The sequence below is a fragment of the Xiphophorus maculatus genome, chromosome 8 (genome assembly GCF_002775205.1).
Source record: "Xiphophorus maculatus strain JP 163 A chromosome 8, X_maculatus-5.0-male, whole genome shotgun sequence".
NCBI lineage: Eukaryota > Metazoa > Chordata > Actinopteri > Cyprinodontiformes > Poeciliidae > Xiphophorus > Xiphophorus maculatus.
This window is the reverse complement of record NC_036450.1, coordinates 21,175,602-21,244,607: the sequence shown is the minus strand read 5'-3', so window position 1 is coordinate 21,244,607 and position 69,006 is coordinate 21,175,602. Positions and strand designations below refer to the sequence as shown.

General features: G+C 41.2%; 6 protein-coding genes across 8 annotated transcripts; 2 read left to right on the top strand and 4 right to left on the bottom strand.

The window, feature by feature from the left end:
• Positions 1-13,518: 13,518 nt before the first annotated feature.
• On the bottom strand, positions 13,519-28,328 carry enc1 (ectodermal-neural cortex 1). The gene is made up of 3 exons (XM_005797923.2): positions 28,037-28,328; positions 20,583-22,398; positions 13,519-16,357 (listed from the first exon to the last, which is right to left on the bottom strand). The coding sequence occupies exon 2, from the start codon at positions 22,390-22,392 to the stop codon at positions 20,617-20,619; it is 1,776 nt and encodes a 591-aa protein (XP_005797980.1). The 5' UTR covers positions 22,393-22,398; positions 28,037-28,328; the 3' UTR covers positions 13,519-16,357; positions 20,583-20,616.
• A 7,366-nt stretch (positions 28,329-35,694) lies between these two features.
• On the top strand, positions 35,695-44,721 carry hexb (hexosaminidase subunit beta). 2 transcript variants are annotated; one of them, XM_023338322.1, is made up of 14 exons: positions 35,695-36,011; positions 36,142-36,293; positions 39,080-39,145; positions 39,459-39,505; positions 39,610-39,720; positions 39,805-39,906; positions 39,994-40,126; positions 40,204-40,384; positions 40,460-40,546; positions 40,634-40,706; positions 42,502-42,682; positions 43,668-43,758; positions 44,199-44,303; positions 44,414-44,721. In XM_023338322.1, exons 1-14 carry the CDS (start codon positions 35,755-35,757, stop codon positions 44,475-44,477), a joined length of 1,650 nt encoding a protein of 549 aa, XP_023194090.1. In that variant the 5' UTR covers positions 35,695-35,754; the 3' UTR covers positions 44,478-44,721. The 2 variants fall into 2 exon arrangements, with proteins under 2 accessions (XP_023194090.1, XP_023194091.1); XM_023338323.1 differs by lacking the exon at positions 42,502-42,682 and adding an exon at positions 41,467-41,641 and having other exon boundaries at positions 35,696-36,011.
• Positions 44,722-44,817: 96 nt separating this feature from the next.
• gfm2 (G elongation factor mitochondrial 2) lies at positions 44,818-51,689 on the bottom strand. Of its 2 annotated transcripts, none has more exons than XM_023338320.1 (20): positions 51,455-51,689; positions 51,297-51,381; positions 50,472-50,517; positions 50,281-50,378; positions 50,076-50,201; positions 49,902-49,990; positions 49,722-49,810; positions 49,567-49,627; positions 49,225-49,410; positions 49,057-49,137; positions 48,815-48,963; positions 47,479-47,622; positions 47,302-47,401; positions 47,035-47,227; positions 46,384-46,460; positions 46,160-46,298; positions 45,923-46,096; positions 45,388-45,503; positions 45,123-45,305; positions 44,818-45,038 (listed from the first exon to the last, which is right to left on the bottom strand). In XM_023338320.1, the coding sequence occupies exons 1-20, from the start codon at positions 51,488-51,490 to the stop codon at positions 44,910-44,912; spliced, it is 2,301 nt and encodes a 766-aa protein (XP_023194088.1). In that variant the 5' UTR covers positions 51,491-51,689; the 3' UTR covers positions 44,818-44,909. The 2 variants fall into 2 exon arrangements, with proteins under 2 accessions (XP_023194088.1, XP_023194089.1); XM_023338321.1 differs by having other exon boundaries at positions 47,479-47,619.
• Positions 51,690-51,937: 248 nt separating this feature from the next.
• Positions 51,938-54,649, top strand: nsa2 (NSA2, ribosome biogenesis homolog). Its single transcript, XM_005816450.3, has 6 exons — positions 51,938-52,085; positions 52,765-52,952; positions 53,024-53,174; positions 53,271-53,450; positions 54,030-54,222; positions 54,403-54,649. The coding sequence occupies exons 1-6, from the start codon at positions 52,083-52,085 to the stop codon at positions 54,468-54,470; spliced, it is 783 nt and encodes a 260-aa protein (XP_005816507.1). The 5' UTR covers positions 51,938-52,082; the 3' UTR covers positions 54,471-54,649.
• LOC106700436 (torsin-1A-like) lies at positions 54,570-58,503 on the bottom strand. The gene is made up of 5 exons (XM_023338873.1): positions 58,237-58,503; positions 57,443-57,708; positions 56,830-57,005; positions 56,034-56,161; positions 54,570-55,958 (listed from the first exon to the last, which is right to left on the bottom strand). Exons 1-5 carry the CDS (start codon positions 58,436-58,438, stop codon positions 55,714-55,716), a joined length of 1,017 nt encoding a protein of 338 aa, XP_023194641.1. The 5' UTR covers positions 58,439-58,503; the 3' UTR covers positions 54,570-55,713.
• Positions 58,504-63,622: 5,119 nt separating this feature from the next.
• On the bottom strand, positions 63,623-68,212 carry LOC111609527 (torsin-1A-like). Its single transcript, XM_023338539.1, has 6 exons — positions 67,311-68,212; positions 66,987-67,194; positions 66,171-66,436; positions 65,558-65,733; positions 64,762-64,889; positions 63,623-64,683 (listed from the first exon to the last, which is right to left on the bottom strand). The coding sequence occupies exons 2-6, from the start codon at positions 67,174-67,176 to the stop codon at positions 64,439-64,441; spliced, it is 1,005 nt and encodes a 334-aa protein (XP_023194307.1). The 5' UTR covers positions 67,177-67,194; positions 67,311-68,212; the 3' UTR covers positions 63,623-64,438.
• Positions 68,213-69,006: the final 794 nt, after the last annotated feature.

Sequence of the window (69,006 nt, the reverse complement as noted above, 5' to 3'; positions counted from 1 at the left end):
TTGGGAGATGAAGGGAGTTTGGGAATGTCAGGGTTGGAAGGAAATTAGGCATTTTTGCCTTTTCCTACCTGAAAAGAAATATTTAAGTGCTATTATATACAATTGTAACTAGTATGCCAGCAAGGTAAAAACCATCCCCTCATTTCAGATCAAGTTTATTGTCATATACTCAGAATGGTTAAAAACCAACCCCTTGTTCTAGGCTTTGTTTTGTACAGAGGGTCTGAAACCCTTTGGCTATTGAGAAACTATTGCTTTCTGAAGGCATGGACTCTGTTGAAATTTTGCCCAATTGCCAACATTTGCTCATGACATTTATAATGCACCAGTTTGAGGCTATGAAGCTTACCGGAAATTGGGTTTGGTGTAAACTACCATCCTCCACTGAGAAGAGGGAAGTGCAGAGCCGAACGAGGCGGCTGTTGACGTTAATTCAGTATTTGGAAGCATGGCCCAAACGGACCGAATGGCTTCGTTCACTTCCTCCACTGCCATTGGTAAAACTACAGCCAGACTACAATTTGACGTCATCGTTCACAGCTTCTCCTTCTGTTTGCTGATTGGTCTGGTTGGGACTCTTTCAAAGAAATCCTGCTCAATGGGAGAAATCCCAGACGGTGCAGTGAAGAGAATTTAAAATCGAGTGGCATTGCCTGGGAAGGTGATGGCCCAGTACTGGTAGGGCAAAATGGGGCTGTTATCAGGATCAGGTTATTCCAAGGCTTAATGATTTGCAGACCTCTAAAGTTGATCCCAGAGAGACCAACAGGGTGAGTAGAGAACCTTTAGGAAGTATAAAGTCCTGCCCATCCTCTGCCTGTTTCTGTCAGTCACTAGCCATTTGACTGAAAGAAGGCTACGGATGGTGTTGATGTAGAAACTAAAGGAGTTCCCCCGATCACTAAGGTAAAGGGCTTGACATAACATTAAGTGTCCATCTAAATGACCTTGTATAAAAGCACGCTTCACTCGGGGGCATGACATTTTCACTCTAACCCCTTCTCAGATGAAGAAAGGAAGAAAATGAACAAAAAGAAAGAATAAAGAGCCATCCTTTAACTGAGGTCGTCACAAACCTGGGCTGAGTGACTGCAGCAACTCCGAGGGCAGTCTAGTGGACGGATGCAGACGTTAAAGGTTTGTGGTTTTCTGTCAGTATGCTCTAAGCATTAGAAGCCCAAAAACTGTAAACTGCTCCCTATGTCTCACATAAAGTCACATGGTAGGATTGTTTTCATTTTTAAACTTTTTAGATGGGTAGTTTATTTACAACAACATTTTTAGTGTACAGTGGGGTTTGGTGGACTAAAACTCCATGCAGAGTTGATACATATTGAGTAGAATAATGGTTATTTTTAAAAAGTGGAAAGCTAGAGTACAATGTGCTGATAACACCATCGGTTTGGATAGTAAAACAGAGGTCAAAGACATGATTTAGACCGAACCCTGTTATCCAGAGAGGCGATGCATAAAAAGTGTGAATCAGCTTTAATTATGCAATAACCAACTCTGTTTGGCTTAAGGTTGCAGTTTCTTCTTATTTTTTCTATTATTATTATTTGTTTTTTTTATTACTTTGGGTTTATTGGCAGCACAATTACACATCAAAGCTCAGCACAAGCCCTATCAAGCAAAGTGCAAGTCTGACATCATTTATTGAAAATGAATGAATGGGTTGCAGAGCTGTTTTCACTCTGAAAGCATCTTTTGTGTGTGTTGACTTTGATAGATTTCATTACTAGTCCAAATATGGAAATAGTCCTGCTGTTGCTTATTAACCCTTAGTTGCACAGGTGACTAAACCCTTCAACATTTTTTTTTAAAGTTGAAACTAATTCATCTTGAGGCCACTTTGGTGGAAAAAGTTATTTAATGTAGGAAATGTATATATTTTTTCACTTAAACAAAAGAACGATGCTAAATATTGTGAATGTAATATTCACAGGTTCGCCCCGGATAGGTCAGCGGTCCATCACAGGGCAACACAAGGACATACAACGAGCAAACATTGTGAGCAAACAGCAGGTAAACATTTCACTTCCATCTGGATTCAGGAACAAACTGAGACGATGGGGACTTCCTGTGGGAAACAGCAAGGCAGCATGAACGGAGGAGTCAAAGAGAGCTTCCTAAACCAGAGCTTACTTTCACATGAAAGAGTGGGATGATTTCTTATTTGCTCTCGTCTGTGACGGAGCTAAAAACGAGAAGCTTTCAAAGATTTCCTTTGGGCTGCCGGGGACATTAAGCTGCAGGTAGTTGTCTTTCAGGAAGATTTTTTAAAAAATAAAAAGACTCCTGTCCCTGCTCTGCAGTTTGTAGCCTGATGTTTGCTTTCAGTCAGAAACAGAAACAGAAGAAGAAACCAGGCAGCAGAGCGCCATTTTTAGTAAGTTGCGTCCTGTTCCAAAGACCAGCTTCAGGTGTCACAAACTGATTTAGGTTTATTTAGTTTTACAAAGAGCGCAGGGCACGCACATAAAAAACCTAAACGATAATGAAAACCTGGACGACGTTGCAAGCCTTCCAAGCTAGCAGTGTCGAATCACCTTTTGCTACCATTGAAGCTTCAGGGGAGAAACTATTTCACTCTGCTTGCTGAACAGCTCTAATTCACTCAGGTTGGATAGAAAATATCTGCAAACTGCAGTGCTAGTTTTCTTCAACACATTGCACTTTATATGCAGGTCAAAAACTGATCAATTTGAATCTTTATAGTTTTCTTTGAACAGCGTATTTTTGCTCTCGTTAGTCGGTTTTGCGGAGTGCTCCACTAATAGTTGTCTTATCCACAGATTTTCTCAGGAGCTGGGGATCTTTGCAAGTCTTTCGGAGTTCCCTCTTCTGTTTTCTCTCTTTGAAACCTGTCAGTTTAGACGGACTGCTTTGTCCTGGTAGGTTTGCAGCTGTGCCATTGTGTTTCTATTTCTGGAAGATGGCTTGAACAGTTCATCATGACCTAACCTAACGCTACTTCTAGCTTCTCCTCAACCCTCTCCCTGACCCGTCTGCTGTGTTTCTGAGTGTTAGAACAATATTACTCTCTAGCAAACAACTTTCAGATTTTTATTTTAAGTGTAATGTCATTCAGACTAATGGTGTTTAAGGTGTGGCTCAGGGGCCATTTGTGGTTCTTGGAATGATTTTGTTCGGCCTCCCGACCACAACACAAAAGTGCTAAAGATTTTGGCCGACAAAGCAGAAAACAACAAGTCACCCCAAAAATTGTGGAAATATTTTTTCTTTTAATAAGGCAACAGTCTGAAGCCCTTTTCATGTTTTGAATCTTTAACGATAAACATATTTTGTAAAAATAAAATGTCACAAACAAATTTTGTGTTTTTATTAAATGAATCTTGTTGCGTGCCAGCAGCTTCAATTTGCCACTTTTGCGCAAAAAAGTTTGGTTGCCACCGATTCAAACTTTGACATTAATGTATTAAATTAATACATTCTGAAGACTCTGGTTGCAATTTGAAAGAGTAGAGGAGTAGAGGAATTTGTATTTGCTTGGTAGTTTTATTCTCGATGGCATGTGGAACAATAACATACTAGAGGTCGCCGCTGTGAGCAAGTTTCTCATGATGTCAAGCTGACAGGTTACGGTAGAGGGTACCACTTAAACCCGCCACCTGTGAATTCCTCTCCTTAATTAGAAGGCAGAAGTTAACCTGATTGTTTTGGCTTCCCGTTCGCGTCTGAATGATGTTTATTGTGTCCAGACTCCATCTAAGCCAGCGCCGCATTAAAGCAAAGCGAGTTTACCCCGTCCGCCCACCTGAAAACCACGGAGCCCCTCCTCCGACTGCCCCGCCGCTCACCCACACCTCAAACCGCACCCCGCCGAAAATCCGTACGACGACAGAAATTGCAGGGCAAATGCCTTTGAGCCACGCTGATTAAAAGACCCCGCCAACTGCATTTCAAAGAGAGCCTAAACAATATCACGAGCACGCTCGCCTGCCGTGACTCACCCGAAAACTGTTATTACAGCTTATGAAGCGGTGCATTCCATCTCTCTGTGGTTTTCCAGCCCGTAAGATAAGCCTTAGATAGCTGAGGTAGGCTAAGTGGCCTTAAAAGCATCCCTGAGTGGTTAATAAGTATGTACTAATGACTCCCAAACATGTCTTATCAACATGGAAGTCCTTGATGGAGCTCCAGCACATCCAAAGGCTGAAGTGCTGTTTGACGTCGCTGGCTCGTAAATCTAGAGGCAGAAGAATGAGAGCGAGAGAGAGAGAAAGAGAAAGAGAGACGGGGCTTGCAGGACAGTTGCAACATGCAGGCCACTGAGACAGCTGTTCAGTGAGCTGTATCTTAGGTTTTACTGCAGCCCAACTTTATCTTTCAAACCCACCCTCACTACTTAAATCTACTTGAAAAGCCTTTTGTTTTCTGCCTAACAAATTGGGTTTGTCCCACGCTCAGCGCGAGGCTTTGAAGTGGCGTAACGTGAGTAGGATCGTACAGAGGAGGGTCAGGAGGGAGTCCCTGTCAGGAGATGAGGTGTTTTACCTTCCGCTCGGCGAAGACTCAAATTATTTAGGGACATTGATTATGTGTCCCCGGTTTCATCCTTTGTCTTGAACTTAAACTGCAAGTGTCAAACTCAGTGGCCATCTATACCCTCAAGACACATAGACATTTTGAGATGATAGTTGTGGATTTACACATCGTTTTATTGTTCAAATCAAAGCAGCTTTTATCTGTATACTGTCAAATTCCAATCAAGGTGTAATGATGTTCAACATTATTTAATTTCAAACGCAGAGGGAGATATTTATTGATATTTTAACACTTTGTTGATGGGTATAGTTTGGGGCCGTGGTGCCCAAACTCGGTCTTCGAGGGCCGGCATCCCGCATGTTTTAGTTCCCTGGTTTAACACACCTTCATCAAATGATGGCTCTTTAGAAGGCCTAAGAAGAACATTGACATGCTGAGGAGGTTGTTACTACCACCAGGGGAGAACTAAAACATGCAGGATGGTCGGCCCTCGAGGAGCGACTTTGGGCACCCCTGGTTTATGGTAATCAGTACATTCTGCCACAACCGGCCCTTTGACGACATTCGTGACACCCCTGATACAGAACATGATACAATTCATCCTCTTGCAACCTGGATATGTCATTACTACTTTAGCCGTCTTTCATTACAGCATTGGCTTTAAAATCACAATGTAATCTGATTATAGGTTTTATTGCAGATCCACTGCTTTAGTCATCTGGACGATGGCGTGTGAGATGTCAGGCTGCTGTAGTACGTCCAGGTTGACTCAGAGAGGTTGCCACAGAAACGGTCGAAAACAAAACAACACGTATGCTAAATATTGATGCTTACTGTAGACTGGCAACTGTAAATCGCCCATCCTGTTATCCAGGGAACGGGTGCAAGGCAGGAATGAAGTTGTTTCCAGCAGGTCAACCGTACCCGGCTTCCAGTAACGTCTTCTGTGCATTCTTACTGGGTTAGCTCAATCAGTTGGCGACCTTCCTCCTGGCTATGCAGCTCTTTCTCGTTCTAACAGCAACAAGCTGTTATCTTCCATACATCAAAAGGTTATGCTTATCTCCATGGAACCACAAACAAACACACAACACACTCTTCGCCTGATGTGCACAAAGGCGTCCGGACAACGTGGGAAAAAGCAATAAATGTAACATAAGACTTATTCGTTTTTAAATGTATTTGAACTAGAAATCAAGTTGCTTCAACTGGGATTTTGAAGTAACAAAAGAATTTTAAAACAATATCTGGTCTATTGTCTGACCCAATGAAGTCTATCGGAGCCTTACTTGTAAAATATCCTGAAAACTGTCTTTTATTTCCCTACCACTTCAACAGTTTACTACTTTTGTGTTGATTTATCACATAAAACCGAACGCGCCGAAGTCTGTGCTTTTGACGAGAAAAAAAAAACACACACACCAAAAGGTTCAAAAGATACGGATATTTTTCAAAAGCAGAGACAGGAGTGGGCAAACAAAACTCAGGAGGGCCTTTCATGTTTCTTTGCTTCAAATTGGAGGGTGAGCTCAGTATATCCAACTGGATGCCTTTTACATTCCATTGCTGCTTTGTGCAAATTTTGTTTAGTCTGTGTTGAGGTTGTACCGATTTTTAAAAAAAAAAGAAAAGAAAGAAAGAAGAGGTAAATATGTGAATACAGTTGCATGGTAACAGATTTCTCATTATGCTTATCTCCTGTTTTGAAGACTTGTGTTTTTTTTGTTAAAGCCAAGGTTACAAATTATAAAAAAAGAAGAAAAAAGTAAACATAATAATTAGTTTGCTTTTGTAATTCGAGGATCATCAGTTTTTCATAATTAAATGTCGTCAGCAAAAGAAAATGTTTTTTTTAATAACTCAAACTTTTTCCTTTGAATGTTTACCGCTTAGTTTTGGCAGAAGCCGAGAAGAAGTCGGCGGCGTCAAGGTCAGTCACGTATTTGTTGCTCCCTTGTGTTCCATTAATTACGGCTCTTTTCAAAATGTCCTCACCTGATTAGAAATCACTTAGGCTGATGTTAAAGCTGTAAATTAGCTTTTGCAAGTAGAGCACCTCAATCAGCGGGGTCTCTCTCCATAAATCCCAAGGTGGGCGGTTGAGGGGACGAGGGAGGGGGAGGAGGTCAGTGGACTTTCCAGGGAGAAAGCTACAGTAATGACTCAAGTGGGAGACAAAAGGCGCAGGCAGGGAAGGGGGGGGGAGATTGGAAAGGAGAAAAAAGTGCAGAACCATTGTGCATGTGAGCAGACCTCCTCTGAGTTAATTACCTCCCCTCCATTTTCTTTCAGCCGTCTCACGATAACGTGGGGCAAAAGGGGGCATCCCGCGGAGGGTAAACAGAGGACTAACAAAGATGTGCTAGTCATGGACCAAATGAGCTGAAAGAAACATATTTGAAAAACATTAGGAGATAACAACGGAAATGCGAGCTGCTGGAGACAAAACTGAAGAAAATCCACATTGAAAAATCCAGGAAGCCTTTCCGCAGGCATCTCTTTCTGTGTGTGTGTGTGTGTGTGTGTGTGTGTGTGTGTGTGTGTGTGTGTGTGTGTGTGTGTGTGTGTGTGTTGTCCTGCGAGATAGAGGGGAGCAGAGATAAGGGACGCTTTTGAAAACCTCATGTCCTTTTCTTTAGCGGCCCAGCGGTGGCTGTTTATCCCCCGGTATGTTATCTCCAAAGTCTGCCTTTTTGGTGCCGATAAGCGGAGAAATCTTTACCCAACAACAACGTGAAAGTCACATCAGATTCCCGACGGAAACGCAAATATAGAGTTGCTTTAAATAAATGAGGAAAATATGGGGCTGCTCAAAGGTGTGGCCTGTATAAAACGCAATCGCGAAGGTAAGTTTATGTGTTTTTAAATGGAATATCTTTGGTTCTGCTATCTTTAGAGGAAAAGAACTTTACAATAAAGAAGTGGTGCAAAACAGTCCGTCTCGGGGCTTGAGATTGGAAACGTTCTGGCCCCTGACACACTGCCTTGCCTGAGGCGGGCTGGTCTTCGGCTGCCTGCCCGACTGCTGATGTAACCCGAGGTCAGGAGTGAGCACAACCCAGTGGACAGAACTCTCATTCTGAAAGCGTCCCTGACGCTATCGTATTGCCTCCGTGTGTCTGGAAGCGTTACAAACCCAACTCCACTCCGGACGGCATGGAAACCTTCTGTCAGTGCCTCAAAGTACGAGAGCTCACCACGGCTTTGTGTCCGGCTAACTCACACTTTCACTTAGCTGATGAAATTCCAACGGCATGGTCAGGTCGGGATTTTGAGCGAAGGTGTCGCTTGGAAGGACTTTAGATCGGCTGCACTCGACCTGTAGCGTTCCCTCCATCACAATCCGAATCAGTTTTGTTGGCAAAGCATGTTCGAACAAAATGAGTTTGATTTCAGTTTCACCACGTCATACAGTACCAACTTTGAAACATCGGAAACAAAGTTCAGCTCACAGCAGCATGCCAAAAACGTACAGTTAAAGAAAAACAAAGTAGAAATATGTCATATGAGTAAGTAAAATTCAAGTGAAACATGTGGTGTTTTCACATTTGATAGACTGGTAGACTCGGTTTGATTAGGGACCAAAGTGAGCCGATCCGAACTAATTAAAAAGCCTGTTCTCCTTTTCGCCTCTGATGTCGCTGCACCAAGAACTCCTGAAGGAAATGACACGAAAACTTCTGAAAATGACGTGAGTTCAACTTCCTTCTTCACAAAATGTAAACAAAAATGGAGTGGTGTCAGATTTTATCAATTGTAGGATTTCTCTTTTGCCTTTGGTAAAAGACCAGGAGCCATTTCTTCCTATTTTGCGCGAGTTGGAGTTCCATTCGCCCAAAAAGCCCTGCTACAGTATAGTCCAGTTCCTGCTTTCAAGCGGCCTCCAGTCTGCTTGCATTCACATACGCATTCAAACCGTGCCGGAGTTCACTTTAATCGAACCGAAACAGGTTTGTAGGCAGACAATAGTTTGCTCTTTGGTCAACATCAGAGTTCGATTGCAAATCCATGCTTTACCAAAGCAAAACAGAGTTTGTAGACAAATTAACTATAGTTTTATTAAAGCGGACCAAGTGGGGCTGGTGTGAATCCAAACCTGAGTCTGGGTATTGTTTGGCAGGACTTTAGATCGCTTGTATTTGACTTGAAGTGTTGCCTCCATCACGATCAAAATCCACTTTATTGGCCAAAATCGACTTTACTAACTTTATTAGTAAAGTGAAACGGCTGAAACAAAATGCACCTCATAACGGCATACTGAAAGCATATGCTAAAAGAAAACAATGTAAAAGTACGGCACAAGATCAATTAAAAATCAAATGAAGCTAAGACTCATGAAGTCAAAAGCAAAAGGTTAAAAACAAGCTTAAATACAGGCAGTGAAGAAGCCTCTCAAATATGCAAGGGTAGGTTATTCTACAATGAGGGAGAAGCTTCCTGAGCTTCCTCCTAGACCCAGCTAGCAGTAGCTGCTGTTCGGCCAACCAGAGGGGCCGAGAACCCAAGTAGGAGTGAAAAACACAGGCAGCAGTGTTTCGAAACAGGACTGACTCACCCCAACGTAAAGTGTCCATTACAGTAATCCGAGTGGTGTGAAATAAAAGCTTGGATTACAGTTTAAAGAGCTGACTGCATGGGGGTTGGGGGGTCGGCTTAAATGATAGAAGCAGGACTTTACAACACCTCTAATTTAGTAAGAAACTGATGTAAAATATGCTGGCAGTGGCCCCAAATCAACAGCGATGTCCTTGCAAGGGCCACTTGTTGCAAAAAACATGCAAACTATGTTTTCTTTTCACTAAAATGTAATACGTTTAGGGCCAACCAAGCAAAAATGAAGTATATATATATATATACTTTATTTATATCTGTATATTTATATAACATAAAATAAAAATGACAACATTTACAAATGTGTTCCCTATTTTTTTATGTAAACATTATATGGTCTTTAGACCCTGGCTGACATACAAAAATGTTTTTAATGACACTTTCAGTGCCTTGCAAAAGTATTCATACCCTCCTTTTTAATACTTTCTCACATTACGACCACTTACCTCATTAAATTTTATTTCAACTTCCTTCCCCACGAGAACCTCCAAGGTCCTTGACGGGCTTTTTAAATTATGTTAGCCGGTCCTCCAGAGCCGATGTCTGCATACTTTAGGTGTTTCCCTGCTCCGACACACCTGAATCAAATAAATGGCTCATTAGCGAGCCACTTCAGAACCTGGTGACATGCTGAGAAAGTAATTAGGGTTTTTTTGTGTTTTTTTTTTTTCTTTTTGAATCACCCGTCTTGAAGCCAGGGACACGTCCAAAACATGCGGGGCGGGGGCTCTTGAGGACCTGGAGCTGGGAGCCCATAATATTACCCATAAAACCTCTCATCCTGCACAGATGGCGCTCTTTAATCTTCAAACTGCATGGATGCTATTATGATCCTGAAGTGTTGTCTGAATATCTTAGTGTGTAAAATATCTCCTTTGTGACTCCTTTGCAAATGTAATCACTCATAAAGCTTTTCTTTTTTTTTTACTAAATGATTGCATGTTTGGAGTAGGAAATAAGCATGAATAGAGTAAGCCCATTTGTGGATCCCCTTGACATTTTCATTGGCAGCGGTGAGATGTGACGGCAAAAAAAACTACAAAATAATAATAAACTAAAGGAGAACACACACCCAGAGAGCCTGCGGTGCATGTTGGCTATTGCAGCGTGCCAACTGGCACTCCGGATGTGAACTTAAAACAATAGGGTTATATTTTGTGTCGGGCGTCTTACACGGCCGTTGTGGGTTAGTCTTCAATCTTTTTTGTTATTTTCGTTCCACAGCTTGTCTAATCTGAAATAAAATTGTCTTAATTAGAAAGTTTGACACGCATCTTTGTTCTCTAAGCAGTGACTAAGTAGTTACTTTTTTTAAATCCAAGCACAGATTAGCTACATTTTCACAGCTAGATTATTTATTGCCATTGCTTACACATTCAGACAGTTTCCTTCACCAACTGTATGAATTGCTTCAGGATCTGGACGAAGGGAAGCTGCCGTCCAGGTGACTACTCTTCCCCCTCGGTCATGGCTGTTTGTTTACTGCCACATCTGGAAGTGCAATGTGAGGCTGTAGGAACTAAAAACCTGTAAATGGTCAAGAAATAACGACAAACTCTCTCAATTCCTGTTAAGGTGAGGGAAAAATTGGAATATCGCAATATCGGGAAAAACACATTCTACTCGGATTTCAAGAGAAGAATGCACTGTAACCAATCAGGGTCATAATAGTTTTTTTGTTGTTGTTGTCATAGTTAAGTTTTATTTCATTGTGACTTTTTGTTTGTCTAATTCAGTTAGTTCGTAGAATGTGTTTGCTAGTTTTTATTAGTTGTTCTTAGTTAAATGGTTTTTAGTCTTAGTTTAGTTTTTATAACTTATAGTAGTAGTTTTCATATTTTTCCTGCTTTGGTTGAATTTTAGTTGTAGAATTCAGAAAGGTCAAAGTATTGTATTGTAATTGTGTGTACGACTAGGTAATGAATACTCAACAGAAGATGCTATTTTCAAAAAAATGTTTTCAATAATTGTTGAATAACAGCTGACAGGCGTTTTCTTTCAACTTTTGCTCTCGCCATTTTGCAGACTAGCATAATTTGCCAACAGTTGACGGAAATTATTTTTGCGGTAGGACAAAAAACAATTCAATTTTACAACAGTTCGAACGGCTGGTAGATAGATTCATAAACACAAAAACAAAGGATATTATGTCTGTAATTTCAGTATGTCTTAGTTTTATAAAGGCACACTATAGTTCCAGTTAGAGTTTGTTTCCATTAGTTACCATTTTTATTTACTTCAGTTAGGAAAATTGATTTCAGTTTCGGTTATTTTCTTAGTTTTTGTTTACTATAATAACCTTGTTACCAATATGTAGTGGACTCTTACATCTGTATGTTCACCTGGATACCAATCCTGAATAGCTTCTTTGACTCTCTGGCTGTAAGTTTTCCGGTGAAGCAGCAGTTTGTCGACAGCTCAGAGGAAGCGGTTAGACGAGCTCATGAGGAAAACCAGCTCTGTCCCACCGCAGTTGTTGGGGGACAGAAGAACCCAGGCAGAAAACAACATGACGGTGGTTATTTATCAGTCTGTCACTGAGCTCCTTCAGTGACAGACCGCTGCATCCTAGCTGCACAAAGTAGCGTTACTGCGGATCCTTAATCTCAGCAGCTTTTAGATTATTTGCAGTTTTTTCTCATTTGTGTATTTTTTAATGCTCAAATACATCATATTTTGTTTTCTTTTCTGTTTAGAAAACTATTAAACTCTGTTTCACTTTTTTTTTTAATCTGAATGTTTAATAATTAAACAGTATTCTTAACGCTTTACATTTCATTACTGTATTTTTTTTTTCTTAGATTTTTACTTTTATGTGAATCTGCATGCTTCCATTTTGCCTGCTGGTGCGCCCACATTTCACAGACAATATAGGATATTTCTATTCTACTCTTTTCTGTTCTGTACTATGACATTACCTTCCTTTTTCTTTTTTCTTTTGCCTTTGCCATTACAAAAAAACAAACATTTTTCACACAGAACACGATGAACAAGTCAGAGTGAATTGCGTCTGCTGCATCTGTTAGCAAACTGCTTTGCCACAAAGAAATACAATTTCCACCAAAACAGTGATGCTGGATGGTTGTCCTTCTGAGCACTTTGGTGAAAATTAAAATACATCTACGTCCATTTGCGAGAAATTAGAGCATCCGGGTTTAAATGTTCGTCAAAGGTGGGTTTTAAGCTGCCAATGTTTTCATGTGTGACTGAGTCAGGGCCACTTCTTGTGTTGCCTAGCAACATTGACATTATAAGGTACTTTGTTTTCATCACTCCGGGCCACACATGCATGCTGCCCACACAAAACACTGAGAGTTTAGTCTGTGCGGCCAAACTCCGCATAAGCTAAGAGCGCCCGGAGGATCCACAGTGCTGAAGGGTCAGTGTGTTCTGAATGTTGGGGGTGGAAAGGGGTTGTCGGGGTTTTAAGACCTACTTCCTGGCTGACAGGAAGTCCAACTTCCTGTCTTGATTAATGGTGGGGGACTGTGGGATCAGACAGAGTTACAGAGAGAGGGGCCTCCCACACACAGAGCCTTCCACATTTCACCTTGAGTGTCAACCCCCTCTTTCTTTGTTTTTTTTTTATTCTCTCCGGCTCTCACGGTGGTTGAGAAAAGCAGGACTAAAATAGCCCAAGCTTGGATTTCAGCAGCTTATTGCGCCATCTCGAAAGGCACTGTGATTGTCAGAAACGAAAACAGATTTCCCAAACCGCCGACACTCCTGACGGCAAAAAAAAAAAAAAAAAAAGAAGTGGATCTTGTTTTCTAGGGGGTCAGGAACGAGTAAAACTGGTGCTTCTCGAACACGTCTCGCCGGTCAGGAGTCCGAGTCCTGGCGAGGAATGTCAACAGGCGAACTGGCTCCTCTACATGTGGCAAGTGGCGCTGTGCTCTGAAGTCGCTCACTAACTAGCAGGATGATGGTGGACCTGCTAGAGACGCAGACTCCATGCCTTAAAATGCGTTACACTGATAGGGAAGGCTTTCCATTGGAGGGGGTGAGGGAGCGGAAGGAGAGGTGCTTTTTAAGATTTCATGTCGTCCTCAACCCCCCCACCTCCTTGCAGATAAAGGTTGCCGTTGCCAAGGTGACTTGACAGAGAAAGGGAAAGTATCTGGCTGTTTTTCACCCGTCCTTGTGCAGGGGAAGCAAGCCAGAGGCATAGATAAGACTATTTCCATCCCTCCCTTTTTGGTGGAACAGAACCTGTACGCATGATATAGTGCCCTAAATACCTCAAGACACTTCGGCTCATTTGAAAGCTGCCTAAATATGCGAGACATGCGGCAATGAGCGAGTTGGAAGCTGCTTTCGCCCGCTAAATCGGCGCGGTGACATTAACACGCGCAGACAGACAAATCGCCTCCGTAATGAAGAAACCCAGGCGGAATGTTACAGTCAAGAGGAAAAAACTCTTTATGTTTATTAGCCATGAATTTCACATTGTGAAAAAAAAAAAAAGAATCAAATATAACAAAAATAACACCGTAAAAAAAAGAAATGAAGCTTTTACTTGATCAAATAAGAGAAATCCGATGCACGCCGACAGAATCGTCCCGTCTCGTTTGCGTCTTTTTGTGAAAGTTCAAGAAGATGAGAGGAAAAATAAATAAATACATCGATGGAAATGCCGCTCAGCAATTAGGTGCAAATTGAATTCATTGCTCGCTGTTGCCAGGGAGAATTGTGTGTGGTGGGGGGGAAAGAAATGTCTATCTGATTGGTTGGGTCGGAGTCTCTTAATTCAGCAGTTGGATGTGGTCGACGTTGCAGAGCCACAAAGGCCCCCATCCAAGTCTTCAAATTCACAATAGGAGGATTTTTCTGAATGGCCGAAGGAGGGCTGAGCGGCACTTTACAGGGGGCTGATTTCCACAAGATGTGAATGGACAGTGGGATGTGTGGGGGTCTTAAAGGAAGAAGATCTGAAACAAAATATACCAATTCCACCAAGACAGAACCTTTTACAATGTGAATGAATTTGACAATGCAAGTGCAACATGTTTAGGTCACCTAGACAGACAAAAACATTGAGAAGGTGTTAGCGGATATGTTAAGACTTTTGTTGCTGCTGTTTATTTTTATTTTTTTGGTTTGCAGAAACTTGCTTCACTGAATGTTTGTTGTTGTTTTTTAATAGTGAAAAGCACTGTGGTGTCCGCCCTTAACGTTACACAGCATTCAGAGGCAAACTCAAACAGCCAACGGGACCGCGGGTTCACGCTCAGGGAGCCAAGTTGGCACGTGTCACACAGCCTCTGCTGTCCTCGGGACAGCTGCAAACACTGCCAAATTCTTAACCATGTCGAGGTCAATCTGTCATCGTGCCATCCCATCTTTTCTTCTGGGCTTTTATTATTAGCAAGAATATGAAGGTTGGGTTTTTGTTTTGTTTTTTTCAACTTCGCCTTGTATTGGTCTAGATTTGTGCTGGTACGAGCTTCTACCCACAATTTCCAAAAAAAAGGTGTCAGATTATCTAGTTGCTTTGATATATAAAGGAATAGCAACGTTAGCAAGTGCTGCTAAACAACCTGATTAAAGAATAAGAATGTTGTCTATAATCTTAATTTACTGATATGCAGATTCTCGTGGACTCGTTGAAAAGTGTACGTTAAATACATAAAAATCACTGTTTTCCCTGCAACTGAAGGGCAGGAGGCTAGCCTGCAGACCGCTGCTTAGCAGAGACGCCAATTGCGTCTTTCAAGTGATAATTTTAACATTTCGACAGACGAGGGAAAAAAATTCAAAACTGCCAAATTTGTCTTTGTTTTAGCAGGTATAGGTGGAGGTGGGTATTAGCCTTTTCGAGCCAAGCTGACCTTCACCGTGCTCTGCAGGTGGTGCGTATGATACGCTGGCATTTTATTAAAGGGCCTTTAAAACAAAGACAGGGGAAAAAAAATTGATTCTATTTTTTTGTTTTTGCGGTTTTCTGAGCAAAACCTTCTCATGTTGGAAGTTGATCCCAGTTTCCAGCATATTCCCTAGTGAATGCCCCATATTACAGTAAGAAACTCTTTCTATGATTTAAGTCTCTTTCTTTTTAAGCCACTTGAAAAGAAGTGAACAGCGAAGTTACGTCTTGAAAAAAGCAAGTTTCTCCTGGCAAAGACTGAAGTGTGCAAAAGGCAGCTCACTGAGACCAAATCAAACACAACACTTGGCCATGCACGACATAACCCAAACGTACATTCACATCTGAATGCAGGCAGAACAGAAATAAGCAGGATTAAACATATTAACATGACACAGTTACCAGTACCATATAAATTAAGACTACACTGCAGCAAGTTCAAGAAGAAACTGATTTTTTTTTTCGAAAAAGGATAATAAATTCAGCTTTTTGTGTTAAGGTGACAAGACTTTGTGAAGAGTACATGCCAGTTTTCACTGAACCACTGTGAGAGAACATGCTCGAAAAAGGGCTTCGGCGGTGAATCAGCAAGCAAAGCGAACGATGTTTTACGGCGTCGCCGCTGAGCTGCAGAATCCAAACACGGGCGACCTCCAGGCACACGCAAATCCCATCGATCTGCCTCATGAGTGGCAGCGACAGGAAAGTTTTTGTAAGAGAAATGTTGAAATGTTCTTTTTTATTCTGGGTCTGAAGCATAAATTAGAAGCTGTTAACAGTTCGAAAACAACAACAAAAAAAAAATCAAAAACGGGGAAGATTTGCTCCTTCATTTTTCCTTGTATGAAACAGATATTCAGTCAAAATCTATTAATTTTGTTCTTTTTCAGTCAGACCGAAGCATTTATCATGCTATGTATATATATATATATATATATGTGTGTGTATATCTATAATTTTTTTGTCACAGAGAAAACTTCACAGATCGTCACAAGCCTGTTATGACTACATATGAAGAATGCAGCTTTTCATGATATGTTTGCAGCACTCATATGGCAGCATGAAAGCACAATGTGCACACAGGGTCAGAGTCTGTGCCTCGCAGAGCAAGCGTCGGTCAGTTCGGTGTCTCGGAGCAAGATGTCCGCCTTCCTCGACAACGGCCCACCTTTGGGTTCTCTGCGCCTGCGTGTTTGTCTTTTTTGTTTATCTTCTTCTCTCTCTTTTTTCCCCTTCTTTTTTACATTTTTTGCAACACCAAGATGAATGCGGGGCATCTGTACATCGCTGCTTGGCGTCTCCTTTTGGAGAAAGAGAATGTGTGCTTCTTCGTGGTCAGGAGACCGGCGGATGACGCGAAACCGGGGAGATCTGAGGAGAGAGAAGAAAGACTCGTTAAACAGGCCAACAAAACGAATGAGGTGGAGGGAAAGTATAATAAAAGCCACAAAAAGTAAAAGGATCAGATTCACAGATGACCTGAAAAATATGTCTTTTCAAAGAATTGCAGTGGAGGAACAGGGGCTGTAACAGGGGGCAAAGAGTATCTTAATTTACGCTGCGAGACACAGAAAGTGTCTTTTATTCGCATCCTGTGATCTACAACAGTTGAGAGAAACAGCAGCCTTGATGTTCACTATGGTTTTACAGGAGATAAAACCCAAGGGAAGTGATTAATTTCAGTGCATGTTGCATTACAATTCATTGTGGTGTGTCTAGCATTATTTTCTGCCAAACTTCCACCAACTCTGTTTCCTGTGAATAGTCTGGCTGGCATCCAGCTCCTCATCTCCTCCCAAGCCAACATCACTTCACACTAACTGTGTTTTACCGTTAGTTTCATTTTGCTCTTTTCATTTTTAATGAATTTATTAATTATGTGCCTTATCTTGACAGCTCATATGGCTAAAATCTTGATGGCTAACGTGGCTAAAATGTATTTGTATAAATCTCTCTAATACTGGTGCTTAAAAAATATAAATTAACATTGACTGAGTATGTTATATGTAACATTTCCTTAGCTTAAAACGTGACTAAACAATAGCTATGGAAGGACGTAAAGAACTAATTTCACCTGCACGTCTTGGATAAACGGAAAGAAAAAGTTGGGATGCCACATAGTCAAAAAACAAGGCCATGAGCAAAATGGATTTCTAACATTTTAAAACAACTTAAGTCTTGGCAAAGAAGGTGTGATGTTTATCTGAACACTGTTTTCTTAACCTTTAAACCACCAAACTTTTCCATCATTTCAAATTGTGGTACAACTCTTACTGGTGGTACTTAGGTTTTGTTTAATGGTCTTCAAACCATTTTCTGATGTCACTCATCTATAAGATAAGTAAAATACTAATTAACAGCCAAAAAGTTGTTCAAGCAAATTGATTTTTATTTCCAAGAGGAATTACTAAGAAGTGCAGTTAATAACTATAAACTCAAGCTGACAACAGTGAACCAAGAACAAGTGCTGGTGGCTATTTCCAATTCTTCTGTAGTCAAATGTCCGGTACTATGTGTGTGAAAGATGCAAACTGAGCTAAAAACAATTTATAACAGCAGCTATTACTACATGCAGTAGCCATGTTGGATTTATAGGCTGGGGTTGGAGAGAAACTTCTGACTTTTTCAGCTTCAGAGTACTTTCTGTAGAAATCGTAACCACAGATTGATATTGGCAGCCAGTTTATACCCTACCTTCACCTAACAACATGTGTCATAGTTTGTTTTTTTATAATGAGCATTCATTTTATTTATTTGCCCTGTCCCCAGTTATATAAGGTAGTAGAACATTATTATTTTCCTGGATTTCATGATGCCATCTGTCCCCACTACACGATTTCTAAGAGACAAATCTAGAAAGGAGAAACTCTCACACAGTTCGTTATTGTTCTCCTGGGAAAAATCTATCTCCTACAATCTCCTTCTGTGAGGTCCAAACATACTTCCTTTTTCCTTTCATTCCTAAGCACACGGCCTTCTTTTCCATTCCTCCTCATTTCTTCTATTCACCATGTTCAGTGAGCGGACTTTGTCAGTTGCCATGACAGGCAAGCGCACTGAGAAACTAGTTCTCAATGAAATTAGCAGCAGGATCTTTCACTTCGCTGGATGCTGTGTTGCTCTGGCGTGCAGTTAGCTTAAACCTCCCGTCTCATCTGTCCCTTTTCGAGACGAATCGCTCAAAATAAGGGGGGATAATGAGTTCTAGAAAATGTTTCATCTCAAGAAGGGAGGGAACATTACAACGCAGGAGCGGCAGAGCTGTTCTGAGCTGTCTCCTAACATTATCAGAGGGAAGACGCGCAGAGCTACAAGAATGAGGAGTCTCTCCACTTTCTTCTTGTTTAACTCTCAGGGGCCGAGGCCTGTCAGGACATTAGAAAAAATTAAGAAAATATGAAGAAGAATTGCTTGCACAGCTTCTTACTGTGTGGGGGCATTGGTCTGGGAATTGTGCAAACATAAAGAGGAGGAATCTGAGCTCACTACCCATGCTCCACATATGTCTGGCCTGCTTATCGTCAGAGCAGGAGTGTTGGGTTAGAATGAGGTCATCAAAAGAGCAGACAAAATGGTAAATCTTCAGAGTAAAATGACTACTATCAAAGATGATGTGCGTGTGATTGAGTTGTGAAGGATGGGGTTTACGCCTGCAAGCTTCCCAGCTCCCCTTCCTCACTTCCCCTGCTGTCGCTTCTTCCTTGTCACCTTGTAGCTGATGATAAACGGCTTCCGACGCGAGTTGCAAGCTTCCTCCCTTTTTTGCAATGTAAAGACCACAGCCCTGCCGCCCACATCAAAGGTGCGGGGCCTGGAGTGGTGTGAGGGAACTGAGATTGGATTAGTGACAGCAGGGTTTTGAAGCTCGGTGATGTGTGGTACAGCTAATTTGCGAATCCTTTTTTCTTCTGAGAGTTTCCCCCCCACGGGAGCTATAAAGGTTTCCAATTCTCTTTCAGTTACCCTTTCTGTCCTTCGGCCTTTCCAAACAGTCACATACCTCACTTAACTGAAGCACCGAAGCACTTAACAGGTCTACCAACTTTACTCTTGATCTTGTTTTACTAACACAACCCCAGCCTCCTGCACATTCTGAAACAGGCACAAGAAAAAAGATCCAACCTAAAGCATTGGCATCAACTCAACATTTTGGAACATGACAATTGAAAGGCCCTTTCTTATTGTAACTCTTGTTAGTATTAATTAAACTTACTGGTTGTCTAGGGCAGTGGTCCCCAAGCCCCGGGCCGAGGACTGGTACCAGTCCGTGGACCAATTGGTACCGGGCCGCACAAGAAATAATTAAATATTTCCGTTTTATGTATTATGTGAGTCTGGAGGAGCTTTTATTTTGAAAATTCTTTAACTGGATTCTCTCGGTTAGGTCTTGCGCGCCAACATTGAGTCAACAAGTAGCAAAATCAGCAATGAGTAAACAAATGTCTTTGGAAAGTTTCTTTATGAAGGGAAAAAGGCCCAGAGAAGAGACAGGATAATGGATTTATCCCGGTAGGTGATTCCCACATTCCAAGCTCTGCATGATATGGTGACCGGATGTTAATGAGGGAATGAAGCTTCAAACTGCTTTGCTACTTAGAGACCATGAATCATCATGAATCTGTGCATCACTTCAGGAGTTATTGTTTCCCTTCACTCCCAGATGGGATCGTCTTGTTGCAGAGAAACAAGCTCTAGGCTCCCATTAATTTGTCGTTATCATGAGTTAAAATTTTCACGAAAGTAAAATGTTCGTTTTTGTGGGGCATCTGTATCTTATTTTGAAGGGATATGTAAACGTTACCATAGCGACCAGAGTCAGAGCGTTAGGGCGGTGGTCGAGACGAGAGGAGAGGAGTGGAGCTTGTGAGTTTCAGGTCTGGTTTTCCAAACCTCAGTGACCACAGAGCCGATAAAAGTCCAACAGGTTCGATCGGTTCGTGAGTCCAGCCACACGGCAGGAGCAACACACCACACACGAACCAATTCCAGAGGAAAATCCAGAAAAACCCCCAACATACCATACGTGAATTTAGAGTAACAAACATGTCCGACGATGTAGAAGCAGTAGTGATAGTTTGTGGACTCATTTTAAATGATAAGAGACGTAACAAAAAGAAAAAACTTTGGATAAAAGACTGCGGGAGCAGCCGCTCTATTTGCTGCAATATGCACTAAACCAACGCACTAGACTCTCAGTTTCGCCATGTCAGCAGTGCGAGATTCCCTCCGTTCTTATGTCACTGCCCTTTCTGATGCCAAGACAATCAAACATGTTGAATATGCCCAATTTTAGATGGGAGCGGACCGACGTTCCAAGTAACACACCACACAGACAGGATAATTGTACGATTATCACAAGCGACAATCTTAGAACTCGGAACGTTCGAAGATTGTCATTAGGGGAAAATCGGGGCAAAAAATTTTAAATTATGTTATGTGACCTCCTCCTCACCCGTCCCACCCGGGCCACATTAAAATTCCCAAGCTTTGACCAGTCCGCGATGATAAAAAGGTTGGGGACCACTGGTCTAGGGATCCTAAATTAGATCTCAGTGGGTTAAAATACTTAGTAGAGAGTTTAAGACACTGCTCTTACCTAATGGAGAAGGTACAGGTCAACGGTTCAGGATTCACGCTGGTAGATGTTTCCAGGTGCTGACAAAGGCAGTAGGAATGAGCGAGTACGGAACAGTTGTGATGCTGTTCCATGCATCGAGTGTGGGGTCGTAGCAGTCCAGAGTTTTACACCGCTGTGTACCAAAGTACCCGCCCACCACGTACAGTTTGTTTCCCGAAGCCACAGCCTGGCAGCTCATTCGCTTGGCCGTTACGTCCCCCACTTTAGTCCACTGGTAGTTCTCGCTGCTGAACTTGTAAGCCGAGCAGGCTGAGAATTCGGTATCCCCGCCCATGACAAATATTTGGTTCCCCAGCACGGCAGCGGCAGTGTATCGCCACGGCTGCGGGCAGGATGCTGGCACAGTCCATCGGTTTTCCTGCGGATCGTAGCACTGCACCTTGGGCAGTTTGTCGTGGGTGACGCTGGTTCCGCCGAAGGCAAACAACTTGAGTTTCACACTGACCACTGCCGCATTGCTCACACCCTCTCTGAGAGGTGCCACCATGGTCCACTTGTTTGCCACTGGGTCAAACTGTTCCACTTGTTTGAGGGACACGGACGGAGAGGCCGGGAGACAGCCCGTTGCCGCGGTGTGTCCTCCAACAACATATAGGCAGTGTTTCAGCTCCGCGGAGCCATGGCCAAACCTGGCGATGAGCATAGGTGCTGCTTTGGACCATTCCTCATGCACAGTGTCGTAGACCCATACGTCTTTGGAAACGCCGTTCTCTGATCCTCTCCCGCCTGTGATGTAAACCTTACAGCCAATGGCACAGGCACTGAACTCCTTCCTGGGACTGGGGATGTCAGCCTTCGGGATTATCTCTTTGGCTTTCTGGTCTACCAGGTACAATTTGTCACACATGAATGTCTGTCCGCCAAGCAGGAAAAGGGCATGGCTGGTTTTTCTAGGTCGAGCACACGGGCTGTTGACCACGCCATCATTCTGGAGGATCTTAAGCTTGCAGCGAATAGCTTCATCAACCAGTTCTTTGCTTTTGGCCTGATCATTAATCAGCTCTTCTGTTGAAACATTTTCCATTAGAAAGATGGCAGGCAGTAAGGCGAGACGAACCGTTCTCAGAAGCTCTGGGAGGAAGCAGTGCCTCTTTTCTAGGTCATAGTTAATCCAATTAAGGGCAGCTTCATAAACCAGTCTCTCATCTTCTGTCTCCAGCTCCTCGTGTGACAAAAGCTGCACTACCATATCTTTGGGCAATTGGAGAAAGTCCTCTGTCTTGCAAATGGCAGGGAAGTTGCTTAAACACATGCCCCAGGAGAGCTCTGACAGCTTCGTACACTGGTGGGCGTCAGACAGCAACAGCATGCCAAGACAGTTGGACGGATGAAGGTTTCTCTCCAGGAATTCGGCGCAGGCATCACGGATGTCCTGAAACTCCAACATGTCCCCAGCCTCCAGCAGCGACTCTGCATTCTCCTCGTTGATCACCACCCGTGATGAGTATGCGTAGTCAAGCAGCAGCTCTAAAACCTCCGGGTGGATCGAGTCTCGGAAGTCGACCTCGCTGGCCTGACTCTCCCTCAGACCGCCACTGAACATGGCCTCGAAGTAGCGGCTGCAGGCGGCCAGCACGGCGCGGTGGCAGGGGAAGGAACGGCTGCCCGCGTGGAGGAGGACGTCTGTAAAGAGCCTCTGCTGCCGTAGAGAGTTGAGGTGCATAAGGACACTGTCAGCATAGGAGGATTTGTGGAAAAGGTAGATGTTCATGGAGCCGGTGCTGGCTCGGGATTTCCGGTTCTCATGGACGCACACTGACATTTTCATTGAATCCTGAAAAAAAAAAGAAACAAATGAATGCAACATATTTAAAATCTATACAAACAGATATAAAACACATTCTCTTTTACTGTAATACATTTTAGGCAAGTCTTAATCTTTTAAATAATGTATTTATATTTCTCGTAGCTATAAACGTAGGAAAAATGTTACTAGATCTTCATATGTAGTCATAAAAACAGATTAATCAGCTAGTAAAATAGGCCCAATTTGCCTCAAGAATTTAATTCTCAGCAACGAATGCTGCACATGCAAACACTGGGAGATTGATGTGGCAATATTGAATCGTTCAGTGCTAGTGTCCACAAAAGGATGAGAAAACATGCACTTTGTGGAAAAGGGAAAACAAAGCTCTATCAGGAAAACAGTAGTGATAGAGACTGCACCATGTACACAGTGTGTCCTTGGCCAAGGACATAGCAACTGTATCCTTTAGAAAATATTAGACCTTTATCTCTGAACATTTCTTAAGAGAAAACTTTAAAACATGCAACAGTTTGTTTTTCAAAGAAACATGCGAGTTTGCATCTTCATTGTGATCACCTTCACTCACAGCACGCTTTCATTCCCTCCAATTATTTAGCAATGGCAACTGCCTCCTGCCTTGTGGTCTCTCTGTATTGCAACCAAGTCCCCGTGTGAGCTTGTAAATCCACATTTTAAAAAAAACATCCACATTCTGTGTCTGCCCTAAAATCCACACTCCTCAATAAATTCCACACAATCTCGCACTATTACATGTAATACATAAGCTCTAAAATCGCCCTTTCCAAGCTTCAAGTAGATCCAGCTTGCTTGTTGTTTCCTTATTGGCAGCAAGCGGCTGCAGTGCGCGGTCGGCTCCCAACCTTCCAGTCACCGGGAATTCCAAGGATTCCAAACATTGAAGGCAAAAGGCCCTAACAAACATCCATGAAAACCTTTTCTAAACACCTGTGAGGCATGATGCATTTCTCCCTCTGCGCTCCAGTTTGCTGTTTACTTGGCTGAAAATGGGAATGTCCTCTGAACCCTTTTTGAAAAATTCTATTTTACTGAGCCAAATATTGGTTGTTATTTTTTAACGTATTAAGATGACATAAGAATTCTTCACTTTGCATCAGTCATACGCTAACAATAAGGATGTTTTCTATTTAAACATAGAGCCTTTTTTTTAATATGACAGTATTTACATGTTAACCAGCGGTATGACTATTTTGATATGTTTCCTTGTTCAGTTACAGGTGTAGTCCATCACATGTAAATAAAGAGTTAAAGGAATGATTCGGGATTTTTGAAATGAGGTTCTGTTGAAGGTTTATAAGCAGTTACTATCTCTCCTGGCATAGATATGGAATAAATCCATATTTGTTGGTCCTGCAAGCTACAAAGCTAATGGCTAGTATGTGAAAGCCCTTCTACCATCTCAAAACATGCCAATTATTGATAAGGTTATGGAAGGTGATACATTTCTATGAGCCTTTAAACCATAGTGCTACTTGCAATGACAGTTGTTTACACCAAAGTAAATTATTATTTACACAAGAAATGGATGTCGGAGGTAGTGTGCCACCAAAAATCTTCCTAAGTGAAACGTTTACTGAGAATGAAACATCAAAGTAATGACACGGATGTTCGACTGAAGTTCTCCAGGTTCAACCCTGTGCCAACATGTTCCCCCATTTTATACCTACAAGTTTTTTTCCCCCCTTTCGTGTTAATTAAGAATTTTAATGAATTATTGAGATAAAAAGGTGATAAAATATTAAAAACTAACAAAAAATCTTTAATTAGAGGGGCATAGAATGTAATGCTGGTGGGTATGAATGGACATATGTGCAACAGTTGGCTTTACTCCGACCAAAATACTTGCACGTTTCATGCCGGAAGACTATTGGTGGTGAACCAAAACCTACAGTACCTTCATTTGTCTTGAAAACAATCATTCTATTTTGTGAAAGACAGTGCAATCATGAAGATAAAACTGTGTTTGTATAGTTTACTATGGCTTTTTGAGATTGGAGCTTAATAAATGTGGCAAATATCTGCTTTAATTTTGGCTCCTTTCCACCTTGCAGCTAGCTTTAGCCTCCAGGACCAGCTAAACTGGATTTACACTAAATGAAGATGCTAACAGGCAAACCTTTGTAATGTCTAATATTTTACTGTTTATAGCATTTTCTAACAGATTCTGGATAGGAAAAATCCTGAACTATCCCTTTAAGTTCTGTCAGAGGGCAGATGTTTTACAAACCTGTAGGTGGTGAGGGATTTTACATTCACATTAAATTTGAGTTCAAAAGACCTCGTTTGTCAAAAGAGATTCCTCCTGAACTGAAGTACAGAGAGGCGAGGGGACAGTTTCCAATTTCCATAAGTTTCATCATGCGCTTAAGAATCCTCAGAAAGCAGTCTTGTGAGGAGGGAAATCAAGTGTGAAGCCTGTAGGTGCAAATGCAAGAGCGGAGAGGATTTGTGAAGAGCACTGTCACTTCTACCTTTGGCTTTTAGGTCTCTGAATTCTGAAGGAATCGCTTTGAACTCCAGCTTTGATGTTCATGACGCACAAAGAAGTAATTCTTAGCGTTTGGCTGCAAGCGTTCTTCCTTGGCCGCAGTTCGTCAGTTTCTTTATATTCCCCCTGTCGCTCTTTTCATTAATGCGTGAAGCACTTTCTGAACCTTTCAGATCACGGTCGTGTGCTGGCCTCACACGCTTGCGTCGTGATTTTCATCGGGTCGATTTACCTAACAAACCTTTGGTTTCATGCTGAACTCAAACGACTTGCGAAACCAAATTAGGGTAGCCTTCCCAACGGCGTGGTAAACCGACTCGCTTTGGTGTGTGTTTGTGTGTGTGTGCACAGGGAGCACCAGCATTATTTGTCAGCAGTTTATAATACATAAAACCAACTGCTAACTTCGCTCAACAGGCTTTATTGCATTCCAGCAGAGACATGACCGGGGCACACGTCATCTCCTGGAATCAGCGATGATTGGAATATCCTCGCCTGATCTCTCAACTGCAGGTGCCACCTCCTACATACAGACTCACGTACACACACACACACGCCTGCACGCCTACATGTACACACTCTGCCTCTGCTTCTCTAATTGGAAGTTGTAAGTAGCTTGATTTGAGTAAGTGAACCTAATAAGTCCGGGACTTAATTAGAGAGGTTCTGCTTATGCTGTTAATTAGCATTTTAATAAATACGGCCATCCGTAGTTCATGTCAGAAGCATAGAAGCAGACAGGCAGAGAAACGACTTCAGTAGGAACACAGCTGCAGCTCATATGATTAACTGAACAATGATGATCATGCGCAATGACGATAAAGGTAAAATATTCCAGTATGAACATCTTAAACTATACCAGTCATTCTGCGGTAGATTATATATTTTTCTCCTATCTAGTCATAGAAGCTGTCACTTTGGTCAGCTTCTATTTTTCTTATTTTCTTATTATTTTGTTCATCTTTTCAGTCCCAGTGCAAGCATTAATTTGTGTTTGTGTTTTTATGTTTTTCTGTCCTATTACGATCACTCTTCATGCAACTGTGATCGTGTTTTCATGATTTTTTTTAATCTGCTTTAAATTGGTGCCTTTGTTATGAAAAATAGGTTTGTTTCCTTGTCATTTTTAATCTCTTCGATACACTTTATGCATCTTTTTATGGCTACGTTTTCCATTTCTGAGCATGTTCTGCTATATTTTATAATTTTCCTTATTTATACCACAAAGGGCTTCTTTGGGATGATCAGGGGTAATTTATTGTGATATGTTTTTATCATCTAAAGCACTCTGAATTGCCTTGCGGCTGAAATGTACTATGCAAATAAAAATGACTTGACATAAACTTTAATATACTTAATTTTACATATATGTATGTCTCATCTGAGCATATTTAAATTTTCTTTAACGTTATCCTTGATGTGTCTTTTTTCTAGTATAGCAGAGATATTTAGCTTTATATGCCCCCAATATAGCACATGTGAAATGAAAGTAGAGCTAGTGATCACACTGAAAGTGGGGGGAAAAAAACAAAGCCAACTGAGAATCTGCATCACTAATAAACCCAAACAGACGCAGTGATAAAATCTAAATGTCAGCATCATGGCATTTTGACTATATAACCTTTAGAATCAGTATCTCGCTTTTAATTTCCACTGCGCAGTAAATTTCTCTAGGAGCTGACCTTGTCGCGGCTTAAAACTTTATAACATCTTCACGACAAAATGCGACATGGCCTTTTTCCTCAGAAATGCTAGCAATCTAATCTGCTGTCCAAATGTTTGCTTGTTTGAGTTTAAGAATTTCAAAATGTTCTTGTTTTAACATTCCTACTGTAATCTCTATACATGACATCCACTGCTGTGTGATATCCGGAGGACGTGTTTTAGATCAAACGATCTGCGGACCATGAAAAGTGATTCGTAGGCGCAACACTGCTGACCGTAGAAATTTAGCCCCACGCAAACTGTCCGCACCGTGAACCATAGCAGTGGTGGCAGTATCATGCTGTGGGGATGCTTTTCTTCAGTAGATACAGGGAAAACTGTGAATGTTGACAGTATTTTCATTTTTCAAAGGGGGTGCGTACAAATAAAAGGCAAACTTTATGGATAATTGGAAAAAAATATTGTAAAAACCACGTGCTACACTGTCCTGATGCATCACCATAATATCTTGCTGAAATACATAAAAGTTTGAGGTCATTACCAGATGAAGATTTATGTCGACCTTTACAGGATTTGCTCTGCTTACATGTATTTGCTGTGGCACGTTATTATTGTTCACGCTTTAAAATGTGAGATTCCGCATCCAGAATGCATTCTTTTCAATACCCAGGAGTTTTGATGAGCTTTTTTTTTTACCCTGTTTTCTATTGTTTTTTTCCCCCCTTTTAAATTGAACATAACACACATTTCCAGGATTCGTAGCTCGCTGGGCTATGAGAGGGATGGGAGGCAAAATGCCATCCTCATCCTTTTCAAAAGAAACCAGATCCAACAGACGCACAGCCAGACTATGTGCCACATGCAGAAAGAAATACAAGAATGGGAAATAGGAAGAGAGAGAGAGAGAGAGAAAAAGGTCTGGCTGCAGTCTGGTGGAAATCATTGCCAGGTGCTCACAGTCAACCATGGACACGGGAAGAGAGAGGGATGGGGAGGGAGACAACTTCAAAAGTAAACACCAGGCTTATGTGGACTTAGCTCCGAGCATCTGCCGAGACGCACAACAAAGACCGCAGACGTGCAGTGGCAGCAGGGAACAATCTAAAGACCCTCAAACAGACTCAGAGTCATTGGCTGCATATATATATATATATATATATATATATATATATATATATATATATATATATATATATATATATATATATAAAGAAAAATGACAAGGGAGCGTAAAACACCTTACGCCGCCAGCAAAGAGGAAGAAATCCAGAGTGGGGAAAAAGGGAAACGCAAAATGCAAACAATAAAAGCAATATTGACATAATGACAATGTCCACAATTCGCTTCCACTAACCCTGATGCGCTCGACCCGGACCGCTCCCCTTTCACTGTGCAACTTTAAATTCGTAAGTCAGTGGGAGGGGGGGGGGGGGGATAAAGCGCGTATGTGGAGAAATTGTTCGTTGTTTTTACCTCTTTGGGTGAAAGAAGGACTTCAGTCGCGCCCGACGGGTCGCTCGAGCATGCCGCTCGTGAGAGAGCCACGATGCAAAGTCTTGTGCGCTCGCGCGGAGTGCAGCTCCTTTGGTTATCTCCGAGCAAATAGGTCGCGAGAAGAGCCGCGCTCTCGCTAAATACGCGGACTGCTCGTTGGGTCTGGTTGTGTGCGGCGGAGAAGAGGTGAATAATAAGAGGAGACGCTGTTTGGAGGCGTTCCTCCAGCTCCAGCTCTGCTCCGCTGCTCGTCGTCGCCCCTCCGCCTGCTCTTCCACTGAAATCAGTGGGTGTGTTTTACTGCGAGGGGACCAGGGTGTGTGTGGCAGGTCGCCTTCGTATTTAATCGAAGAACCGCGTCTGTTTCTTGCCAGGTTATAGAGAGCGATAACACAGTTACCATTTTTCAAAAAATAACACTCTTACTAAAGATAACCCCTTGTTACGTTACAGCGTTACGTTACTACAAATAAAAAAAATAAAAGAAAGAAGTTTGAACGTATCTACAACTCCAGTCCTATTAGTGTGTTGGGCTGCAACATATCAAATATGACCTTTGACCTACAAGAACTGCTTTCAATTGATCCTCGCTGGGCCTTTTAAATCGAATCGCAATATGTTGTTATCCTAGATGATGTTCACGAATCTCCAAAAATGTATATGCTGTATAATGTTAAAACAGGAATGTATTTCAAGTTGTTTCTTGTATAAGTTATCTCATATTACTAATTTATAAATTCAGAAAGCTTTTAATGTCGTCCTTGATAAATTAACTTAAACCTCGAACGAGATCTTGTTTGGGATCGTTATGTGTTTGTAACTGTGTGTGAGAAAACAACCCGTTACATAATCATTAATATGATTTTTTTTTTTTACTCACTTTGTTGTCTGTTTGTCTAAAGAATGGAGTTTGGTAGTTAAAAAGCACTTTTAGAAATCAATAATTAGAATAGTGGTTGCATTTATGGATATTAACAAAGAAATTAGTTGACATCTTATTTAATACTTTTCTAATTTCAAGTAATTTCAACTTATTATACATCTTCATATTTGAGAGATCAATAAAAAAAATGTTCACCTACTCAAAATTATAACCAGAATGGATCAAAGTAATCCACGACGACAATGTTGTTATCAAAAAGGTTAGTTGTGAATACGAAGAGTGCTATGAATACCCGAAACATTTACTTTTACCGAAATAATTGGTTTGTTGACGCCTGCTCCATTGCCAGCGCCAACTGGTAAATCTAAAACTGGCTTGCCATACACGAGTGGCGGGGAGGATCAGCTCTTCCGTCTCAGCGCACGAAACGGAGAGAAGAGAGAGACAAAGAGGGAAAGAGGGGCTCGCATGCACAGAGATGGGACGGGGAGGTTGTCTCACAAGGTGACAGCAACAAGAAACAGAAAGTAATTAAATTAAATATCTCACTTTTTTTAGATCCAATTCATCCCATTTTAGTGGAGAAAATGGTTAGAGTTTGAAACTAAAAGCAGCTCACCATGGTAACCTAATCTCGAGTAAAGAAAATACCAGTTTCAAACGGTGTTTGCTCCAGAACACATATGAAAAATGCGTAACATCATCTAATTGCTTTCATTTAAAGAAGAAAGACAATAAATATACTCAATTCTTCGAAGATAATTCAATGATTATTACTACCTGATTAATGCTACTTATGACTGTTATTTCAATAATAATGCATAGACTTAATCATAAGTTAGGAAAAAATAGAAATTCAGTTCAATAAACGTGCAATAGCCTTCCTTCAGCCCACTGACTGGTGGTGTGCAGCAACAGGTGGAGGAGGGGCCTTGATTCTCTACCATCTCACATTAGAAGGGAAAATGCTTTAGCAGTTCTCAAACCATAACCTCTGGAAAACTCTGAATATCTTGCTTACCTGCATCTCAGCCCTGTCTAGTTAAAACATTTGCATGCCACCTTTAAATCTCCGTCCCGAATGTTGCTTGTAAACATTAGAATAATATTGGGATCTTTAATATTTTTTCTCCCCTTTTTTTTTTCTTTTTTCTTTTAATTAGACCCAAATTTCTAATGTCCCACTTTACGTAACTAATTCCTGACATTCTGTGATGGCTTTTAAATTTGGAGCAACACCCCAAAATTATTCACGGCCCCCTTCTGAGCAGACCTTTCAAGGCTCGCTGGTGGCACCCCTGGGCTTTTGGGGGTGGAGTGACCCCCTGCCAGCGGGTCAACAGATTAACCCCCTTTTTTGTCCGCTTTACCTCTTTAGGGCCTTTTCTTTTCAATTTATAAGCACAGAGGAACTCTTGGGAAACAATCATTCATCGGTGACGTTAGGCCTCGGGGAAAATAAAAAAAATTTAAAAATTCTTGTCGAAGTTGTTACAGGTGTTTTATTTTTTTAAACTACTTTGCGATTTAGGCACCCATCCGTAATAGCGCAATAGTTCCCCGCACGGTCCGGCGCTTAGAATAGATCCCAGACATGAGAATCCAGTGTTGACGTTAACTACGGGGACATATTTCCAGAACTTGTAATCTATAGGCGACTCCGAGTGCAAAGTTCAATCCCATAGGATTATAAAAGCATTATGGTTTCTTCGCCGGGGCTCCCGGAAACACCAGGTCCAATTTTATCCCTTGCGTCGTCTTAACGTGCGTCATGTCTGTGGCCTTCGCTGGCTGTGACCGAACTGTTCGTTGGACCCTTAAGGCAGTGATGTCACTATTTTGTTTGCTTGCTGTGAGCTTGTGGTGTTGGTGACCGCAGGGCCTTCCCTTCCCGTCAGCTGTGTGTGACGTCACCAGTACGCCATTACTGCAAAAGCAACACATTAAATGACGACCCAAGCTTCATTAGGCGCACCGTGGAAAGTGCTGTAAACAGGGGCCATAATATCCCATTGAACCCTAAGCATTTACATGTAGCAAGAGGGACACCTAGTGGACGAAATATATATTAAAAAATGAAGCAGGTAAATGAAAAACATTTGGTTTTCCTCCCAAATTCTCCTCTTTTACTTTGTCCAACCCGCTCACAATGTTTTAGAAAACAGCCACTGGTGTTTTATTTGTTTGTCATCTTTAAATGTGGTTTGTCAAAAAATAATAATAATAAAAGAGTCAATGATAAAGTGTAAATGTTACAGAATAAATGTGTAAAATTCAGCGGGCTATTATTGGTGATCCTAAAAGGGGCCTAATCACAGAAAATGCCCAAGTAGGGAGGGTCTATATGTTGGTCAAATTAACATATTAAATAAAGAAGTTTTTAAAAATGTTTGCCAAGCAGAGGGGAAAGAGATCACCCTGAATGTTCCAGCCCTAAAATGATGCATTATGCTGCAGAGAGACTTTTCTTCAAAATAGCCGGTGGGAAGCAGGGCAGCGTTGTTGATAGAAGGATGAATTAGAAGCTGTGTATTCATGCTTTAGAACGGCCTATTCAAAGTCCAGACTCAAATGTCAAAAGGGTATTTTGTGCCAAAGTCTGAATTACTTGCCATGGAATCAGAATGGAGGCACCTTGCAGTCTTGTGCCCTTAAAAGTCGTGAAGTGGTGACAGTAAAAGATAGAACATAGAACAACATGCAGAACAATCCATATTACAACACATATGAAGAGATGCTTAGTGCTGCGTAGTGGATGCAAAAAAAAAGCAGCTAAAATGGAACAGAAAATTGTAAAAAATAAAAATAAAGTAACCACAACAGAAAAAAAATATATTATGATGATACAAAATGACGTTTTCAGAGTTTTTGCGGCGGAAAATGACAACAGCTACACAATAAACACAGCCACCTTATCAGGGATTTATACGCTTTACGTTGCTGGATGTCAAACTGCAGCTTGTATCTGGATGGACTAATAAAAAAAATTAAATGGCAAACATCAATGCCCTCGTGATTTGACTAAGCCCTTTTGTGTGACCATGACAAACAAACACATTGTTACCTGTCTTATGAGAGATGCCATTGTTGAATAATGAGTGAAGAATGGGTAAGTAATCATGGCCGAGGTGCTTGACTCAAAAGAGAGAGAGCTGGTGTTGCCTCACCTTGCAGTTACTCCTAGATGCTGAAAGATAAAAATGTAAAAACCAGTTGGACGTGTTGAAAGCGTTTTACAGTAAAGCGAGACTGGCTTCTTTCCTGGTACAGAGGTGTGGGAACGCCACGGTTCTTTAGTTAGCATCTTTCTTTCTTAGAATAGCCTTTATTTCTGCTGGTATAGACCGTGCACCACATCAGATCCGCTGGAGGGGGCAGTCGGTCTGAGCCCACCCGACAGCTGGTACAACTTATGCTGTCAGCATTGTTTCCACAAGTCACTCAGGAGTAAGAGATTATTCCTCATCTGGCGTAGTCAGAGGTCGGTGTTCCTTTGCCATGTCTGGAGGAAAGATCTGCCTGAAGGGCATGCTGGCCTCCAGAACTTACATCTGACCTGCGGGAAAGGATTTCCGGCAGCTTTTTCACACACTGAGTTGAAGTGCATTAAAGCAGTATAAACTCATCGCGATATCCAGATGTATGCTTCAGCTGTTGCTTTTATTTCATTTCGTTCTTTTTCAAAGATAAAATGCGGGAGAATCAATGTGGCAACTGCTTTTTATAGATACAACCATTGAAGACTTTGATGTAAACAGAAGCACTGAGGAGGAGTACACTGCCTGGACTTTGTTCTAAGACAGGGGTCTCAAACTCCAGTCCTCGAGGGCCGCAGTCCTGCAGTTTTTAGATGTGCCACAGGTACAAAACACTGGAATGAAATGACTTAATGGCCTCCTCCTTGTGTAGATCAGTTTTCCAGAGTCTTAATGACCTAATTATTCTGTTCAGGTGTGGTGCAGCAGAGGCACATCTAAAAGTTGCAGGACTGCAGCCCTGGAGGACTGGAGTTTGAGACCCCTGTTCTAAGAGGAAGTCAGGCGCCCTGGGTGTTATTTTACAGAAAGCCGTATGAGTCCTGTTTTGAACTTTAGCTGAAAACCACACAGTGTTTTATTCTCGGAAAGACTGAACCAAAATGTTCTCAGTCAGAGCTGCATGTTTTAAGCTGCTGGTTTACAACATGCGGATTATTCTCAGCTGTGATGTTACGATCAGCCACCTAGTGGCCATTGGTTGACTTACAGCCATCACTTCTCTTAGCTCCGTGTGCCAAATAAGTAAACAGCATTGGATTTGTACACATCTGAAGTCCACTATACTTTATTAACATATACAGTATATGATTAAAAACCTATTATAACTATAATAATAATACTAATAAATAAAGTCATAAAGAATTAAGAAATTGCTTAAAACACAAAGGTAATAAATAAATACTAGCCTCAGCAGTTTTTTTAATCTAGCATAGCAGTTTTACAAATGTTTTTTGTGAAGTCATTGCTTTTCCTTTGATTGCAAACTACGAGTTTAATTTCCTTTTAAGGACAACTGGTTATTTTCCACAAAAAAAAAACAAAAAAAAAAAACAATTATTAGAAATGTAAAAAAAATACAATCTTATAATAGATATTATTAAAAATGTCATGTTTCTTTTCGAAGAGTCATACAGGGTTTGTGGCTCCAAACGACTTTGCCAAGCTAGAGCGAAGGCAAAAATGACTCTTTGGGTTGTAAAAGTTGCTGACTTCTGGTCCATCCCATAAAATTAAACCTTAAAATTTCAAGGGTTTGGAATCTTTTGCAACAGCACTATAAAAACAGTCAAATAGTTGTTGTTTTTTCTTCCTCATGCTGTTCTCAGGAAAAGTAGTGTAATGACTGTGGATATTATTAAAGATTTTTTAAAGTGAACTGTACTGTGACAACAAAGCAAACAGACCTGCGCTGACGGCCTCATTGCAGTCCAGTCTGCTCTACAGGAAACTGGTGCTGCAGCAGATTCTGTAAACCTGCATACAGGCTCTGTACCTGCATGGAGCCTAAATGCATCCATGTCTGCATTAGAGACGCGCGATAACAAAAGTTAATGTGTCATTTTTAATCTACACCTACATCTGCGCTGACCTACTTACTCATTCGCGTGTCAAAGTTTACAGAAGAAAAACATCTGATCATCGCCAGAGTGACAACCAGATGGTTGTGTTTAAGAAATACGTCATCACACTTTACTTCTCAGTTCTGACTTTCTTTTAATACTCTATAAGCACCGTGTTGAATAAATAAACACCGGATTAAAAAAAGAAGAAGAAAAAAAACTATACACAAAAAAGTTTACATTTTAAACAAGGTCAAAAACGAAAAAACTGTTTTGCTATTTTAGAGAAATTCAGCTACAAATTGCTGTTTGAATCATCAATTTCTTATGACTGACTGTGTCAATTCTGGGTGCTGCCTTGAAAACCACTAAGCGTTTAATTCTTTTGTTTAAAACTCTTCAGGTTTCGCAGGCTCAGCATTTTAAAAGCGAGAATAATTTTGTCCTTGAGCTGTTGTTCGGACCCCATAGTGATGAGATCACATGACATCCGGACAATAGACTGAGGGGAGCTTTGAACCCTGAACAAGTCACCAGCAGTGATGCATAGAGACAGAGAACCATGCATGCTCACACTCACACCTGGTCATTTTACAATCACTAATGAATTCAGCATGCGTATTTTCACATTGTCGGAGGAAACTAAAGCAGAAATTGTGCTAATCTTTTATAGTGTAACAAACATTAAGTTCCTTGTACAAGTGGAGGAGTTAAATACATCTCCATAGGAACCACTGAACATGTGACGTTTCCCGACTCAGGCACAAACAGAAGGAATTATTTAATCTGTTTTCTGTAACATTGGAAATATACCTTTGTAAAACTACACGGATCTTTACTTAGCATTTGCACAACTGGTCTGTAAGAACTCACATTGTTTGTTAATACCTTAAGGACAGTTCATGCTTCAGAATCAGATATCAGGAACTGGAGCAAAGAGTGACATCTTAGGGGTCACCGTAGAAAATTTAAATACTCTCTCGTTAATTGTGTGGGAGTGATTCCAGAAAGAAGCTTTTTTTTTTTTTTGGTCTGTTGTCATGAAAATATGGATAGCTTGCTTAACTAGAATTGTGGGTTTTAGTCAGACGATACTAAAAGGGTGTGAAATAAAGAACGCGTTTATGGAAAAGCACCTTATATTCACTGTTAAGCATGGTGGAGTACCTGTGATGCTTTGGGCCTGCTTCTCTTCCAAATTGTCTGGGAACTTGAGTTCTGGGTTTAAATTTCGTCACCCTAATACTGTGCAAGTACAGTAAAATATTATTTTAGGTGGCACTGTATTTTACGACGGAATACAAGAATAAAGTCATAATTTCCAGACTAAAGTCGTTATGGGAACTCCAACGAGAAAAAGCACCCTTGAAACTCCGATAAAATGAAGAATGTTGTTGAGCATCTTATTCGGTTACACTGTGTTGATAAAGAAATAACTTTAACTAGGACAAAGTACTGGTGCGACGGAGTATTAGGGCAAGACTATTTGTAATTAAATTACGAGAATAAAGGAGAAGCATTTAAGTTTTAAATAATTTTTTATTAGAGAAGCCAAATTTAAAAAAGAAAAAAAAAGTGAGGGGCGCTGTATCTACACACGGTCCCTTTAAATTGTTACTTCCGTGTGGGAAATCCCGCCCTCCCGCTTCCCATACAAATCTCTTGTCATTCTCGTCGTTGTCCAGGTCTTGTGACTTTACAGCGCCGCAGACAAACATGTTCAGCCTGCTGGGGTTTGCGTTCGTCTTGCTGGCTCTCGGTTCCTGCCGGGGGCTTCAGGACAACGACGTCGACCAGGAGGAGCCCGAGCTCGTCTTCCAGTCCTCCAAATACGGCTCTCTGTGGCCTCTGCCGCAGAAGGTGCAAATTTCGGATGTTTCCTTGAAGCTGAGCTCCTCCAGCTTCAGTATCACTGATGCCAAAGAGTCTGGAGCCGGTCCGAGCTGCGGCCTCCTTCAGCTGGCCTACAGGAGGTCTGGAGAGGTTTTCTTTTTGGGGGGGGGAGAACAGGGGACTTCTTTCTCTTTCAGTTTCCCGAGTTGTGTTCGTGATGCATTCACGGACCTGCTTTGACTTCTATCTTCTGTATCTCTCTCTCTACAGGTATTATGAATACATATTTGGGGGCGCTAAAAAGCAGAAGGTGAATAGAAGCGCGAGAGCAGGTCCCACGGACCTGTTGGAGCTGCAGGTGTGGATCACATCACCTGACTCGGAGTGTGACGGCTACCCCAGTGTGTCTTCTGATGAGTCATGTGAGTCTCTTCCTCATTGATAACATTTTTTTTTTGGTCAGCAGCACTTCATGTAAAAATGCCGTTATATAGATGTTATATACTTTGCATATCTATTTTGGAGAACTTAAGTTTTTATGAGCGGAAGAAAAGCCCAATATTGCCTCTCTACAATAAATCCATGTGTGCAATTAAGGTTTGAACATGTATTTTATTAATGACTTATTTTCTGCAGGGTACAGCTGATAAAGCAAAGCGTTCCGCCTTTTACTGTTTCATTTATCATTGGTTTTGTTTACATATTTTCTATATAATGTGTGAATAGCAAAAGCTCACTTGGTTGAATTAATCAAAATAACATTCATATTTTTGCATGTCAACAACATAATGGCATTATTGTTATTACAATTTTAAAAGGGTTACAGAAGATTTAAAACTTACTGATACTGGTGTTGAAGATCATTTTTATCGTTTTCTTTTTTTTTTAAAATAACTACATGAATTAAAAAAAAAAAACCTTTGGAAGACAAATTTCACTTTTGTGATCATATTGTAATTTCAGACAAAAAATTTACATTTTGTACCTGTATTCAGTGGGAGGGGGAATATGCCATGAATAGTAATAATAATTTACAAAATGACCTGTCATTGATAAACTGTCAACATAGAGTACAGACCAAAAGTTTGGACACACCTTCTAATTCAATGGGTTTTCTTTATTTTCATGACTATTTATAAGGCAAGAAATCCCACTTATTAACCTGACAGGGCAGGTTGACCTATGAAGTGAAAACCATTTCAGGTGACGACCTCTTGAAGCTCATCAAGAAAATGCAGAGTGTGTGCAAAGCAGTAATCACAGCAAAAGGTTGCTACTTTGAAGAAACTAGAATATAAGGGCTATTTTCAGTTGTTTTATACTTTTTTGTTTAGTGCATATTTCCTCATGTGTTATTCATAGTTTTGATGCCTTCAGTGTGAATCTACAATGTCAATAGTCATGAAAATAAAGGAAACTCATTGAATTAAAAGGTGTGTCCAAACCTTTGGTCTGTACTGTATCTTCAGCTCACATTGCAGCTTTTCTAAAAGATTTAGCTCCTGTAGGACCGAAACGACTTTGGACAAAGGTGAAATATCTCCTGGCGTTGGTTTGGCTGCATGTGATGGATCATTATCCTGCTGAAAGCCCCATTTTCAGGAATATTACTGAGTTTTGGTTTTTACCCCCAGCCGTCCTGGTGCGTTGTACATTCAAAATCAACAAAAAAAAGTGTCTTATCGTTTTAGCTAATTAAAGCTTAAGGTTCCAGGGAAAGTCCTGTTTGCCTTTTCTTTTTTTTTTTTTTTTTTTTTTGTAACCCCTCCAGGGGGTCTTTTTGTGGGCTCTAGTGTCCCTTTTTCATGAAGTAGGCTGACAGGAAAGGGGGAAGAAGAGGGGGGAAGACATGCGGTAAATGTCGCCGGGTCCGGGAGTCGAACCCGCGACAGCCGCGTCGAGGACTTGAGGCCTCCAAATGTGGGTCGCGCTAACCCCTACGCCACCACGGCACGCCCCTGTTTGCCTTTTCACAACATGAAAAGTTCAGAATAAAAATTACTGGCATGCCTCCCAAGCTGGATGGCAATCATCATTGGAGACTAACCAGAAGTAACCCCAAGATGCCATTCTCTGCTGCAGACTTCAAACAGCAATCGTTGTAGATTTTTGTTTTGTTTTTATCTCCCTAAATTTATGTTGTTTTTTTTAAAGACGGATCATTCTAGTCTTGTGTGACACAAATCAAATTGTGTTTAAGCTGTGGAAAAATGGGTTATATCAAGGCGTGGTAGTTCTGAAAACGTTCAGAGCTGGACCTTGAAATTGGCCTCTGTCTTTAACAAGCTCACCGTTACCAGAATGACATGTTCTCTCTTCTTTCCCATTTTGAAGAGTGGCTAAATGGAGTTTGCACATTGTATCTACACACTGGAAATGGGAAGTATGGGATTGCTAAATGGGGGGAAAAAAAAACTTCCTAAAAACTCATCAGCTTAAAAAATCTTTTAAGCTGATGAGTCCTTTTGACTCTGGACTGTACTGCTGAGCTTTTGTTCTGTGTTCTTCTGTGTTGTTGTTGTTATTAAACAAAAAATTAATAAACATATCTACAAAAAAAAATAAAAAATCTTTCAGTTGCATTTATCGGATTAGAAAAAAGTTATTAGGAAAGGACACATAAAACATCGCATTGAATACGTTAATTAAATGGTTTCTTGAAATTTTTGTTTTTCGCCCTGATATTGTGCTTCTGCAATAAAAAGTAAAAAATGTTAAAAAATCATTATTATTGACTTGATCTCTTCTGCTTTCTAGTAATGTGGGATCATGAAAATATTTTCGTGGAGCTGACCCCATTGTAGCGACAAAAGTTGACTAATGAAGCGTGGGGAAGACTACCATCAGGGAAACGGGTCACATGTTAATAGTCAGCATGACACACTTGGATAATCTTATCTGAAGAAACGTTAAACAGTCGCCATGGTGACATTTTTCAGTGAGCGATTTGGCTCCATTTGATCTAATATTTGATTAAAGATGAATTTGTAAAGAGCTGGACAAAAAAGATGTGCTTTACTTGGTGAATAGGTTGCTTGAATCCTTTTCCAAGAACAGCAATCCTACTCATGATGGGAAGGAGGAAGTAAAGATTACCTGGAAAGCAAATTAAAGAATTAACCCAGACCAAACGCTTCATGGCTTACAGTCCTGATTTAACCTCCTGGAAAGCTTTGTCAGGTCATACTACGACTGTTTGTTTCTGCAGATGAGCTGACCGTGGATCAGCCGTTCGCTGTCCTGAAAGCACCAAAGGTCTGGGGAGCCCTGCATGGTAGGAGTTTATTTACCCATGTGCCTGGTTTTAAATCATCATCAAATGACAAGTACATTACTTTTTTTCTCTCTCTCTATTGTGAGGTCGCAGGACATAACAAAATTAAAATTAGATCTTATCTCTCGTGACATAAGATGTACGTGACATTTTTAAATGAACTTTGACCGGACTCTGATTCTTTTCTCTCTGTTTCGTTTAAAGCAATTCTCAGTGCTTTGCAAAAGTATTCACAGCCAAACAGAAGGGGTTTTCCAGATGGGGTTGAACTTGCTTGGAAATATGTATTTTATGTCTTCTTCTCCTTTTTGAGGTCTGGAGACTTTCAGCCAGTTGATCGTGGAGGACGAGTATGGAACTGTAAGTGAGACGGATGAATTGTGTCTCGCTCCTTGTTAGTGAATCGTTTCCCAACACAAGTGTTTAAGCTGCGGTTCATGTTTGTTTCTGCAACTTTTTTCCAGAAAACCATCAATTCGACGGTCATCAGTGACTTCCCAAGATTTGCTCACCGCGGCGTCTTGCTGGACACGTCGCGGCATTTCCTTCCAATTAAAGTCATCCTGACAAATCTGGTACATAAACCACCTGCTTATGTACCAAGTAGTTAATTTATCTTAACTTTTTAAAGATATATTCCGCTTTACTTCACCCTGCAGGAAATCATGGCGATGAATAAATTCAACGTCTTCCACTGGCACATCGTCGATGATCCGTCCTTTCCCTACTTGAGCCGGACGTTCCCAAACTTGAGCCAAAAGGTTCTAGAACAAACTTATTATCTGCGCTGACCCAAATGTTTCATGTCCCTGTGTTGACATAAATGTATCCCATCACAATGTTGACAGGGCGCTTACCACCCGTACACCCACGTGTACACGCCCGCAGATGTGAAAATGGTGATTGAGTTCGCCCGCCTCAGAGGCATAAGGGTCGTCTCCGAGTTCGACACCCCAGGACACACGCAGTCTTGGGGTAAAGGTGAGTTCTCTAGTTGTTGCCGTCCACATTTAGTTTCAGCTTCCGCATTCTCCTGATGTCCGCCTTCATATTCTCAGGTCAAACTGACCTGCTCACGCCTTGCTACTCCGGCTCGAAGCCCTCTGGCACCTTCGGACCGGTGAACCCCATCCTCAACTCCACCTACGACTTCATGACGCAGTTCTTCAAAGAGATCAGTGAAGTTTTCCCCGATGCTTACGTTCACCTGGGAGGTGATGAGGTGTCCTTCGCGTGCTGGTGAGGAGCCCTGATCTGTCTAATAGACCAGAGAGATGTTAGCGGCTGTTATTTACTTATTTATTATCTTTACAGGCAGTCCAATCCAGACATTCAGAAGTTCATGGAGCAGCAAGGCTTTGGGCAGGACTACAGGAAACTGGAGTCCTTCTACATCCAAAAGTGTGCATCTTATTTTAGTTTCTTTTTAAAAAAATATTCATTTATTTCTTGTTATTGATTGATTGACTCTTTTTTTTCATGTAATAGACTTCTGGACATTGTCGCTGCTACCAATAAAGGCTACATCATCTGGCAGGAGGTCTTTGACAATGGAGTTAAGGTATCCTCTATTTTCCTTATTTTTGTAAAGTGAATGCAAAATGTGCTACTTAAAATAGTGTAAAATGATTGTTAAACCGCAATCTGTTGTTTTTAACTCTGGTTTTATTGACTAATTTAGAAAAAGTTTATTGATATGGACTCTGCAGATGCTTCTAAGTTGTTGCCGTTTAATGTTGTCCCACCCAATCCCAGGTGTTGGTTTGGTCCGCCAATGGCAACATTCTTACAATCACCTGGAGCCGTGTCGAAATTTTGTGCTGCAGTATCAACAAGTCCTATCAAAACAGAGTGCTAGTACTAGCATTTTTCTGCTGCAGATGTAAATGGGAGCATTTTTATAATTTCTTTTTTACAGCCTAAGCAGTTTGTGTCAATTTAAGACAGATTTGATGATTTGGTATCTTGTACAAAAAACAAAACAAAAAATAACTTATTGCTGTTTTTCTGTCATTTTGGGAAGCTGGACAAAACGTGGCTTCTTAGTAACTTCTGTACTAAGCTCAGCTACAGTTCATTCTGGAAATATTTGGGTATTGATTCAAATTTCTATGTAGCTGCTCAAAAGCAGTTGGACTCGGATAAAACAAGAGTCTCTACTGGCAATATTTTTTTTTACAGTAAGTAGAAAAAAACAACAATCACCTGGAAATCTTCAATTTCTTTATTTTTTTCCCCTCCAACTGGTTACCTTCTTTCTTTTTAAGCTATGTTTTCTGTATGCGAGTTAAAGACACGAGTTTGACTTGTAACCATTGCAGCTGAAGCCCAACACGGTAGTGCACGTGTGGATCGGCAGTGGGACTAACTCAGAGATGAGCAAAGTGACAGCAGCGGGATACACCACCATCCTCTCTGCCCCATGGTACTTAGATTATATTAGCGTGGGACAGGACTGGCTGAAGTACTACAATGTTGAGCCGCTCAATTTCAACGGTCAGTTTCAGTAGTTAATAAAAATAATGATGATGAAGATAAAGATTGTGATTATTTCTTTTCTCTTTTTTTCCCCAATCATCTCATGATTGAGGGTGGGGGATCACTTTTCAGCTCGTTTTTGTTCAACAGGCTTAAATTTAAAGAAACTGCACAGTTGTGACAACAAAAGTCAGTGTGTCAACACAGGGCAGTGTGGTTGGTGGGTTTGCTTCTTTATTTGCGCATTTCACCCGACTGGTCGACTTCAATCTGTGGTTTCACAATGATCAGATCAAACCAGATAACATCTGTCATCTGACAAAAGGTGCTCAGAACCTTTCTAGATTCTGGGATGTTTCGGAGGGACCACTATGAGGAGATGTAAAAACTTATTGTGTCTGTTATTAGTGTGAATGCTGTAGGCAGGAGTTCCTGTTTCCCTTTATTATTATTTTTAATATTCTGGTTGCTCTTTTTTTTTTGCCGTGCTTCTTCGCCTGCATACTTTGTGCTATTTTCACCATTCAACTTTTATACTATTCAGCTTGCTCTCCTAATGCCGGCTGTATCTCTTGGTATTCATAACCTTCATACTTTTTATAATATTCAGCCTTTTATGAATTTTTCACCCCATAGAAATGGGGGAAACGGCTACGACTTGTGGCAGAATTGAGAACTACAATATAAAATGTGGTTGTGTTTCACAGTTCATGTCTCAGGTCGACTTCAAACGCTTTTGCCATTTTCACCAAAAGCATTGAGCATTCACACTTGCATTTAGGAAATGCACACTTTCTACTTGTGGTTTATTATTTCAATCTGTCTCCCTCTCTGTGTGTGTGTCTGTGTGGGGGTGTGGGTGTGTGTGTGCTCTGTAGCTGAAACCAGACACACTAATCCACATTTGGAAAGGAACCCAGGAGGCATACCAGTCTGAGATGGCAAGAATTACGTTGGCAGGGTACAAGACCCTGCTGTCCGCTCCCTGGTACCTGAACCGTATCGCCTACGGCCAGGACTGGCCGGGCTTTTACAAAGCCGACCCGCAAGATTTTCAGGGTTGGTGTCCACATGATATAAATATATATATATTTTTATTTATCTACTTGTTGCTTGAAAACCTTCCCGTTTTGTCTAGTTACGCCTCACCTGGTTGCAACTGTCTTGTTCCTGCACTTAGAAGCTAGCTCTAGCATTGCCACACAGCTAGCATCTGCAGGAAGTTAGAAAAGCAGCGATTGGCTAACGCCCCAGGGACTTTATTTACTAAACACCACAGGCTAGTCTGTAACCAAGTCATGTACTTCAACAGTCCCGTAACATAAGAAGTTTTATTGCTGCAAACGTCTAAAAGTCAAAAGGTTTTTCCAGTTTCGAGACTCTTCGCTGACTTGAACGTGACTCAGCATGCAAAGGTTAATGGATCAGGCTTGTTTACAGAAAAAATTTATGAATCAACCGCTCCTAAGATAGAGCTGGGCAAAGGTAAATGGAGCACAGCTCATTGCTTAACAAACTGTCAGTTTGATAAGTAAAAATGAAAATTCCTCGGCGAGAGAAATGTTTTCTCGCACTGAGATGTTACCTTTTCAAGTGTTAAAATCATTTTAAAAAAATCAAAGTGTTAACAATTTAAACAGTGTCATGTACAAACGTTTTGAGAAAAACTAGATTGAAGACTTTGAGTTTCAACAGTTGGCGAGAAAATTCTGGCTCAGATTTCTTTCAATAGGAGCCAAAACACAAGAACCAGGAATGTTTGACAATATTTAGATAGAATACATTTGCATGGATTTGTGTCACTAGACTGTATGAAACACGGGGAATGCGTTGATTATGATCAGCACTACTACACTTGCCCTGCTTTACTATTAAGCTGGCGTTTGGCTAAAATGAAGCAAAATCCTTAAACTAAAACTGACATGTCCCAGTGTTGTCACTCCTGTGCAAACTTTTGTAAGCCTGTTGAATAGAGAGCAGGAAATTGTGCTTTATGAAAAGGAAGCTGAATTTACTGAAAATATGCTTTTAAAAAAAAAAACAGGAACTGAAGAACAAAAGAAGCTTGTGATTGGTGGAGAGGCCTGTCTGTGGGGAGAGTACGTGGACGCTACGAATCTGACGCCGAGACTCTGGTAAAATACGTCTGTCTTGGCTTATTTTAAAGATGTTTTTTTGTTTTTTTCACTTTTTGTCATGTTTATAGGCACAAACTTCTTTAGTGTATTTTTGTTGTGTTAAGGGATCAACACAAAGTAGTGCATAATTGTAAAACAACAAGAAAAACATACATGGTTTTTAAATTGTACTGGATATGTAGGCACTTGGTTGAACTGAGACTTAATATGTAATGTATATCACATTTTTCAGACTTTTCCTTCTTAACAATTGTGAACCATGTTATTGTTGGTCTGTATCAAAATCCTGTCTGCCAAACAGGAAGGATTCTGGTTGTACTATGACATGGTGTGAAAAAGTTCAAGAGGTGTTAATTAGGGATGGGCACTTTTTTTTTTTTTTTCCCCAAGCACTGTAAGCACAAATAATATCAGAATGCTATTTTATATTTTCTTAGGCCTCGAGCCAGTGCTGTAGCAGAGCGGCTGTGGAGCGCTAAAGAGGTCACAGACACCGGCGACGCCTACAGCAGACTTTCTCTTCACCGCTGTCGCTTGGTAGAGTAAGTATCGAGAAACCGTTAAAGTACGTAAAAGATATTATTACTGTCCGTTAAGGATAGTAAGGTTACAAGAGATATGAGGAATTTTTTTTTTTCCTCTTTTCTGTAAGGCGTGGGATACCAGCTGAGCCGCTGTCTCCCAGCTTCTGCCTGCATGAATATAAAGGCGTCTGAGCGCTGACGGGCTGGTCTGGGAACCGAAAAGGGAAGCACATGCACTGACAATGAACCTTTATGCTTGGTTTGTAGTACTGGGGAATCAACTGAGGAGCTTCTTCTTCAGAGCTGTCACTGTACGAATTGAATGCGACTCTCAAATCCTATGTTCTATGTCGATATGAATGATTTTTTTTCTATATGCTTTTGTTTTTGTTGGTGCGAATGTTTCTAAAGATTTCAATAAATCTTGAAATTGTAATTGCTTCTGTGTTTTTGTTTTGGTTTTTATTAGCAAGAACTATACAGAAATACAGCGGCCGCGGATTCATTTAGCAGCATAATAGGAGCATGACATTGTCCTCTTTCAATGTAATCTCAATATTTACCATAATAAATGGCTTTTTTGTTGTTTTTTGTCCATGTGGAGAAAACTGTAAAAATGTGTGATCACATCAGACCAGACATTCTTTTAAGAAGTGTGCTCTGGTCGTGGGGGTTCATGGCTTCGTAGGCGTCCAGCTCCATTGAGAAAGTGGCGTTCCCAGAGGTCACAGTTCGCAGGACCGTGGAATAGCCCTTTAACGTGTTAGAAGATTAAATCATTAAATGACTTTCAGAGAGTAGAGGCAGATATATCATTTAAGTCATGCCGAATCTCACCATCATTTCAGCCAGGGGCACAGTTGCCAGCAGCACCTTGTTGTCATGGCGACTCTGGATCTCTCTGATGGTCCCCCGTCTTTGGGCCAGGTCCCCCAGCACCGAGCTGAGGTGCTCCTCCCCGACGGTGACCTCCAGGGACATGACGGGCTCCAGGACCTGTCCCCCTGCCAGCCTCAGGGCCTGGGTTCCCAAAGCCACACCGTTAAGGCGATGCCGTCCAACGTTCTGCGCTTTTTAACGTGAACAAACATTCTAGGTCTACCTTCAGCATGCAACGGGACACGCAGGCCGACACCATGGCTGGAGACGTCCCCGGTTCCACGGAAATGCTGTGGATCAGAGAGGAGACGCCCCAGACGGGGTAACCCAGCAGCGGGCCTGGGGGGGGGGGAATCGAACACCCTGATGGTGAATCGCTTTGAATATGCTGGTTTTATTTTTGTGTATTTGAAATACGTCTATAATAGTCTTTAAATAGCTAATTTCTTTTCATGTGATATAAGTTTATCATTTTTTCTGCTCCTTTTTCATTCATCATATTTTTTTAGTTATTACGTGAACCATTCATATTTATTATTGAGTGAATAAAAGAAAATGAATGGGGGTAAAAAAAAAAAAAGAAGATAGGTTTCAGTTTCCAGAACTTTAACAAAAAGCTACCTCATCCAGCGAGTGCAAACATCCTGAATTTGGATTATTTTTCTCATTTTGTTGAAAATTTTTAATACTAACCTTTGCCTTGGTGTTGTGATGTTTCATGTTTAGGAATAACAAAGAATTTTTAAAGCTTCTTTTACCTTGCAGGTATGAGCTGTGCACTCCGTTTTCCACAGCCTCTTTTATTTCTGGCTGGATCTGCACTTGTAGTTCTTCTGTAAATGCTACTTCACACGAGGCGAAGTCCACCGGTCTGACCGTCAGCTTGACCGACGCAAAATGCCTTCTGTCTCCTATGGTTCGGTCCAGTGTGTCTAAAAAAAAAGGCGGATCATTAGATTTTCAGCTTTCCAGAAATTAACGTTACAGCGGCGTACCTGCAGTGGAGGCTTCCTGAAGGATAGTTTCTCTGTATGCCACCTGCAGCGGCCCGAGGTGAGTCTCGATGCCGTATTCTCGTCTGATTCGGTCGTGGACGATGTCGATGTGCAGCTCTCCCATCCCGCACAGGATGGTCTTAGCACCGAAGGAAAACGGGACATTTAAAGTTAACGCGCTGTGCTCTGGACGAAGCTCTAGCTGATCCCAAAAATGCTATTACCTGACCAGAATCGGGGTCAACTCTGACTTTCAGGCTGGGGTCTTCTCTCTGCAGGCAGTTGAGTGCATTCTCCAGATCTTTTAGTGAAGAAAGAAAGTTTGAAAGGCTGGAAAATTTTCAGGAGTGAAGATAAACACTGTACTAAAATTTTGTCACTTTACAGGAATACATATTTAAGTTATTTGGTGGGATTTCAAACGCAAAGCGGTGCAAGAATTGTGACGTGGAAAAAAATAAACTTTGGGATGAGAGTTTTTGTTGCAACACAAATCAGTTTTCTTTTATTAGCCTTTTTGGTTTGTTTTATTTTTATGTCAAAGCAGGTCAGGGCCACAAACATCCAGCGACTTTTCACTGACTGACTGGCTGAAAACAGCAGAGGCTTTAAAAGAAAATTGTTGCTGGGAACAAACTAAAAACATTTTATAGACCAAGAAAGTAATTTTGTCCCAAAAAGCTAAATAATAGCAAATATTAATATCAGACTAATGCTTTGTAAACATATGTCATGTTTAATTTTCATTAAAATAATACACTATTTTAAAAATGTATTGTTGCATTTAGGGCAAGATCGAGGGAATTTGTGATAATATTTCAATAATTCAGGAAAAAAAGAAAAGTAATCGCGTGATTGTTGCCTCTAGCACCGACCTGCCTGCTTGGCCATGGTGGGGGGTTCTATGGTGCAGAAGAAGACGGGATCAGGGACTTCCACTCCAGACAGGACGATGCCGATGTCGGCATGGTCTCCACGCTTTGTCCCCGTCCCGCCGTCGCTCTGCGCTCGACGAGCAGCGGCGGCCGCGGACGCCTTGGAGGAAACGATGGTGTCTCCCGTGACCGTCTGACGTGAAAGCGCAGAAAAACATGAGCAAACTCTTAATATTCGTAAAAAGGCGTGGGGGGTAAACGGGTCACCTGCTTCAGTCCTACGGTCAGGGCGATGTTCCCCGCACTCATGGAGGGGATTTCGACGTGCTGGTCAGCGAACGGCACCAGCAGTCGGCTCATCCTCTCCCTGCAAGCGGAACACTTCTATCACTCCGCATCGTAAGAATAAGCGACGCCGCGACTGCTGGGTTGGAAACGACATACGTGCTGTTCCGGTTTATGCTGTGGACGGCCGTCTGTGCTTTCAGAGTTCCAGAGTAGATCCTGAGGAACACCAGCGGACCGCGCTGCTTGTCGTGGAGAACCTTAAAGGCCAAGGCGCACAGGTCGTCTTTGTACCACCGTCTGCTGGTCGAACACAGACAAACAATTTTCATTAAAAACAATAACGTGTTATTTGAAAGTCTGCAATTTCCATAACAAATTAAGAATTCAGCACCCACTTTTAGATTAAGTAAATAAAGTAAATCAATTCTTTAAGATAAAACCATCAGAGCCACTCCAAAAAAATATGTGCACAATATCACTTAAGAATTTTTTATATAATTAAATTATTAACGATGATGCATAGTAGAAAGTTTATTCAGATCTGGTGAATATTTACATTGATGCAACAAAAAATTATTCAAAAATATGAACAATTACCCTTAAAATATGCTTAACATTTTACTTAGAAATAAATTTAAAATGTATGTTCCTAAAGGAATCGTACTGATGTATGAAAAATACAATAGAATGAAATATTTATACATGAAAGTTGTAATTTGTGTGTTTTATCGACAGCAGTGCATGTTAGCTTCAGGCTAATAGCCAAATAGCGAGCTAAAACCAAACCTCTACTTGGTTTTAGCTGGAGGTAAAAACACTTTGATCATTCATTTTTCACAACACAAACAAATTAAAGTTAAGTTCAGGCATCAAAATATTACCTTTTTGTACATTTCATGCATTGATTTATATTTTAACAGCTACCAAATTTGATATTTATGAAAAATAAGCAAATATATACGCTAGCTGTGTTATTGTGAAAACATTTTTCTCTTTAATGACCCTCTATTGGCACCCAAATCATTTTTTAATGTCCTCCACAATATCTATATTCTATAACAACAGCTATTTTTTGTAATTGGCAATAAAGGAAATGGATGCACAAAAAGAGAAAGATTTCTTCTTACACCATCAGATGCCTGCTAGCTGTGGCTGTTTTAGCTTTTTGCAAAGAAGGAAATTATTTTCTTGTAGTCCACCACAAAGACATTCAGAATATTATCTGCCACACTTAATTGGATGTTTTCTTGTTCTTTTTTGTATTTTGGAGAGGAACTATTCTTACCGTGATATTTCTTCATGATTTTCAATAAATAAACTAAAACAAAATGTTAGATTTTCAGTATAACACTTTTCCAATCAAATATTTCCTGCCCTTAGCATTTTCCATATCTTTTCCAAAGGGGACACAACAACAATAAGGTTCTACATATAATTTGACATCTGTTTAATAGATAAAATGACTGAAAAAAAGGTTTCAGCGGTCACTCACACCAGGTCATGGTGCCGTTCATTAGGAGCAGGCAGGTAAGCAGTGATGGCGTCTAAAAGAGGCTGAACGCCTTTGTTTTTCAGAGAGCTCCCGCACAGCACCGGGACGCCTTTCCGGGCCAGGGTCACGCGCCGCACAGCTTCCTGTAGCTGGAATATCAGATTTAACACAGGTAAGTTTGTAAAGTATTATTACATCTGAACACAAAGTCCTATTTTAGGTCAGCGCAATGGAAGACTTGCTTTTTTTGCGGGAACGGCCTCAAAATTGTCGCTAAAATCCGTTAGCAGCAGCTCAGCAAATTCATCGTCCAGATCAGCCACCTGGGATTCAGACAAGATAAAAATAAGCTCATCAAACCCCGCTCTTTTTTAAAAGTTAGTTGTTGCTGCAAATGTCAGGATGTGTACCTGCTCAATGAGTGCCGCCCTGGCCTCACTGGCTGCTTCCAGGAGTTCTGGATCTTCGGATTGGCCGAGAGGTTTGGCTTCAAATGTTCGTCCATCGTCTCGTGTCGATGTCAGGTTCCATATGAGCTTCTGATTGGTCAACAAGTCCACCACCCCTGTGAAATTCTTACCGCTGCCAATTGGTATCTAGACAGGGATGGATTTGGGAGAAGCTCACAAAAAACCCCCTCATATTTATTTACAGAGATGTTTATGTTGCAGCTGAAGACAACAATTGGAAATAAAAGGGATTTATTCAGTAAAAATGAACAATTTAGAGAGAATGTTGATGTACAGATGTACCTGCAGAAGGACTGGACTGGCTTTCAGTTTCAGTCTTATGCTCTCCATTGAGAAATTTAGGCTGTAAAAAAAATTAAATAAAATATAGCTCCATTTTTAATATCATCTAAAATAAACTCACAGTTTGCAGAAGACAAGATGTCTAAGTCACTTACTCTGCTGTAGGTTTGTCCATCTTATTCAGGAAACAAACACAGGGTATATGGTGCTTCTCTGCTTGCCTCCACACGGTCAGAGTCTGGGCCTGTTAGGGTTTTCAAAGGCGGCGGAAGTTGCAAACTACATGGGGAAAATTGATTTTAAAAATAATTTTTAAAAATATCTGCTTTGCCAACCTCGACGCCAGCAGACGAATCAAACACGGCAACAGCCCCATCAAGAACACGAAGCGCCCGTTCCACCTCCAGAGTGAAGTCAACATGTCCTGCAAACACACAAACTCTACGCTCCTTTACACTTTCATTTTAATATTTTAGCTTTAAAAAGCTTTTATTTATTTATTTATTTACCTGGGGTATCTATGAGGTTTATGCGATGGCTTTTCCAATCAAACGTGACTGCTGCCGACTGGATGGTGATGCCACGTTCCCTCTCTTGAGCCATGAAATCCGTGACCGTGTCCCCGTCGTCCACGTCTGACAGACACAAAAGCGGCAACAGTTCAAACCATGGAAAACAGACGTCCACACGCCGCTGTCTGTGTCTGACACGCACCTCCTAATGCCCTCGTATAGCCAGAGTAGTACAACATCCTCTCTGTTGTGGTCGTCTTTCCTGCGTCGATGTGAGCCATGATGCCGATGTTTCGGATCCTGCAGAAACACAGCGCACCTTAACACCGATCTTCTAGTAGAACGTGTAGCAAATGGCCAATAAAAATAGCCTGCTGAATAAAAACGCCTTACTTGGAAATGTCGGGGTTGAGTACAGCCCGTAGAGATTTGATATCATCTGTGACAGTTAGCAAGAAGGTAAATGCTGAGTGTTTGAAACAAAATGAATTAGTTTGTCATAAATGCACCAAAATAACTGGAGGTTAATTGCTTATTGTGTACATCATAACTTACTGGAAGAAAAAAAAATTGTAAAATGTCTAAAAAAAAATGAGGTATTTGCATGAATGCCTTGAATGCCTTGCAAATGTATTTTCAACTCCCGAACTTCTCATTTTATAACATTACAGACACAAGATGTCAACGTATTTAGTTGGGCTTTGTTTTGTGAAAAAAAATATTCGACCAGAAAAGGCATCTCAAAAGTCTAGTGTGCAAATGTGTTCACCTACTTTACTTTAATACCCTCGAATAAAATCTACTTAAATAAATGATTGTTTAATGAATCTCAAAAAGCATTTTCAGAGAAGCAGAGATCCACAGCTTAGGAGATAAAATCTGTTGACAGGACAATTATTCATTGTGTACTCAACAAATATGGCCTTGACGAAAGAGTAGCAGTAGTAGATATGGATCCTGATTTGAAGTGGCAAAGTGACAAAATGAATATAATTCCATGCTGCACGGAGAAGGATATTCCTGTAAATCCTTAAAAGTCCAACACAAATTTTAAAACATTTTAAACAGTGAAGCTACAAAATAAATCCCAAATAGCCTTTTTTTTTACTTAAGGAATGTAGCAATATATTCTGCTATAGTAATCCTGTTTAAGCTTAAAAGAATGCATCCACAGTGCATTTTAGTAGTGATGAAAATATTTGTATTTAGTTATCACACCTGGTAGAGCGACATAATGTCTTCTTAAATCCCAGCTCGGTCTGCATTTGCGGCTCAGTGATCCAGCTCTCAATAAGCATCGTCCCTGTGAACGACACCGTTATTAATCGGATCAGTTAATAGCAGCATATATGTAAAATAAATATGATATTTCTTACCCATATGATCCCCTTGAGTAAGGCTCCGACAGGCATCTCTGGTCGTTATAAAAGCTCCTTACTGCCTTTCTGTCGGAGCTTTAAAGACAATGAGACTGGACGAAGAGCTGTCACCTCATTCGTTACAGAAGAAATAGCAATAATTTATTTGAATAATACAGGAAAGGAAGTGTATTAAAGTACCCTTGAGACCAGAGTCATTTTTGTTACTCATAGAGCTCGTTTACGGCACGACACCAAAATACATCCTCTGGATCCCTCAGGCAACGTCATTTGGTTCCGCGTTTAGAAGTAAATTCACTCTTTTTATTTTTATTATTATTAGTATTTTTTTTTTACACAATTAAGTAAATTTAAATCTTTGAGCACGTTTTACAAAAATAATAAATTAAAGCCTTTTTTTCAACGGGTACGTATTACAGTATTTGACAACAAAGCCGATTCAAAAAAATAAAAAACGGATATGTTGTTTCAGCGTGGTGACGCACTTCCTCTACGTATCGGCTCCGGGGAAAACAACATCAGAAGAGCCCCAGCCTGAAGCAAAAGCACCATAAAACACCGTGCCTTCACCAGACGTAACTACCAGCAACGTCTTTATTGAAACAAGTAACTTTCGAAGAACAACATGGTAAGAAACCCAGTCGTCTAAATGCCGTTTATTCGCCAGTATGAGACAATTTAACGCTCTAGCTTTTCTGGAGCTAGCTTTAGCTTCCGTCAGCATGTGGCAGCGAGGGCAGGCGCTGCTGTGAGCGAAGCTGGATTTCAGCTGTTTGTCTCAAAATTCACCTCATTGTGTTATTATCAGGTCTGTGATGTCATTACAATATCTAGGGTATATTTTACACACGAACGGAGGGCTACGCAATTTTTGCTTAGGCAACCAGTCATGAAAGGTTAATGAAAAATCCTGAACAAATGTTGAGTGGGATTAAATATTTTTTGCATAAGTAAAGAAAATTGAACTTGGAAAATGATTTTAGCTTTTGATTTTGTTCTCGGTGTCAATGCCTTAAATCAATATTAATTTGGTTTTGTTTTTTCTTGAAACCATCCAACCTTATTTTCTTAATTATTTCTCAAAGTGTCTGTTTTTAAAGGTGACATATTGAAAGGGCAACAACTGTAGAAATGTCTGATATAAACTCTTAAACAGAGCTTTTTACGTTGAACTCAAAAGGATTAAGAACCTGTGATCTTTCAGCCGCAATTTAATCTACAAAAGTTTCTAATTAAATATGTAAAAGTTGATTTCCGTACGGTCTCAACAGCAGTGTTTGAACGCGTGTGTCCGTCTCGTTTCTCAGCCTCAGAACGAGCACATCGAGTTGCACCGCAAGCGGCATGGCTACCGCCTGGACCACCACGAGAGGAAGCGGAAGAAGGAGAGCCGAGAAGCCCACGAGCGGTCCCACAAAGCCAGGAAGATGATTGGCTTGAAGGCCAAGCTCTACCACAAACAGAGACATGCAGAGAAGATCCAGATGAAGAAGACGTGAGTATGGAGGAAGATATCCTGTCTTGTTTTGTTTTCGCCCTTGTAACATTTTCTTTCATTGTTTTCAGCATCAAAATGCACGAACAGAGGAAGACCAAGCAGAAGGACGATGACAAGACCCCTGAAGGAGCCGTCCCGGCCTACCTGTTGGACAGAGAGGGACAGTCTCGTGCAAAGGTCCTCTCCAACATGATCAAACAGAAGAGGAAAGAGAAAGCCGTAAGTAATGTTTTATGATGTGCACATAATCTTTCTTTGACTTACTTCTTTGTAATTGTAAACATTTGTATAAAATTAACATAATTGTGCTTGTAGGGCAAGTGGGAGGTGCCCCTGCCAAAGGTTCGCGCTCAAGGAGAGACAGAAGTTCTTAAAGTCATCCGAACAGGAAAGAGACAAAAGAAAGCCTGGAAGAGGATGGTCACTAAAGTCTGCTTTGTTGGAGACGGCTTCACAAGGAAACCTCCAAAGTACGAACGCTTCATCAGACCTATGGTAAGCCAGCAGTATAGGTTGAGGTAAAATGTTTTCTACTCCTTGGTACCGATGCACCGATCCACTTTTTTGCACTTCCGATACAGAGATAGATCTATGAGGTTTAGTATCGGCCAGTACCGATTTGATACAGAAAAAAAGTGCTGAATTGGCTTAAAAGATTTCTTTTTCTAAACTCAGACTGATGTACAAATTTATCTCTGCACCAGTACAGTGCACGTAAATGCACCAATAGCTTGACAAGCTTGGTCAAACATGTAAAAACAGCACAGCTTTCAATTGTTTGGTCATTGCAACAGTCAGTGTGAAATAAATAATAAAGAAACTGAAGCTGACAAAAACAAACGGCAACAAACATCCTTTCAAATGGCTCAGAAAGTGCAATTAGGAATTCTAAATATAATGTAAAACAAGTAATGAAGCAAACAGAGCAAAAAGCATAGAATTAGACTGAATTATGGATCGGTCACATGGTGACCAATAACCGATCTAAAATTCTTTTCCAGTATCGGTAATGGTAAAGATTAATATCTGTATCACTACCAAGGAGCTCGGTCACCCACATATCATTCTCTCTAGGGTCTGCGTTTTAAGAAGGCTCACGTCACACACCCAGAACTGAAAGCAACGTTCTGCCTTCCCATCCTGGGAGTGAAGAAGAACCCTTCGTCACCACTCTACACCACTCTGGGGGTCATCACCAAGGGAACGGTGATAGAGGTTAATGTCAGTGAGCTGGGCCTGGTTACACAAGGAGGAAAGGTTATCTGGGGTGAGTTCTTCTTCAATAAGGATTTTTCTAGGAACTAATTTAACTAAAGTATAATTTTGTTTCTGTTGTCTCTTTTTATCTGCATATTTCTAACAAAAGTAGAAATTCCTCATCTTTTGAATACGTCTTACCAAGTGAAGATCTTCACGTTGAAATGTTTGATTTTTTTTTCTTTCTCAGGTAAATACGCCCAGGTGACAAATAACCCAGAGAACGATGGATGTATTAATGCAGTTCTTCTGGTATAAGACTCTCTACCTGCCTGATAACTCCTGTTTACACCAAGAGCATTGATTAACAGTGGACCTACATTCACCAAACTGTTGGGAAGGTGGCTGGAGCTGTGATTGGCTACATCTACTGCAGTAAAAAGGACACAGTGAAAGGAAATCGTTTGATATAAATAAACTTGAAATGCCATCAGATATTTCCCTGACTTTTGTATCTTCCTTGTAGACTTTATAACAATAGAATAATAACCTCAAAATATATCAAAATCTGTATTAGAACTCAAAGCTGAAGCTGTTCATGTCAGCTCATATGATGTCTGAGAAAAGGCTGGTCCCACGCTTAAAGCCATATTAAACATAAATAAACAAAAATATTGTGATGATGGTGTGTTTGCAAAATATCTCGAAAAATTAAACAGAAGTTGCCTTTCTAAATTCTGGGCTTTTGTATGATAACTTCTGTGGTGCTATAAACTGTTGGGTGCAAAACATCAATCTAGTTTACCAGTTTTTTTTTTCTCCACAGATGACAATTCTGAAGCAGATTATGAACCTAAAGTGACAATTAGAATATTTGGAAAGATCTGGTCCTGGTTATTTTAGTTTAAATCCCGGTCCTTTACGTCTGTATTGTCTTCACTTCCACAGACTCCAACATGGGAATTTCAGTGATTTATTTACTTCTCTACTAGAGCTGCATGACCTTAGGAAGAAGAGTGATATGTGCTGAAAAATTCAATGAATTTCCATATTAACAATATTTTATTACAGAAGTTTCAGTCCAACTTAATGCATTCCCATATTTACCCTCTAAAATATGATTACAATGTGTTCTGCTTTGTACATGTTCATAAGAAGAAGTGAAAAATGCTTTAAAGTGATTATCATGGTTATGGTTGTGCTTCATAACAAAAGCCTGCTTTTGAGAATCATCTTATATATTTCACATAATGTTGGGCTTTGATTGGGAAGCATAAACACAAAGACTGTTTCCATTTAGACAATCAGAGTTGATGATGATGAGATGACAATCCTGAGTTTCTTAAAAACAAATCTTGTTATGACATTTAATTTCACTTGTGCAATTTTTAGCAGTGTGCCATGAGATTTAACAGCTCTGGTCATTTATTGAGGTAAATAAAGAGCTGCTTAAGTGCAAAATTCCTTCCAATAAAAACAAAGATGCAAGGCAGCTACTTCCTGTTCGTTCACATCCGTCACATCACATAGTGTCTCATCCTCATGTTTCAGATGCGCACATCTATATGTAGAAGTTTAGTTTGTGCTTTACCGTCTTACAACCTGTGGAAGAGAACACTGGTTCAGGTTTAGGGAAATAGTTCATATCTCTGGCTACCTTGTCCGCCACGTCGCGGTTTGGTCTGAGGTTTCTGGCTTTCATCTCGGCCATGGCGCACTGGACTACGTGCTCGTACTCCAAAGGAAGGAAAGGAACAAAGAAATCCACCAGATTCTTGTCGATCAAACTCGTGTGAAAAAAGCCCCCTGTGGGACGGGAAACGGAAAAGGACTCTGAGCACTTTTACTTAATTTTAAGGAAATGTCAAGATCTCAGCTTACCATTTTGGTCATTGAACACAGACAGCGAGAGTGTTTTTTCCAGGTCTTTGAGCGTGATCTCTTCTCGACCTTTTCCCGCCTTCCAGAATTCTAGAGCCGTCTTAGTGATGTCGTCTCCTCCTGCGTTGCTGTCGGATACAAACCAAAAACGATACGTTGAAATTTAAAATGAAAATCCAGAGCAACCAATCGCCTTTTGAAGACTCGTAATTATGAAACTGAGTTCACTTGTATAATTTAGCATTTTATGAAGGTCTCAAAGAATATCAGAGAAAATCCCATCTCATGAAGTTAGAGAACACAACAGACAGATTAGAGATGAAACCGTTAGGTTCTGAAGCAATATCCCAAGCTGTGGACATCTCACAACGTTCAACGTATCATCTTAAAAAAGACGAGCTTCACACAGTAGCAAAGCTACCAACCTAAACTGAACCTGAGCATGGAGGTCATAAACCACAAAAGAAGCCAACAGCACCGTGGTAGCTTTTGGGGAGCCTGGAAGAAAACCTGTTTGAGGTTGCAAAGGAGTTCACACTGTAGTGGAAGTTCATCTTCCAGTCAGAGCGCCAATGGAAGTATTGGTCAAAGCATATTGATATGTCAGAATAGCCCAATCACATACCAGACCCACTTTCAGTACCGTTTCAGAGTTGTTTATATGAAAACTACAAGGGAAAAAATGCTGTATTTTTCTGCATTTACTTCATGATCACAAACATCCATCATAACTCAAAACAAAAGTAGCCTATAGCGGTCCTCCTTAAAATGTAACCGGAATCTTGTGTGGTCTTACCTGAGGAAGATGAAGATGGACTTCCCATAAGAAACCCCATCCAGATTGTCATAGTATTCCAGGTACTGCTTAATGCTGTCAATCAAGCCTGGGTGCATCTTGTCCATCTCATCAAAGATGAACAAGGAGCGCTCACAGTTGGTCACACTGCCTCTGACCCACTGCTGCAACTGATACTGAGAAGAAAAGCAAGTCAGCTGGCTGAACTGGACAGGAAAAGACTCAAGTATTTCCCTCCAGGATTTAAAAATTGCAATTATCAAACCACCAAAAATTAAAACATTTAGTTATTACAAGGCCAAAATCTGGTTGTTGTGATGAACTCAGACTTTAACCTTCAGAGCCACATAAATACAGTTACAAAGTCGGCCTTCTATCACCTGAAGAACAGCCATAATGAACAAATATCCCAGGAAGATCTAGAGAAACTCATCTCATAATCAACATTGTTGATTATTGCAACAGTGTCTATTTGACAAAATGTAATAATTGTTCATTGTTCACAATATAACTGGTTTCAGAATTATGTTTTTTTAAAGTAAAAAATTTTGAACTCCCTTATTGTGCCACTCAAATAAAGCTGACTTGATTAGAGATGTGGGGTATTCCTTACCTTGTAGGTATCAATCATATGCCTATGTGGGAAGTGAAAAGTGGATGTGAACAAGTGGACAAAGTCACTTTTCATTCCTTTGCTGTAAACGCTTTCGGCGATGAGCTGGCTCACTAAGTTCTTCCCGGTGCCGGTCCACCCGTGGAGAGAGAGCACCAGGGGCTTCTTTGGGTTCCTGTTGTTCATGAAGCCATTCACAGCTTTGAAAATGATGCGAGACGCAATGTGCTGTCCGAACAGCTTGTTGTCCAGGTCCGTCTCGAGTCCTGGAGAATTTAGATGAAAAGCTGATCAGGAGATTTGTGGCTGGAACCACATGAGTCATATAGGAAAGGTTTGCAGGAAAGCCATCATTTTTTCTGAATTTGTGGAGTAATCCCTGTGGTCTTGTCAATTAATAAGAATGAAAGCATGAGAATACCTCATACAAGTTGGAACAACAGGTTTGAGCCCTTGAGATTGAAGAAATGCTTTCTAGTTTTTGTGGCAGATTGAATATTGAATATAAATAAGTTTATTTCAAAAAAAAAAAAAAAAAATTAAAATATCCTAAATGGTGAATGATCACAGTCTGCTGAGGTGATATATGTAGAAGTATTGCTACAGGTGCTAAACTCTGTGAAGACAACAGTTTTCAGTTTCGCTTTCAAAGAACAAACGCGTTGGTCAAACAGATATGTGAAACTTTAATTGTCGAACCACTCAGATTTTTTTTTACATAAAACGTTTTTATAGAATTAAGTTTGACACAAAAAAACACAACACTCAGAAGCTGTATTGCTTATTATGCTTACTTGTACTGTTGAAGGATATCCAAACGGGTCGGCAGCTCTCTTTGAAGTAGTAGAAAATGCTACTCGATAAAATTCCTGTGACACCAGCAGCGCCAACAGCCATTCCCACTGCTATAGTGATGCTAACCGGATCCAGCTCCTCCGCCTTGCTGGACAACAGAAGCAGCAAGATGAGCAGGACATGTTTCTTCCTCGGATGCATTTCGATTAGCAAGACAAACTGGGTTAAAACCAAAAAGAACACATTATTGTGGCGAAGCGTCTTGAAGGGGAAGTGCTGCTGTTATAAAAGTGGTCATTCAAAGGTCCAAAGGTGCCTTATACTGTTTTATTTACCTTAAAAGCTTGTGTTATGTGTCCGTTTACTTAGGATAGATTAATCATATCCAAAATGGCGGATCTGTAATCAAAGAAACACTTCTTTAACCTGTCCATCAACTAATCAAACAAATTATAAACTACGTCATAAAACCTACCAACATTTATTAGTCGGGTTAATTTACACACTGTAAGCTGCTAGGACTTAATTTTACAGTGTGAGCAAATGTTTAGAATATACATTTATGTAGAGAGTTTATTTATGGTTAAACTCTAGTTCTGCTCATAAATAACAAATGAACAAGGACATATTTCTGAATCACCACCATTCAGAACTGAACAGTGACAAGGAAGCTTACAAATGCTTCCTTGTCCTTGACCACTCTTTTGGCGAAAGAGTGGTCACTGAATGAGCTGGAATCTGGTGTTCCTTTTACATTAATGAGTAAAACATTGATATTCAAAAAGTTCCCTCCAAGAACTATTATATTTTCACAAAAGAAAAAAAACAAAGAAATAGCAGCACAAGATACCTTGGAAACTACTGACACTGGTCAAGAACGCACACAGCTTTTCAGATCTGTGGATACTGTTATTTAATCTTAAGACTGTTTTTAGCTAAACCTGAAATGATAATATATTTTGCTGGACAATAAATTTTCCCAGTAATTATTGCGATAAATGATAATGTTGACCATTTTCAAGTAATATATTGATAATGGCACGATAATACACTTTGAATGTGCAAAGCTAATTCTAAACAGAAGTGAGGTTTGTCTTAACATACTTAATTTTTATGAAAAAAGCCTTTTTCCTACAAAAAAACCCAACTATTTTGGTTTACAGTGTTTGTGGTTCTTTTGCTGCAATGGTTTTATGCTTTTTGTTTCACCATTTCACCTGAAGTTGCACTTTGCACAGTCATGCTATGCAAGCTTATGATTACACAACTTTCAATGCCAGCAGATCCCATGACGGGTTTATTGAAGTGATGGAAGAGTGGTTACTGAATGAGCTGGAATCTGGTGTTCCCTTTATATTAATGAGTAAAACCCTGATATTCAAAAAGTTCCCTCCAAGAACTATTATATTTTCACAAAAGAAAAAAAACCCAAAGAAATAGCAACACAAGATACCTTGGAAACTACTGACACTGGTCAAGAGCGCACACAGCTTTTCAGATCTGGGAATAATGTTATTTAATCTCAAGACTGTCTTTAGACATCAATATTGTGATGATGGTGTGTTTGAAAAATATCTAGAAAAATAAAACAGAAGTTGCCTTTCTAAATTCTGGGCTTTTGGAATGTATGTTAACTTCTATGGTGCTATAAACTGTTGGGTGCAAAACATCAATCTAGTTTACCACCTCTCCTTGGGCTTATCATGGTGGAGGGGTTTGTGTGCCCCAATGATCCTAGGAGCTACGCTGTCTGGGGCTTCATGCCCCTGGTGGGTCACCCAAGGCAGACAGATCCTAGGTGAGGGACCAGACAAAGCGCAGCCAGAAGACCCCAATGATGATCAAAAACATTGGACTTGGCGTTTTCTCACCCGGACCCGGGTCACCGGGACCCCACTCTGGAGCCAGGCCTGGAGGGGAGGGGCACGACGGCGAGCGTCTGTTGGCCGGGCTTTTTCCCATGGAGCCCGGCCGGGCTCAGCCCGAAGAGGAAACATGGGTCCCCCCTCCCATGGGCCCACCACCCATGAGAGGGGCCAAAGGGGTGGGTGCAGTGCGTGATGGGCGGCAGTCGAGGGAGGGGACCCCGGCAATCCGATCCTCGGTTGCAGAAGCTGGCTCTTGGGACGTGGAATGTCACCTCTCTGGAGAGGAAGGAGCCGGAGCTAGTGTGTGAGGTTGAGAGGTTCCGGCTAGAAATAATCGGTCTCACCTCGACCCGTGGTTCTGGTTCTGGAACCAGTCTCCTTGAGAGGGGCTGGAATTACTTCCACTCTGAAGTTGCTCATGGTGAGAGGCATCAGGCAGAAGTTTGAATACTTGTTGCTCCCCATCTCTGAACCTGTACGTTGGGGTTCACCCCGGTGAACGAGAGGGTAGCCACCCTCCGCCTATGGCTGGGGGGACGGGTCCTGACTGTCGTTTGTGCTTACGGGCCGAACGACAGTTCAGATTCCCCCCCCTTCTTGGAGTCCTTAGAGGGGGTACAGGAGAGTGCCCCTCCTGGGGACTCCCTTGTTCTGCTGGTGGACTTCAACGCTCACGTGGGCAATGACATTGAGACCTGGAGGGGCGTGGTTGGGAGGAACGGCCCCCCCGATCTGAACTCTAGTGGTGTTCTGTTGTTGGACTTCTGTGCTCGTCACAGATTGTCCATAACGAACACCATGTTCAAGCATAAGGATGTCAACACGTGTACTTGGCACCAGGACTCCCTAGGCCGCAGTTCGATGATCGACTTTGTCATCGTTTCATCAGATCTGCGGCCGTATGTCTTGGACACTCGGGTTAAGAGAGGCGCGGAGCTGTCCATTGACCACTACCTAGTGGTGAGTTGGCTCCGGTGGTGGGGGAGGATGCCGGTCAGACCTGGCAGACCCAAATGTGTGGTGAGGGTCTGCTGGGAACGTCTGGCGGAATCCCCTGTGAGGCGGAGCTTCAACTCCCATCTCTGGCAAAACTTCGAACACGTTCCGGGGGAGGTGGAGGACATTGAGCCTGAGTGGACCATGTTCCATGCCTCCATTGTCGAGGCAGCGTATTGGAGCTGTGGCCGCAAGGTAGTCGGTGCCTGTCGCAGCGGCAACCCTCAAACCCGTTGGTAGACACCTTTGGTGAGGGATGCTGTCAGGCTCAAGAAGGAGTCCTGTTATGGCAACAGATCCAATATCTGTGTCATTCCTTAGACACTGGAAGTAAAGGACGCGTGCAAACCGTGAATTTAACAAAAATTCTTTATCAGTAAAAAGTAACGAAAAAATGCAAATACAAAAATGATGATACAACAGTTTTACAATTCCTCTTTTTCCTTTTCCAAAACATACACAGCTTACACGGTCAAAAACTGTATTGCTCCGCGTCTTGGTAATCCATCAAGCTTTTTTAATACAATATATGGCCCAACAGGAAGCAAGACTTTCAAAATAAATCTAAATTTCACAATAAAAATGGCCTGAACAAATATCAGTCTTCTTACTAAATATAATAAAATAAAAAACAAACCATCATACCAATAACTTAATATTTCCTATTTATGGCTCTAACAAGTGCTATTGGGCCTTTTTGGTCTGTGGGACTCCGGAAGCAGCTGATGGGTACCGGCGGGCGAAGCGGCATGCAGCTTGGGTGGTTGCTGAGGCAAAAACTCGGACGTGGGAGGAGTTTGGAGAGGCCATGGAGAACGACTTCCATACGGCTTCGAGGTGATTCTGGTCCACCACCCGGCATCTTGGCGGGGAAGCAGTACGGCACCAACACTGTTTATAGTGGGGATGGTGTGCTGCTGACCTCAACTTGGGACGTTGTGGGCCGGTGGGCAGAATACTTCAAAGACCTACTCAATCCCACCAACATGGCTTCCATTGAGGAAGATGAGCCTGGGGACTTTGGGTTGGGCTCTCCAATCTCTGGGGACGAGATCGCCGAGGTGGTTTGCTCCTCGGTGGCAGGGCTCCGGGGGTGGATGAGATCTGCCCGGAGTTCCTTAAGGCTCTGGATGTTGTAGGGCTGTGTTGGCTGACACGACTCTGCAATATCGAATGGACATCGGGGGCAGTTCCCCTGGATTGGCAGACTGGGGTGGTGGTCCCCCTGTTCAAAAAGGGGGACCGGAGGGTGTGTTGAAATTATAGAGGGGTCACACTCTTAAACCTCCCTGGCAAGGTTTATTCAGGGGTCCTGGAGAGGAGGGTCCGTCGGATAGTTGAACCTCGGATTCAGGAAGAGCAGTGTGGTTTTCGTCCTGGTCGCGGAACACTGGACCAGCTCTACATCCTCAGCAGGGTCCTGGAGGGTGCATGGGAGTTCGCCCAACCGGTCTACATGTGTTTTGTGGACTTGGAGAAGGCGTTCGACCGTGTCCCTCGGGGGGCCCTCTGGTGAGTTCTCCGGGAGTATTTGATATGGGCTGTCAGGTCCCTGTATGACCAGTGTCAGAGTCTGGTCTGCATTGCCGGCAGTAAGTCGGGCTAGTTTCCGGTGAGGGTTGGACTCTGCCAGGGCTGCCCTTTGTCACCGATTCTGTTCATCACTTTCATGGACAGAATTTCGAGGCACAGCCAAGGTGTTGAGGGGATCTGTTTTGGTGGCCTTAGGATCTCATCTCTGCTTTTTGCAGATGATGTGGTCCTTCTGGCTTCATCAGGCCGTGATCTGCAGCTCTCGCTGGAGCGGTTCGCAGCCAAGTGTGAAGCGGCCGGGATGGGGATCAGTGCCTCCAAATCCGAGGCCATGGTCTTGAACTGGAAAAGGGTAGAGTGCCTTCTCCGGATCGGGGTGTGTGTCCTGCCCCAAGTGGAGGAGTTTAAGTATCTCGGGATCTTGTTCATGAATGAGGGAAAAAGGGAGCGGGAGATCGACAGGCGGATTGGCGCAGCGTCTGTCGTGAAGCGGGCGCTGTACCGGTCCGTCGTGGTGAAGAGAGAGCTGAGCCAAAAAGCGAAGCTCTCGATTTACCGGTCAATCTACGTTCCCACCCTCATCTATCGTCATGAGCTTTGGGTCATGACCGAAAGAATGAGATCGCGGATACAAGCGGCCGAAATGGGTTTTCTCCGTAGGGTGTCTGGGCTCTCCCTTAGAGATAGGGTGAGAAGCTCAGTCATCCGGGAGGGACTCAGAGTAGAGCCGCTGCTCCTTCACATCGAGAGGAGCCAGTTGAGGTGGCTCGGGCATCTGGTCAGGATGCCTCCTGGACGCCTCCCTGGTGAGGTGTTCCGGGCACGTCCCACCGGGAGGAGGCCCTGGGGAAGACCCAGGACACGCTGGAGGGACTATGTCTCTCGGGTGGCCTGGGAACGCCTCGGGATTCCCCCGGAAGAGCTGGAAGAAGTAGCCGGGGAGAGGGAAGTCTGGGCCTCCCTGCTGAAGCTGCTACCCCCATGGCCCGACCCCGGATAAGCGGAAAAAAATGGATGGATGGATGGATGGATGGATAGTTTACCACTTTGTTTTTCTCCACAGATGACAATTCTGAAGCTGATTATGAACCTAAAGTGACAATTATAATATTTGGAAAGATCTGGTCCTGGTTGTTTTAGTTTAAATCCCGGTCCTTTATGTCTGTATTGTCTTCACTTCCACAGACTCCAACATGGGAATTTCAGTGATTTATTTACTTCTCTACTAGAGCTGCATGACCTTAGGAAGAAGTGTGATATGTGCTGAAAAATTCAATGAATTTCCATATTAACAATGTTTTATTGCAGAAGTTTCAGGTCAAAGACTAACTTAATGCATTCCCATATTTACCCTCTAAAATATGATTACAATGTGTTCTGCTTTGTACATGTTCATAAGAAGAAGAAGTGAAAAATGCTTTAAAGTGATTATCATGGTCTTGATTTTGTTTCATAACAAAAACCTGTTTTTGAGAATCATCTTATATATTTCACATAATGTAGGGCTTTGATTGGGAAGCATAAACACAAAGACTGTTTCCATTTAGACAATCAGAGTTGATGAGATGGCAAACCTGAGTTTCTTAAAAACAAATCTTATGACATTTAATTTCATTTGTGCAATTTTTAGCAGTGTGCCATGAGATTTAACAGCTCTGGTCATTTATTGAGGTAAATAAAGAGCTGCTTAAGTGCAAAATTCCTTCCAATGAAAACAAAGATGCAAGGCAGCTACTTCCTATTGTTCGTTCACGTCCGTCACATCACATAGTGTCTCATTCTCATGTCTTTCAGATGCGCACATCTATCTGTAGAAGTTTAGTTTGTGCTGTACCGTCTTACAACCTGTGGAAGAGAACACTCTTTCAGGTTTAGGGAAATAGATCATATCTCTGGCCACCTTGTCCGCCATGTTGCAGTTTGGTCTGAGGTTTCTGGCTTCCATCTCAGCCATGGCGCACTGGACTACGTGCTCGTACTCCAGAGGCAGGAAAGGAACAAAAAAATCCACCAGGTTCTTGTCGATCAAACTCGTCTGAAAGAAGCCCCCTGTGGGACGGGAAACGTAAAAGAACTCTGAGCACTTTTACTTAATTTTAAGTAAAAGTTGTCGAGATCTCACCTTACCATTTTGGTCATTGAACACAGACAGCGAGAGTGTTTTTTCCAGGTCTTTGAGCGTGATCTCTTCTCGACCTTTTCCCGCCTTCCAGAATTCTAGAGCCGTCTTAGTGATGTCGTCTCCTCCTGCGTTGCTGTCGGATACAAACCAGAAACGATACGTTGAAATTTAAAATGAAAATCCAGAGCAACCAATCGCCTTTTGAAGTCTTGTAATTATGAAACTGAGTTCACTTGTATAATTTAACATTTTATGAAGGTCTCAAAGAATATCAGAGAAAATCCCATCTCATGAAGTTAGAGAACACAACAGACAGATTAGAGATGAAACCGTTAGGTTCTGAAGCAATATCCCAAGCTGTGGACATCTCACAACGTTCAACGTATCATCTTAAAAAAGACGAGCTTCACACAGTAGCAAAGCTACCAACCTAAACTGAACCTGAGCATGGAGGTCATAAACCACAAAAGAAGCCAACAGCACCGTGGTAGCTTTTGGGGAGCCTGGAAGAAAACCTGTTTGAGGTTGCAAAGGAGTTCATACTGTAGTGGAAGTTCATCTTCCAGTCAGAGCGCCAATGGAAGTATTGGTCAAAGCATATTGATATGTCGGAATAGCCCAATCACATACCAGACCCACTTTCAGTACCGTTTCAGAGTTGTTTATATGAAAACTACAAGGGAAAAAATGCTGTATTTTTCTGCATTTACTTCATGATCACAAACATCCATCATAACTCAAAATAAAAGTAGCCTATAGCGGTCCTCCTTAAAATGTAACCGGAATCTTGTGTGGTCTTACCTGAGGAAGATGAAGATGGACTTCCTATAAGAAACCCCATCCAGATTGTCATAGTATTCCAGGTACTGCTTAATGCTGTCAATCACGCCTGGGTGCATCTTATCCATCTCATCAAAGATGAACAAGGAGCGCTCACAGTTGTTCACATTGCCTCTGACCCACTGCTGCAACTGAGACTGAGAAGAAAAGCAAGTCAGCTGGCTGAACTGGACAGGAAAAGACTCAAGTATTTCCCTCCAGGATTTTAAAACAGCAATTATCAAACCACCAAAAATTAAAACATTTAGTTATTACAAGGCCGAAATCTGGGTGTAGTGATGAACTCAGACTTTAACCTTCAGAGCCACATAAATACAGTTACAAAGTCGGCCTTCTATCACCTGAAGAACAGCCATAATGAACAAATGTCCCAGAAAGATCTAGAGAAACTCATCTCATAATCAACACAGTTGATTATTGCAACAGTGTCTATTTGACAAAATGTAATAATTGTTCATTGTTCACAATATAACTGGTTTCAGAATTATGTTTTTTTAAAGTAAAGAATTTTGAACTACCTTATTGTGCCACACAAATAAAGCTGACTTGATTAGAGATGTGGGGTATTCCTTACCTTGTAGGTATCAATCATACGTTTATGTGGGAAGTGAAAAGTGGATGTGAACAAGTGGACGTGGCGGCTTTTCATTCCTTTGCTGTAAATGCTTTCAGCGATGAGCTGGCTCACTAAGTTCTTCCCGGTGCCGGTCCACCCCTGGAAAGAGAGCACCAGGGGCTTCTTTGGGTTCGTGTTGCTCATGAAGCCGTTCACAGCTTTTAAGATGATGCTGGACGCAATGTGCTGTCCGAACAGCTTGTTGTCCAGGTCCGTCTCGAGTCCTGGAGAATTTAGATGAAAAGCTGATCAGGAGATTTGTGGCTGGAACCACATGAGTCATATAGGAAAGGTTTGCAGGAAAGCCATCATTTTTTTCTGAATTTGTGGAGTAATCCCTGTTGTCTTGTCAATTAATAAGAATGAAAGCATGAGAATACCTCATACAAGTTGGAACAACAGATTTGAGCCCTTGAGATTGAAGAAATGCTTTCTGGCTTTTGTGGCAGGTTGAATATTGAATATGAATAAGTTTATTTCAAACAAATAAAAAAAATTAAAAAAAACAAATTTAAAATATCCTAAATGGTGAATGATCATAGTCTGCTGAGGTGATATATGTAGAAGTATTGCCACAGGTGCTAAACTCTGTGAAGACAACAGTTTTCAGTTTCGCTTTCAAAGAACAAACTCGTTGGTCAAACAGATATGTGAAACTTTAATTGTCGAACCACTCAGATATTTTTTTTTTACATAAAACGTTTTTGTAGAATTAAGTTTTACACAAAAAAAACCACAACACTCAGAAGCTGTATTGCTTACTCATATACTTACTTGTTCTGTTGAAAGATATCCAAGGGGGTGAGCAGGTTTCGTAGGACAATGAAATGGAACGCCATAAAAATCCTGTGCCAACAGCGAGAAGAGCCAATCCCATTGCGGTGCTAACCGGTTCCAGCGCCTCCGCCTTGCTGGACCACAGAAGCAGCAAGATGAGCAGGACATGTTTCTTCCTCGGATGCATTTCGATTAGCAAGACAAACTGGGTTAAAACCAAAAAGAACACATTATTGTGGCGAAGCGTCTCGAAGTGGAAGTGCTGTTGTTATAAAAGTGGTCATTCAAAGGTCCAAAGGTGCCTTATACTGTTTTACTTACCTTAAAAACTTGTGTTATGTGTCCGTTTACTTAGGATAGATTAATCTTATGCAAAATGGCGGATCTGTAATCAAAGGAACACTTGTTTAACCTGTCCATCAACTAATCAACTAACAAACTATGAACTACGTCATAACTGCCACGTAACTACGTACACTGAAACCTACCAACATTTATTAGTCGGGTTAATTTACATACTGTAAGCTGCTAGGACTTAATTTTACAGTGTGAGCAAATGTTTAGAATATACATTTATGTAGAGAGTTTATTTATGGTTAAACTCTAGTTCTGCTCATAAATAACAAATGAACAAGGACATATTTCTGAATCACCACGATTCAGAACTGAACAGTGACAAGGAAGCTTACAAATGGCATGCAATTATAACTGTGAACAATTCCCTCCAAGAACTATTATATTTTCACAAAAGAAAAAAAACAAAGAAATAGCAGCACAAGATACCTTGGAAACTACTGACACTGGTCAAGAACGCACACAGCTTTTCAGATCTCAGGATACTGTTATTTAATCTTAAGACTGTTTTTAGCTAAACCTGAAATGATAATATATTTTGCTGGACAATAAATTTTCCCAGTAATTATTGGGATAAATGATAATGTTGACCATTTTCAAGTAATATATTGATAATGGCACGATAATACACTTTGAATGTGCAAAGCTAATTCTAAACAGAAGTGAGGTTTGTCTTAACATACTTAATTTTTATGAAAAAAGCCTTTTTCCTATAAAAAAAAACAACTACCTATTATGGTTTACAGTGTTCGTGGTTCTCCTGCTCCATCAGTTTTATGCTTTTTATTTCACCGTTTCACCTGAAGTTGCACTTTGCACAGTCATGCTATGCAAGATGTTTGATTATTTCACAACTTTCAAAGCCGGCCGATCCCATGACGGGTTTACTGAAGTGATGAGCTGAATGAGCTGGAATCTGGTGTTCCCTTTACATTAATGAGTAAAATGCTGATAATCAAAAATATTTTTTTTTATTATTAGCTGTGATCCGAATGACTTCTTGGTGGTGTGTTTACAGCCAAGGAGCTTTCACTGCACAGCAGAAATTTACGTTCACATTCAGAGGTAAGCAGTCACACTGAAAAGGTTTGCTTTCTTCTTAACACTTGTACAACCAACAGAGCATATACTTCCTCCCACTGCTTAAAAAGTAGAATACAGTAGCTCCATAAAGAAAAGAATAGATGCCCCTTAGTATAGCACTGAAACAATGAGAAATCATCTAAACTTTTTCCAACATTAATGTAACATTTATTCTGTACAAGTCAACTAAAGAAACAAAAAAATCAGTTGGAAAGGATTTTTTTTGTTTTGTTTTTGTTGCAAAATGCAGTTTAATAATTATGAAAACCTTAAACTAAAATGTGGTATGTTAAATTTCATCATTCACTCTACTTGAGTAAACACTAGGTCTGCACAATAGGAGGAAAATGTATAATTGTGATACTCTTGCTGAAAATTCCAACAATATAAATTATTACCCGAAATTTTATTTTCCCGTCCTCCATGGGCAGCTCAGCCACTGAAACTATATATCAGGTGTAAACATTAAGAGCAGAGTCCATCCTGCTGGTCAAATACATCAAGAACACCCAGAGCAAATATTGTCCAAGGCTGATCTTTGTCATTTCAATTAGGAGTGCACCGACTGCAGTTTTTTGGC

What these genes read in the sequence shown, in the direction of transcription:
- LOC111609527 (XM_023338539.1), bottom strand. Translation starts at nt 67,176, where the DNA reads ATGCATCCGAGGAAGAAACATGTCCTGCTCATCTTGCTGCTTCTGTGG. An exon ending in GTATGATTGATACCTACAAG is followed by an intron (nt 65,734 to 66,170) that starts GTAAGGAATACC and finishes TTTTCTTCTCAG; the next exon opens with TCTCAGTTGCAGCAGTGGGT. An exon ending in TGTGTTCAATGACCAAAATG is followed by an intron (nt 64,684 to 64,761) that starts GTAAGGTGAGAT and finishes CCCGTCCCACAG; the next exon opens with GGGGCTTCTTTCAGACGAGT.
- nsa2 (XM_005816450.3), top strand. An exon ending in AAGATCCAGATGAAGAAGAC is followed by an intron (nt 52,953 to 53,023) that starts GTGAGTATGGAG and finishes CATTGTTTTCAG; the next exon opens with CATCAAAATGCACGAACAGA. An exon ending in AACGCTTCATCAGACCTATG is followed by an intron (nt 53,451 to 54,029) that starts GTAAGCCAGCAG and finishes CATTCTCTCTAG; the next exon opens with GGTCTGCGTTTTAAGAAGGC.
- hexb (XM_023338322.1), top strand. Translation starts at nt 35,755, where the DNA reads ATGTTCAGCCTGCTGGGGTTTGCGTTCGTCTTGCTGGCTCTCGGTTCC. An exon ending in TGGAGGACGAGTATGGAACT is followed by an intron (nt 39,506 to 39,609) that starts GTAAGTGAGACG and finishes ACTTTTTTCCAG; the next exon opens with AAAACCATCAATTCGACGGT. An exon ending in CACGCAGTCTTGGGGTAAAG is followed by an intron (nt 40,127 to 40,203) that starts GTGAGTTCTCTA and finishes TCATATTCTCAG; the next exon opens with GTCAAACTGACCTGCTCACG.
- gfm2 (XM_023338320.1), bottom strand. Translation starts at nt 51,490, where the DNA reads ATGCCTGTCGGAGCCTTACTCAAGGGGATCATATGG. An exon ending in TGACCGTAGGACTGAAGCAG is followed by an intron (nt 47,228 to 47,301) that starts GTGACCCGTTTA and finishes CTTTCACGTCAG; the next exon opens with ACGGTCACGGGAGACACCAT. An exon ending in TGCCCCTGGCTGAAATGATG is followed by an intron (nt 45,039 to 45,122) that starts GTGAGATTCGGC and finishes AACACGTTAAAG; the next exon opens with GGCTATTCCACGGTCCTGCG.
- LOC106700436 (XM_023338873.1), bottom strand. Translation starts at nt 58,438, where the DNA reads ATGCATCCGAGGAAGAAACATGTCCTGCTCATCTTGCTGCTTCTGTTG. An exon ending in GATATCCTTCAACAGTACAA is followed by an intron (nt 57,709 to 58,236) that starts GTAAGCATAATA and finishes TAAATTCTCCAG; the next exon opens with GACTCGAGACGGACCTGGAC. An exon ending in TCCATCTTCATCTTCCTCAG is followed by an intron (nt 56,162 to 56,829) that starts GTAAGACCACAC and finishes TGTATCCGACAG; the next exon opens with CAACGCAGGAGGAGACGACA.
- enc1 (XM_005797923.2), bottom strand. Translation starts at nt 22,392, where the DNA reads ATGAAAATGTCAGTGTGCGTCCATGAGAACCGGAAATCCCGAGCCAGC.